The following is a 72,089-nucleotide window of genomic DNA, read 5'->3' as shown; positions in this document are numbered from 1 at the left end:
CCCCACTATCCTACCCCTTATTATCTTGTGCATGGAGGTGCGTTTCTGTGTGGTCAGATGGATTTCCTGCAGTGATGCGATAGTAATCCCTCTCCTCCGTAGATATTGGTATACCCAATGGTGCTTAGAACACCATTCCAGTCCACGTACATTCCATGTCAATAGTAGCACAGGGCATGCAGTGCATCCATTTACGTAGGGTCGGTGTGGAGTAAGGGTTTGTGTCCATCTGCATCGACATTTTGCCCACCGTCCATCCGTGAGTGTATGTACCCTATCTAATATAGGGAAGGTAGTGTCCGTACGTAGTAATAGGAGTTGTATCTTGGGTACAGATAAAGCTTTGCAACTGATACTATTCCCAAACTCCCACTCCCAGGAGTTAGAGCTAATGAGCAGCCAGCCATCTGCACTTAGCTACTACACGGTTAAACTTCAGCTTATGTGACTTTAGGAAATACAGGGTTAAATACAGTGAAAAACATAAAATATCAGTTTTATAACAGTCACACAGTGTGAGTGGGGAGGCAAGACCTGCTAGATAGTCTTGGTGTGCCCTCCTGAATAAATTATTGTTTGTGTCCCTAGTGTGATATATATGATAGCGTCCAGGCAGGAGAGCTGTGTCTGCCCTGGGTGGCGCTCTCATGGTTGTATGCATCATGTAGCAAACCTGTATGAAGCTTATCACAGCAGGTCATCAGACATCTGAGGGGTGACATGTGGGTTTCCATCCCCCACCGCTGCCTGTTGGGAGTACGGCAGAGAAGGGGTATCTTCTGTTGGGTTTTCAACTTCAGACCAGGATGATGTGAGAGAGTGAGGTGTTGCGTGTCTTCAAGCATTCTTCACCGTCTGAGCTCTTTCCTTCACCGGTTGGGCCTTGGTAGGACCTTGCAGTTGCCATTTCATCCAATGTACTCGTCGTCTCTGCATTTGCCACACTTGTTACGGTGCAGGTACAGAATCCCTGCTAGCAGCCAGGGTGTTTTGCTCTATCCAGTCCCATGTGCCCTGGTGGTGCAGAAGTTGGTTGTTGTAAATATGTTCTTCTCTCAACATGGTTATCCATCACTAGCTTGTGTTCTTTCCTTTCTGTCCTACCAGAATACTTGTAATGTTCTAAATGATTCTCTCTGAGCCAAGCTGCATTCCAGACTTGTCAGTTGGTGTCTGGTCAGCTGGGGAGGTGTACGCTTTGTCTGTGCTTTGGTATTAAAACTCCTACTTACTGTGAAGAGGCTCCAGCATTGTTCCTTCAACCGCTTACCTCAATTTGGCTACGATTTCCTGTGCTGACCGGACAAGAATTAGAGCCTTCAGCAGAGCAGACTTTCCTCTCCTCACGTATTAGACAAGCGACACCTCCTCATCAAGAATCCACGGCGTAGTACACGACCACTGATCCATTGAGGCTGCCATTCTGATCGACTCATCTTGCAGAAATTTTGGAAGAAATTGCGTGAGTCACAGTGCGCTTCTCACCCCGCATGCGCCACTCCATGACGTGTTAAACGTTGCTATGCAGTAGCGTCTACACTATGCGGTAAACATTGCTAAGCAGCAGTGTCTCCACCCTCAGCGCATCAAGCTCCAACACGCCAAACGTTGCTAGGCAGCAACGTTTCCTGGTCTTAGCGCGTTCAAGTCACATCACACCTCTGCAGCACATCACGCAGTTGCTCAACGTGTTGACTTCACCCCACAACATCTAGCGGCCATTTTGGATCACGGAAAAGTTATCTTTGCGAACGACTAGTGCACCAGTGTTGTACCCAGTTGCGTAGCCATGGTTACTGCAATCGACAAGTGTAATCAGAAACTGTGATACGCTCAACAAGTTATTGCTGCAAGTTTGATCGTGACTGTTACACTGTGATACGCTTACCATTTCTTTCCTCCTAATCAGAAACAGTGATACGCTCACCAGTTTATTGCTGCAAGTTCGAGCGTGACTGTTACACGATAACACGCTCACCATTTATTGCCTGCATGTTTACTGGGTAGCAGTGTTGTCCTGGTAGCTACATTTCATGTGCGTAATATTAGAGGACGCGCACACCATGCTGTAAACATTTCTCCACAGCATTTTGAATGTTCTTCTTTACTTAAACAGATACTGAAAACATATAATAAATTGTTTTTCACAGAAAGTGAATTGCAAAATCTGAAAAGTTATGGCTCAACAAGTCCCAGTAGCTCTACCTCCACAAATTCTCAGTGAACCAGGTACACCTTCAATTTCGTGGTAAGATTGGATAGTCATGTTTGACAATTATCTGGATGCCCTTGAGGGGCAAGGCTTTTTTACCAAGTGTAAAAAAAGCACCATTGTTGAGTGTTCTGGGCAAGGAAGGTCAACATGTATTCAAGTATCTTCCCCAAGCATTGCAATGCAGTGGGCAGTAAATGCCTGATGAGTACAAAGAAGGTGTTTCTAGATTTCATTACAAGACCGGAGGCTGACATTATGCATACATCTTTAATGCAGATCCCAGCAGCCGCATCATAATATAACAGTTCCAAAACAGAACAAAGGCAACAGCTAAGAGCCATGAGCCAACAACACACAGCCTCTTTTAAATGCGGCTCCCAAGCAGATAAGTCCTACTTTAGCTTGTCTCTGTCTTAGACTTTAAACTTGTAATTTTCATTATATTGCTGTTAATATTATCGCTATGCTGTTGTATTTAACTGTGCTAGCTAACTACTGTTATTAGCTGCTCCTTTTGGTATGGTGTGCTCTGATAGCGTGGTACTTTCCTTTCCCCGCAATACCTCACACCCTTTCCCACCAATTTCCAATCTATGGAAATTCCCCTCCTTGCGACCCCCCCCCCCTCCTCCGAGTGTGTGTGGCGCTTGTCGCGATGCGTGAGACCTTTGTACAGAGCCTTTATTAGACTCTCCATATCTTTGACTCACCCCTAATGTGCCTCGCACGTCTCCTCTGGCGATGACCATCGTTTTCTTTAGATGTTCTTAAGTGTTTACTCCGGTAATTGATTATCCCCGTAGTTGTTTACTCTCGCATTTCAGAGCCTCTCGCGTTCTTAACGAGACTCGGAGCCTTAGAGGAATGACCCTTGGCAACCGCGACGCCACGTAGTCGCGTTGCCAAGGGCATTTTCTTGGAAATGCTCCGCTCCGTAACATTGGGGTTTCCTTGGCAACCCCTCGTCTCCGCATTTCGCTCGTTAGCGCGAGTGACAGTTTGTCTGTCGGCGAACCTCCCCTTCTCCTCAAATACTTAGCCAAACATTATACTTGGATTTCTGTACCCGAGTCCCTTTTCCCTGCGAATCTCACTTATTGTGCCTCAGTCAAGCACACTACTTGTGGGTTATTTGCCAACAGATATTTGGCTCGTTGCTGAACCATATTATTCCTGTTTAGACCATATTATCATTTAGCCTCATGTCTAGCTCAGGCTCAGAAGAGGCTTCCGCCCCCCCCCCCCCAAGACCTGACCAACATCAAATTTAACAAAATGCTCCAGAGGGAGATGAAAACCTGTCTGAGGGAGGGGCTCTCTCAGATCATTAGTTCCAAGCGCCCCCCTCAAGAAGACAGCTCAGCCCGGGGCAAGAGACAGAAGAAAAATAATTATAATGAATTGAGCTTGGAGGGTCTTTGCACCTCATTGGATAATGGAGGTCCTAGCACCTCAAGGAATGAAGGAGGTCCTTGCACCTCAAAGACTTTGGGTGTCCCTGGCGGCACAAAGAAACAAGGTGTCCGAAGCGACACACGCTTAACAGATGCTCACGATAGCTATGATGATATCGGTTCGGATGACTCCGAATTTCTTGACGAGTATGTCCTCGACCTTAATGATGAGGATCATGACTTCGGAGACCCTGTTGAAGAGGGAACTACCTCCTCGAAAGATGTGATCTGTAACCCCTTGTGCGAGGAGATGCTCTCTCCTCAAAACTTAAAACACCCCCGAAGCTCTGAATGGTTCCCTCAGGAACACGTTGCGAAGTTTGTTAAAAAATGGATCAGATTCCCCTTGGAGAATGAGACTCGCAACATTCTACGAGCAGAATGCGCTAGACCTTCTGTGGGTGATAAGTCCTGCTACACCCCTAATCTTGACCCTGATCTAATTAAATTTCTTTTTAAACTGGGGCGTGACCCCAGGAAAGGTATGGAGAAATCCCTGAAAGTTTGCCAGGATCGTCTGCTCGACGTCCTTGGCCCCCTTACGAGGATTCTCGACTCTGCAGAACAGAGCCACATTGAAGGCACTCGCCTCGATGCCGAATTGATCAGGGGCTGGAGCCAAAGGGCCATTATCCTCCTGGGAAATGCGAACGCAGGCATCAACGCCGAAAGGCGTAGAGTGGTTCTCACTCGGATTAACCCTAAGCTCAGTGATCTTGCCGATAAAGAACCTACTAGAAACCAGAAAGGACTCCTCTTTGGAGAAGATTTAATTAAATCTCTTGGGAAATATGTCTCGACCTTTACGGCCCTCGACAGGGCACAACAAAACATGCGTAAAGTTTTTAACTCAGGCAATAACCTTTTCGGAAGGGCCGGAAGACGAGGCCAACCTTCCGGCCGCTACTTCCAGAGGCCCAACTTCAGAACACGTGGAACTGGCAGAGGATACCAGCAATTTCAGCAGTACCAACAATACTCAAGCCCGCAATTCTACCCCCAGAGAGGTAGGGCACAGCGTGGCAGAGGCTTCAGATCTCGTGGATCGAGCGTCCAGAATAATCCCTCAGGTGAGTGCTCCCCCCCTTCCTTCCCTTTCTTTCCCCTTAAAGGTAGGGGGCAGACTGAAATATTTCTTAAAAAATTGGGAATGCATCACTCAAGATGCGTGGGTTCTGAGCACCGTGAGAGGTTTTACAATAGATTTCGAGTCCGAACCCGTCCAGACTTCACTCCCGATGAGTATTCCCATGTGCCCGGCTCAGCAAGGCATCATCGAAGAGGAAATCTCTTCAATGATTCAGAAAGGTGCAATACTGGAGGTTCCCATGGATCTCATGGGTTTCGTAAGCAACCTTTTCTTAGTCGAAAAGAAAGACAAGGGTTGGAGGCCGGTTATAAATCTCCGCCAAGTGAACAGATTCATCTCTTACAGACATTTCAAGATGGAAGGTATTCACCTCCTGAGGGACCTTCTTCTGGAAGGGGACTGGTTAGTCAAGCTAGACCTCAAAGACGCCTATTTTACCATTCCCATGGCCAAGATTCATCAGCGTTTCCTCCAGTTTCTCTGGAAAGATCGCTTATACCAGTTTCAAGCTCTGCCCTTTGGTCTTTCTTCCGCACCATGGTGCTTCACCAAGGTTATGAGGGCCGTTGTGTCTCACCTAAGATCAAGAGGCGTTCGTCTCATTATCTACCTGGACGATATTCTCATTATGGCGCAGGAAAAAGTGCATTTAATTCAGGACCTGGATTTTTCTATGAAACTCATAGAAAGCCTAGGCTTCATCATAAACAAGGAGAAATCTTCTCTGACTCCCTCAAAATCAATAGAGTTTCTGGGCTTCACAGTCGACACCTCTCGTTGCCTCCTCCTTCTTCCCTCCAAGAAAATCTCAAAAATAAAGAAGCAAATAAAGCATGCTTTAAGCCGTCAGAATCTCTCCCTCAGGGACCTGGCCAGACTCCTGGGTCTTCTTTCATCTTCAATTCAAGCAATATTTCCTGGCCCACTCAACTATCGGGCTCTTCAGAGGGTCAAGGCAAGAGCCCTGAGATCAGGTCTCTGGTATGGGGACCTTGTCACCCTGGATTCGGATTCTCGCTCAGAATTGCTTTGGTGGCTGAACAACCTGGAGGCATGGAACGGGAAAGCCATTTTCGGCTCCTCCCCGGATTTCGTCCTGGAATCGGATGCCAGCCTGCATGGCTGGGGTGCTTGCCTCTTGAATCAAAACACAGGAGGTCTTTGGTCTCAGGAGGAATCTCTCCACCACATAAATTTCCTGGAATTGACCGCCGGTCTTTATGCTCTGATGAGCTTCAGGAATTCCCTGCAGGGCAGGTCTGTCCTTTTGAAGATGGACAACATGTCAGCGGTGGCCTATATCAATCGCCTTGGAGGCACGAAGTCTGCAGACCTCTCGGACTTAGCCAAGAAGCTTTGGATGTTTTGCCTAGAGCACAAGATTGCTCTGAGAGCAGAATACCTTCCAGGTGCTGCCAACTCCTCCGCGGACTGGAATTCACGTTTCCTTGTGGATTTCAGCGACTGGAAGCTGAATCCTTGTGTCTTCAGGACCCTGAATCAGATCTGGGGCCCCCTAGAGGTGGATCTTTTTGCAAGCAGACTCACCTCCCAGCTTCCGGATTATTTCAGCTGGATGCCCGACCCGGGTGCTCGGGCATTCAACTCCTTCCTCCAACATTGGGGCAATCTCCGGGGTTATGCCTTCCCTCCTTTTTCAATGATTCAGCGAGTACTTCAGAAGGTGAGACACGACAAGTGTCTCCTCCTTCTAATAACTCCTTTCTGGCCCTCCCAGGCCTGGTTCCCCACTGCTCTGGAATTGACTTGCAGCGTTCCCTTCCTGATCCCTTCACTGGAGGATCTCCTCGTAGACTCGGACGGTCGCATTCACCCTCTTATCCTCAATCGGAGTTTATCCCTTCTTGCCTGGAAGGTGTCAGGAGATCTAACGAAATCTCAGGCCTTTCGGACTCAGCTTCAATCCTCCTCAGGGAGTCTTGGGCCCCAGGCACCCATTATAGATACAATAGAATCTGGAAACTCTGGGTTTGTTGGTGCCTGGAAAGGAACCTGGATCCCTTGGAGGCCCCTATTGTTGATGTGACCAACTTCCTGGTTGAGCAATTCGAGAGAGGTCTTAGTTACAGGTCTATTAACTGTTTTAGATCTGCAATTTCTGCAGGCCACTCCCTTGTTAATGGTAGGTCCATTGGTAAAAATGTCATTATTTGTAGGGTCATGAAGGCTATTCGTATCAAAAGGCCTCCTAGACCCAAATATGACGTCCTTTGGGACGTTGATTTGATTCTTCGTCTCTTTTCGGACTGGCCCTCTAACTCTCTCCTTAACAGGAGGAATCTTTCTTTTAAACTTGCTACCCTTCTATGCCTTGTTTCTTGCAGAAGGTCTTCAGACATTCGTTCCCTGGATATTACTTATCGCTCTTATAACCCATTTGGCGTTAAGTTTGACGTCCACAGGAGGACAAAAACTATGTCTGACTCCATTTTTTATCCTCGTTTTGACCTTCATCCTAAACTCTGCGTCGTCGACTGCATGAAAGAGTATGACCTTAGAATGTCTGGACTTCGTCCAGTCGGCGTTAATCAATTACTTATTTCCTTTGTTAGACCTCATAGAGCTATTAGCTCCCCCACTATTGCTAGATGGATTAAATCCATTATGAGCTTAGCTGGAGTGGATTTGACCAAATTTCAAGCTCACTCCCTTAGAGGTGCTATGGCTAGCAAATCACTCTGGTCTGGAGGTAGGTTGGATGACATCTTGAAAGCTGCTGACTGGTCCAATGCCGGTACCTTTGCACGTCATTATTGTAAACCTATCCAACACATGTCTGATGCTGTTTTAGGAAGCTTCCAACATGCATAATGTAGCCCCCGGTCTTGTAATGAAATTGCGATTCTCATATTTACATGTCTAGAGAATCTGGATTTCATTAAAGACTCGGAGGCTGACATTATCCCCCCCTCCCTCCACCGGAGGCATTTCAATTTTGCATTTTATCATGTACAATTTATTGTAATGTATTGCAATGCTTACTGCCTTTGTTTTTCCTCTTATGACATGTTTGGATTGGTTTCCTTTGGACTTCGTGGGCTAATTCCTTTGTCCTTTCAGATGTTGCCTGATCCTGAATTCGTCTCTCAAGAGAGCTTCCTGGAACATCCTTCCTGGATTTCTTCCTTCTTCCTTCTACAGTCAAGTTTCGTGATGTCCTGCCTTCCATAGTTGTGGAGTTTCTACTCAAGCCTTTGAACTCTTCTTGAACTTTTCTACTTTTTTTCCTCATTTAAAAGAGGCTGTGTGTTGTTGGCTCATGGCTCTTAGCTGTTGCCTTTGTTCTGTTTTGGAACTGTTATATTATGATGCGGCTGCTGGGATCTGCATTAAAGATGTATGCATAATGTCAGCCTCCGAGTCTTTAATGAAATCCAGATTCTCTAGACATGTAAATATGAGAATCGCAATTCAAAGTGAGGTTTGCCAATGAAGAGAATTTGGTTATGAACAGATATAACTTTTACACTCACAAGCAACGTAACGAGGAATCCATCGATGATTTTGTGGCACAGCTACGTGAACTGTCAGTAAAATGTAATTTTGGTTCAGTGACAGATGAGTTGATCCGCGATCAGCTTATCGTTCAATGTAATAATAAGAAGATACAGGAGAGGTTGTGGGCGGCTAAGAATCCTTCTTTAAAATTAGCAATAGACTTAGCTAGGGTAGTCAAAGAATCAGAAAGATGTATGAAGGAGTTGCAAAAGTGTAGTTCACAGGAACAAATTTCTGATGTGTCCGAGAAGGTCATGAATGAGTGCGAACCTGGGGATGATGAAGCCATTGCCCTTGTAAAGACTAAAGGAAAAAAAATTCAAAAAGGAAAATAATTTTGTCAAATCTCCCATTAGATTTTGTCCGAGATGTGGCAATAATGCACATACCTCTGATGCAAAATTTTGTTTTGCAAATAACAAAAAGTGTCTCAAATGTGGGAAGTTGGGTCATTTTTTGAGAATGTGTAGGAACTAAGGTCGGTCCAAGGTGGCTGTTATTGAAGATTATGCCATTGAAATTAAAAGGGAGAGGGACAAAATCTTGGTGGTTGATGATCCCGACATCATTACCTGTAATGAAAGGAGAGAAAGAAGTCTGAAAGCTGAGTTTATTATTGATGGTCATGTAGTAACTCTTATGGTGGATACTGGCTCAAGATACACCATAATCGCTGAGTCCATGTTCAAGAAGGAGTGGGGTGATATATTACTTAAAGCTAGTGATATTTCTCCTACGAGATACCAGGGTGAAAATATAGAGTTATTGGGATACTTTGATTCAGACATCTCTGTTACGGATAGGTCAACCAAAGGTAGAGTATATGTCTCTGTTGATGGGCCACCAATCCTTGGGTGGATTCACCAATACGACTTGCATATCATAGTCAACCCTAGGGCACCTAACCAAGTCATGGTTGTAGATGATCATAAACTCAACAACATTTTACATGATGCAAGCAGAGTTTTTAGGGATGAGTTGGGAGAGTTAAAGGTTTATGTACATAAGATCCAGTTAAATAATGGTGTCATCCCTGTTCAACACAAAGTGAGAAGAGTTCCCCTTGTAGTCCGAGAGGAGAGAGGAAGTTAAAACTGTTCTCAATGAAATGTTACAAGGAGGCGTTATTGAGCCTGTGGAGGCCCCCACATGGATTTCTCCGGTTGTCATCACGCAAAAGGGGGACGGCAAGATAAGATTTTGTGTGGATGTCTAATCACTTAATAAAAATGTTGTGTCAGACACCTTTCCTCTCCCCAACATTGGGGAGTTGGTATCCACCTTGCAAGGTGCGAAGTTAAAATTAGATTTGAAGAGCGCATATCATCAGAACCGCCTTCATGATGATTCCAAACATTTGACCACATTCATAACCACGGAGGGTACATTTCAGTTTGCAAGACTTCCTTTTGGCCTGACCTCTGCTGCCAGCGTTTTTCAGCGTATGGTGACAGAGATTTTCAAGGGAATTAAAAAGGCTGTGTTTTTCCAAGATGATAATCTTGTCTTTTGTGACACCATCTCTGATCACAACCAAGTGCTCAAATCTGTGTTGCATAGAATTGATGAAGCGGATTTTACATTACTTAAAGAAAAATGTTATTTCATTGTGCAACACGTAGAGTATTTGGGTTACGAGATTTCAGCCCAAGTAGTTAAACCAAAACAAAATCTTTTGGAGGCTATACATTCAGCCCTGTCTCCGTCTGACAAGGACCAGCTCCGTTCATTCATAGGCCTTATAGAGTTTTACTCTAAATTTGTGAAGAACTTCTCGGACAAAACATTAACTTTGACATTCTTTCTTAAAAAACGAGCAACATTTTCTTGGAATGATAGTCATACTGATTGTTTCACTGCTATTAAGAAAGAATTTTGTGAAGCTAAAGTCTTGGCCATCTTTGACCTCAGGCCTACATCTCTATTAATGGTTGATGCGAGTGCCACTGGATTGGGTGCGGTACTCTTACAGAACCATTCTGAAGGGGAGAAAATTATCGGCTTTGCCTATCGTACTCTTTCTCTTTCTGAACAAAACTATTCGGTAATCGAAAAGGAGGCTCTTGCTGCTCCTTGGGGAGCACAATATTTTAGGACAGACTTGTGGGGTACCAAGTTTCAACTTAGGACAGATCACAAACCTTGGGTTAGGGTTTTATCTCCAGGCGGTGCTGGCAAAGGTTCCCCTAGATTAGCGAAAACTTGCTTCCAGGCTTCAGGAATATCAGTATGACATTTCTTATATACAAGGTTGGCACAATGTACAGGCCAACTGTCTCTCTAGACTTTCAGTCAAGGATAAAGATGCAAAGAGTGATTTTTCGGATGTTCAAGATGTAGGGACTGTGGCCTTTATCCAAGATGTCTTGGCTCTAATTGATGGTACATTTACCAAGGATGAATGGTGTGTTGCCATGGTAACAGACATTGTCCTCATTAAGCTTATATAACTTATCAAATTAGGTGCCAGGCGAGAGAGCTGTGTTCAACCCCCTGTCCACCCTTTTCTTAAAGTTATAGATGAGCTTTTGTTGTATGGTGACAGTATTCTATTGAGAGGTGACAGATACATCCCACCATTCAGTTTGAGGCCAAAATTGTTAAAGCTTGCCCATGAAGGACACTTAGGGCAAACACTTACTCAGCGCAAGCTTAAGGCAGATGTTTGGTGGCCAGTCATGGACACACAAGTAGTGTTCTGGGTGGAAAATTGCTCTGTTTGTAGAGATGGTGAAAAAAGACTTAAGATCGCTTCAGGTTCAGCGGTGGGTCACATTGTCACTCCAAATCAACTGTGGCATAGTGTGTGCCTTGATTTCATCGGACTTATGGATGAATTACCTGTGACTCACCATTTTGCCATTGTTGTGGTTGATATGTTTTCAAAATGGCTTACAGTCAATTTTGTTAAAGAGATCACCACTGATTGTACCATAATATTCCTCAAATACCTATTTCATGATGAAGGGTATCCCTCTGTACCAATTACAAATAATGGCACTCACGTCCAATAAAATGCGTATGTTTTTGTCTGGTTGTGGTGTGACCCACCATAGCACTTCCCTTTATAATCCTCAGGGTAATGGTGTGTGTGAGAGAGCAAACAAAGGTATTAACGGGATAATACAAATGACTTGTGCTTCTGGTGGCTTTGCCAATGAGGTGGGTCAAGAGATGGTGTGGGCATATAGGATCACTGCTCACAAACAAGATGGTAAATCTCCGTTCGAGCTCATGCGGGGCAGACGTCCTGGTACTAAGCTTGCACCCTCTTGGATCAAAAGCTGTGATGTCAAGGGTGTTCATCCAGAGCCTCATGCCTGTACCTCTTACTCAATTTCCTCGGGGAATCTTGTTAAAATTATACCGGGGAGAGTGACTAAGGGACTTTCCAAATTCAGAGGTCCATATTTAGTTAAACAAGTATTTCCTCATTCTGTGGTCTTGGATAATGAACAGTGGAACCTTCGTAGAGTGGCATTGTACTGTAAATCTGCATTCCCAAGTGATACCACTCAGATGATTCACCGTAATTCTACATCTTCCAGTGATATCACTCAGATGGTTCAGGAATCTCTGTCCAACAGTGGATATATGTTATCTACTCCGGAAGATGTTACTCCATGTCCAGTGTAAGGTGTCGCAGGGAGGAAGGTGGTGGTCGTGCCTTTGTTCTTACTGGTGTTCAGGATCAGTTGGCTCACAGTAATGTTCCTTCTGATCAATGTGATGTTTCTCATAACGTCTCAGTATCCAGTGAAGCCAGAGGCTCGAGATCTCGCAGACCTCCAGTCTATTTGAATGATTATTTATGTTAATGTGTCACATTAACATTCTCCATTTTTTGTGTTTTGTTTTTATTCCGAAGGGAGAAGATGTGTTGTAAATATGTTCTTCTCTCAATATGGTTATCAATCTCTAGCCCTTCCTTTGTGTCCTTTGATTTCTATCCTTCCGGAATACTTGTAATGTTCTAAGTGATTCTCTCTGAGTCAAGATGCATTCTAGACTTGTCAGTTGGTGTCTGGTCAGCTGGTGAGGTGTGCGCTTTGTCTGTACTCTGTTATTAAATCTCCTACTTACCGTGAAGAGGCTCCAGCGTTGTTCCTTCAACAGCTTACATCATTGGTTTTACCAACGTGTTAAATCCTTAGGTTGGCTGGAAATTGAAGAGCATATTTCATATTATTTTCTCTCGGGATCTTCCTCACTGCGAGGAAGGAGGACCTGCATTGTTGTACCGCAAGGGCATAGTCCAGATATATGTGGATCGTGGCTTTTTCAATTGTCCATGGGCCACGTGCTCTCATGACCTGCAGTATGAGGCCCCTGTCACAGTAGTTGAAGAGTTCCACCACCACCAGCCTTGGCAGAGCTCCCAGGTGGGTGGATCCCCGGTACTCTATGGGCCCTTTTCACTGAGAAGAACTTGGATTGCTTGCCTTGCAGGAACTTGTCGGCAAACAATGTATCCAGGTATAGCTCCATTTTATTTATTTCGTGTTTTCTATAGCGCGAACATGACCCTGTGAGGGGTATCAGAGTGCTTTACAGAGGTGTTTCGACATTAGAACCATTAAGAACCATAAGTTGCAGAATACAAACTCTTTACAACAGTACATTTCAGGGAAGCGTATAACAAATATATCGGAAGCGCATTAAATCACACCACCATGTGTTATAGATATACCCTCTCATGTGTGAGAAGTGAGATGCTGGCGTATGACTGGAAGCAAACATGGAGAGATTATATCCATAGGTACTGCTGCCAGGACTTCTTGTAGAAATGTTTCCATATAGAACAATATCGCTTCTTTTTTTAATGCTGCGATGGATGGAATTCTTCTAATGCTAGTGGGGAGAGCGTTCCAAATTCGAGGTGCTGCCCCAGAGAACGCTCGGTCATAAGTTTTTTTCTTACAAAAACGAGCAGGTTTCAGAAGAAGATTGTCTTTGCTCCTGGTGCCTCGGTTTCCTCCTGACAGCGTGATCTTCTGTGCAAGGTAAACTGGAGTTTTATGGTGCAATGCATTGTGGGTGATGCATGCTAACTTTAAGTGAATTCTTGCCTCGAAGGGTAGCCAGTTGAGAACTTTCAGATGGGGGGAGATGTGGTCGTATTTTTTTGATCCTGATATCAGTCTTGCGGCTGCATTAAGACATGCTTTCAAAGGGGCTGTTGTGACCTTAGGAAGCCCTGCCAGAGTAGTGCACCCATATTCTATCCTTGAAATGACCAGTGACTGGACTGCGGTTTTCAGATCAGTTTTATTTAGGAATGGTTTTAGTTTCCGCAGGTAGCTTAGGTGGAAACGGGCGTTCTTTGCCATTGTGTTAATGTGTGCAGTCATGTTCAGATTTTTGTCAAGCGTAATTCCCAAGGATTTGGTAAAGTCGACAATCTTCGGGGTGCCTTTTAAAGCTGTGATAAAGTTTGACCAATCTGCTAACTTGAGTTTACTTTTCTGAGGTGTAATCAGTAAGAATTCAGTTTTTTGGCGGGTTTAGCTTCAGATGATTCAGGATTAGCCATTGGAGGGTACTCGTAAGGGCTTGGTTCATAGATTGTATATCTTCTGTCGATGTCACCTTGATATAAAGCTGCGTGTCATCCGCATACATATGGAATGCAATGTTCGCATTTTGTAGTATAGGTAAAGTATATTGGCTCTACATAAAGATTGAAAATCGCCGGGGATGACGTAGAACCTTGTGGAACTCCAATTGTATTTCTGGTAGACCCTGACAGGGTTTGGTTGACAATGAATTTTTGAGATCTATTCTCTAGGAAGGAGCCGAACCACTTAAGAACTAAACCATCTAGCCCCATTCTGTTTTTCAACCTATCCAGGATTCTGGCATGGTTTACCGTATCGAACGCAGACGACAAGTCCAACAATATTAGGAGACATGTGTCGTTGTGGTCGAGAGCCCTTAACGCGTCATCTACTCTTTGCAGGATTGTAGTTTCTGTACTATGGTTCAGTCTGAACCCTGATTGGTAATCATTTAGTAGATTGAAATCCGAGATGTGAAGACTCAGTTGTTGTTGGACACATTTTTCCAGAACTTTAGCAAGCATGGGGATGTTAGTAACAGGTCTGTAGTTGTTTGGATCAGAAGGGTTTTCAGTTGGGTTTTTTAGAAGAGGAATGACTTGCCCTGTTTTTAGGCAGTCTGGGATTTGTCCTTGTGATAACGAGGCATTTATGATCTTAGTCCACGATGGGATTAACAGGTGGTTAAGTGAAGACCAGCACTTTGCTGGAAGGGAGTCGTTATAATGGTTGTTAGGTTTAGTAGATGACATGATCTTTGATATGTCTAATTCGCTGATAGGCTTAAATCCTGACCATCGTGCGTTGTTTTTTGGTTTGTCACCTTCTTGTTGGAATTGTGGTTCATCTGAGGAACCCTTCTCCTTTTCCAAGTCTTCAGCTGATTTTTTAAATTCCCTTTCTAGTGCGTTAGCTTTGTCGGAAAAGAAGACTGAGAAATCCTTGCTATTTAAGCTTGTTTTGGCGATGATCGGTGCTGATTAGGCAGATTTATTCGACTGTTCTTTGAGTATATTGAATAGTTTCATTGGCCTATTTGTTGCATTGTCCAGTTCTTTCCTAAAAAAGTCTTTTTTTGATTTAAGGACGCTTTTGTTATAGGCTTTCCTGGATTGTCTCAGTTGGCCTAAGTGTGATGCGGTAGGGTATTGACGCCATTTACGCTCAGAGAGTCTGAGTGAACGTCTTTCCTCGTTTAGGGAACTATTGAACCATCTATTTTTGTCTTTGTCAGAGATCCTTTTAAGTTTTAGAGGGGCGACCTCCTCGATGATGCTTGATATTGATTTATTATAGTGCAAAGTGAGGTCATTGACGTCAACCATGTTCTTGGGTGGCTGCAACTCATTTTTACAGCGAGCTGCTATGTTTTCCATATTGATTCCTCTAGTGTCCCTGGTCCATTTTTTTGGCTTAACAGCTTGTGAGGTCGGTTTAGTTTTTTTCAGAGGAATTTCTAATGTAATTATGTGGTGATCGGACCAATCGCATGGTGTGATTATAATGTTCTCGATTGCTTTTTCTTTGGCTATGACCCAGTCTAAGGTTGAACCTTTGGAGTGGGTGGGGAGATGACATCCCTGGACTAAAGATTGTTCTTCCAGGAAGGTTTTAAAAAGTTTGATTTGATTGTCAGCCTGATCCTCCCAGTGAATATTGAAGTCACCTAGGAAGATATCATTAGACTGGGGACTAGAGTTGATGGTAATGATTTCCATCAGTTGGTCTAGGAACTTGGTCTTTGTGCCAGGCGGGTGGTAGAATGCATGGAGTTTACAGTTTTGGTTGTCTGCTGATCTTAAGGACATGCCTAGATATTCGCAAGACTCTAAGGGGTCCGAATGAGTTTTGGAAATGGTAATGTCTGACCTATGAATGCACGCGACGCCTCCCCCCAATCTGACTTGTCTGTCCAGTCTCATGATCTGGTAGTTTGGAGGAACTAACATGTCTAAACATGGGGAAGACGTGTCGGAAAGCCAGGTTTCGGTTAAAATGGTAACGTCAATTTCAAGATTTAGTATAAGGTCGGCTATGTCCGCCGCGTGTTTGTTTGCAGATCGACAGTTGAGTACTATGCAATGAAAAGGTTTCTGGGAGTTGGTCATTGGTGGAGCTGACATTTCAGGCATTAGAGTCACTATCTTTAGATTGCTTGTATTGGCCGTTCTATTGTTAACCTGGGATGTTCTATCCTTATTAGATACTATAGTTTGGATAGTGTTTACGCCTATCTTAGTTTGCGAAGTGTGAGTAGGGTCATATGTGGATAGAATGGATGCCAACTCATTGTCTGTCAGGTAGTTTAGTTGTGTGCGTGGGCGGCATATTCTGTTTGACGTCGCTAAAGGAGTAGAACGGCGATTACCATTTGTTGCAAAAGAGGAGGACTGAAGGGCCTCCATTTTTGCCAACCAATTTTCTGATAAGCAAAGCAAGTTCTTCATATCTCTGATGGCGGCAAGCATGGCTTTGTAGGTCTTACTAGATTGTGAGTGGAGATGATTGAGATCAGGATCCTCTTTTGTATGAGTGGATCTAGTCTTTTCCGAGTCTAGTCTAATTTGTGTGGTGGTTAGGGTTTTCTTCTCTGTTGAGGGGTTGGCTTTGCCCATCTCTGCAGGAACTGTGCCTGTTATAATGAGATTAGAGCTAGAATTCACTTGCAGGGGCTCATCCTTAGTGGAAATGTTTTTTAATGCTCCAAGACCCATCCTATGGGATTCGGTCATCCTGCCAGTTTCTATTTCACCATCGTTCAGGGCAATGAGTTCCAGAAGTAGCGATTGGGGTTCAATATTGGGCTTTATGTCACGCCCTGACCCTTACATTACTATTATTATCCTGCCATATCTTGTCTACCTGATTCAATGGCTGGGGCTCTTCGTTGGTGTTAATGTCATCCAGTGATATTATTTGGTTTGACTGTTGGGGATCTTTCGCAATGCTTTCTTCGGACTCAGCCATTTGGTTCCCCCCTTTCAAGTAGACCCACTACGCAAACATTATTCCCCTGGGATCTACCTTCCTGGTCTTCAACTTGGTATCATAGGTATTCAACTTCATTCTGTAGGAGTTGTTCGTCCATCTCCTTCACCGTGGGCCTCAGGGCTGATGATCTGTCTGCCAGGTCAGACATATCACGTTTGCGTCTGTGGTCTCTCAAATTTATTTCTGCCTAACCTGGTGAAGGGGAGGGGGCGGCTGTTGTGTGTCTATGGAGGCCAGTGGTCACAATGGTGCATACCTGGGTTAAGATACCAGGTAACTTGTCATGGTCACACTTTTTTTTCTCTTTTCTCTTATTAAAGTAAATACTCTTCTGCGGTGTTTGGTCGGTTAGGAGGGTGATTCTACCTCTTCAAGAGTGTGGAGAGGGCACATCCTACACTCTGACCTGTCTCTGCAGTGTTGGGGACCATTGGCCACCCGGTTCAGGCCTCCTCTCAGTATTCTACGGTGGTGACCCCTTGTGTGCCCTGCGGCATTGTGTATACGGTGTCCCTGTGTGCGTAGGAGGGGTGCTGGTATATGGGTTTCTTTTAGGCACCTTTATCAATTAGTAAATCAGGGTGAGGGTATTTATAGTTTAGTGTGTAGTGGCTCCAGTCTGTATATGCCCATGCAGATGCAGTTCATGCATTATTTTCGGGTAGGTGCCTCCAGTACTGGTGTCCCTGTGTCGATAAGCGTGGTTTGAGTTCCTGTTATCCGGTGTTGACTATGCCGAACTGGTGGTGTGTCTCTTTCTGTAGGCTTCTAGCTTGTTCCATGTCTGCTGTGCCTGCATATAGTGTGTAGGGGATAAGAGGAGAATCTGTTGGTTTCACTTCCGATTGCGCCTTTGTTTCTCGTATCGGTTGTCAGCCGAGTGTTCCCCTTCTCGTTGAAAACTGCTGTCTCCCAGCATGGAAGGAGTGGGCGGATTAGGCAGTGTCGACAGCCCAGGGTCCAGGCTTATTCCGGTATTCTGGTGAGCCTCGCCTGAGGCCATCTCTGATGGGCCCTTGATTTTGGCGGCCCACCCCCGCATAGTTGCTACCCTGCTTACCTGGGGGTCTGTGGTATCTCTGCCACAGGAGGAGCTTTGTTGTGGAGCCTCCGTTGCTGAGATACAGCTCTCTGTCCGTCCAGTGTAGGTAGCCACACATGTCCATGTCCCAGGTCTCAGCGCGAGGCACCTCACAGCCAGGCCACGCTGCATGGTTCGGATGCAGCAGCACAGGACCACTCGACAGTCTGTGGTATCAGAACATTTTGAGCAGGGCCTCTGGGTCCCCAACAATGATTGTCGGGTCGTCACTAGAGCAAGTCGCTACTGTGCAGGCTCAAATTTTCAGGCTTTTGTGGTGGGCTATGACGGATCAGTTTAATGCACGTCTGCTCCGGTCGCCATCTTGGCCACACCCCTAGATCTTTACCTATAAAGTGTGCTTCCTGGGATTTGGTGTCAATCTGTTCAGTTGTTTTGAGAAATTAAGATTACAAAAAAAGACATATCTGGATGGATGGTTTGTCTCCAGGACTCCTGTGGGCCCACAAATTAAAAAAATAAAGCAACCTTATTGGACATGGGATATTTTTTCAGACAATCTTCTCTGTGTAACTCGGGTCCCAGTGGTCATAGGAATATGATATGCTGGCTGCAATATGAAGAAAAATGTTGTATCCGCCATTACAGGACCTGGGGACTCTGCCCCCCATTGTTCTAAAAAATTTAACTATAAACAATATAAGGAGCAAGGGAGGGGGACCCTGGCCTCTTTTTGAGCGGGTCCCAGAAGGACACCCACTGGGTGCAAAATAAAAATAAAACAATGTGGTACACCACCGGTCCCAAGCAACTTTTGTAGGAGTTGGACAGCTTCTGCTGGAGACCCATGGGACTCAGTAGGCCCCTATTTCATGCAGGACACCAATGGCAGAAAGGGCAGAACCATGTGCTCCCACAGAAGTCCTGCAAACAAAAAACATATAAAACAAGCTTTGGCAAAGCCAATCGGTCTGGCTATTTTGACAGTCAGTGTTTCTCCTTTGATTCGTGAGTTTGTGTTTTGATTATGTGGCTGTGTGATTGTGTCAATGTGAAAATAGGATGGGTGAATGCATGGATGTATAGATGAATGAGAGAATGACATTGCTAGGTGACTGCATGCATGCATGTTTGAGACTGTGTGCACGGATGGATGAAAGAGCGAGTGAGTGCATGGATGGACGCAGCAAATATAAAGCAATCTTATAGGTGTAACTTTCAGAGACCATTAGTGAACTGAGAGGCAACACCTGGGCTTCACCGTGTCTTACCATGTGGTACATCTGTAATCCAGTTACTCTACACAGTAACCATTGATTTCAATCAACTGTGAATAAAATTGGTCTAACACAATGTCCATCTCTGAACAGTGAGCAAGTGTGTGCTAACCCAATGAAGAAGATTTACAAAAAGATATTGCAATGCAGAACTACTTTTACAACATATGGCCTGCTTCTGCTCTCGTAACCTACAATGGTGCACATATTGTTGCCTAGCACACAACTTTGCACCATGGTGTAGAGGTGAATGTGTGGTCTAGCATAAGTTTTGTACTGGAAGAGTACCCGTCCAGTGCTAACGTCTATGCCTATATAGATGCTTCTTTTGGAATGCCTAAAAACCACCCATATAATGCCTTGTTGAGGTAAATGTATGCAAAGCAGTGCAATGCGCTAAATAAGCCAGTTATCCAGCTCAAAATTGTTCTGTATAAGAAAGTAAATAACAACACAAGGCGATGATGGATGGAGCGCGGAAACTTTTCCGACACTCACCCCCCAGTCACAGATCAGGGTTGAATCCATCATTGTTCTTTAGCTGACTTCGCCACCCCAGTTCAGACACAGCTATATGCAAATTAGGCTTGACCTTGTGCCTCATGGGAACAGTCCAGCCGAACTGCCAAGCCATGTCTTCCCCGGACCGGAAACAAGCATCCTGGAACCAGTTTTAGGGTAACACCCCTCATCAGCCAGGCTAGCTTGAATCCCGTGGCAAAGTGAGCAAGGGACCCATGTCTGGGCATACCCTGCCAACTTAGGGTGAACAAAGCAAACACAAGGAGATGATGGACGGAGCACTGAAACTTTTCAGATACTCACCCCCAGTCCCAGATCTGGGTTGAATCCATCATTGTTCTTTAGCTCACTTCATCACCCCAGTTCAGACACAGCTATATGTAAATCGTCTTAACCCTGTGCCTCATGGGAATAGTCCAGTCCAAAGTGCCAAGCCATGTCTTCCCTGGACTGGAAACAAGCATTCTGGGACCGGCTTTTAGGCTAACAGCCCTCATCAGCCAGGCCAAAGAGGACCTGGCCTGGAAGTTTGGGCTGGACTGTTCCCATTGGGCACAGGGTCAAGACTGATTTGCATATGGCTGAATTCAAACTGGAATGGCATGGTGAGCAAAAAAAACATGGATTTAGGCCCATATCTCTGTACTGGGGTGAATGTATGACAATGATCTGCATTCTGTCCATCAATTATTTTTGCATTTGTCACCCCGAGTGGGAGGGGTATGCCCTAACGTGGGTCCCGTGCTCTCCATGCCACTGGAGTCAAGCTATCCTCGCTGAAGCGGGGTGAAACCACAAAACCGGTCTTAGGATGCTTGTTTCCAGTCCAGGAAGGACCTGACCTGGCAGTTCGGGTTGAACTGTCCCCATTGGGCACAGGGTCAAGACTGATTTGCATATGGCTGGGTTCAAACTGGAATGGCATGGTGAGCAAAAAACATGGATTTAGGCCCAGGTCTCTGTGATGGGGTGAATGTATGACATTGTTCTGCATTCTTTCCATCAACTGTTACTTTTGCATTTTTCACCCCGAGTTGGATGGTTATGCCCACACGTGGGTCCCGTGCTCTCCATGCCACTGGAGTCAAGCTATCCTGGCTGAAGATGGGTGAAACCCTGAAACCGGTCCGGGGATGTTTGTTTCCAGTCCATGGAGGGCCAAGCCTGGCAGTTCAGGCTGGACTGTTCCCATTGGGCACAGGGTCAAAACTAATTTACATATGGCTGGGTTCAAACTGGTATGGCATGGTGAGCAAAAAAAGCGATGGATGTAGGCCCAGATCCCTGTACTGGGGTGAATGTATGACATTGTTCTGCATTCTGTCCATCAATTGTTGTTTTTGCATTTTCAATACCTTTGGGCTGTTTTGCTTGATTTTGTTGTGGTTTAAAGTCCTGACAAATCTGCCTCAAAGTATCTAAATAACGCTGAGTAGATGTGTATTATCACACTTCCTAGTAGCACCTATACAAACCTATTAATGTATGAGTCTCTGAGCAAATGACTCTCCGTCCCATGTCAAAAGATATGGGTCGACAAATGTCAATAATAAACTGCGTAAAGCACGGGTCTCCAAACGTTTCTGTAGTAAGAGCTACTTCTGATCATTGAAAATTATTGGGAGCTACTAAAAGCCAAGCAACTTGTTTAAAATTCTCAGAGAAGAGTTTTTCTTATGTTTTTCCAATTTAAAAGCATTCACACACAGCATCTTGCCTTCAGGATCCCATAATTTTATTAAGAGCAAGTTTTATGTCAGTACCTTAATAAAGTGTGAAGGTGAAGAATGGACTCAGCCATTGCTACCTGCAACCAATGGCAGCACTCTGGCAGGGTTGTGTGCCGGGCACTGCCAACAACCACAGCCCCAGCCCCGCAGCCATAGCCCACTGCCATAGCCCCAATTATCTCACAAAACTCTGCAGCTTGACTGCTGCTGGTGTCACTCAGGGCTTGGCCAAGGGACAAGTCTGACCCCAGAGCATTCAGTTCCTGTTGCACAGACATGCAGTATCTGCCTGAGCACAGCCACTGTGCAACAAATGATAGGTGGTTCGACACCCCATCATAACAGGATTTAGAGTCATGAGCCAATGTGGGCAAGCACTGCTGGGCTAAAATAAATAACAAAGAGGCCTGCTAGCAAAATCAAAATTGCAACCGTTTACATCTAATAAACTTTTAATGACTTTAGCAAACACAAGGCCGTAAATTACTCTAAGGTTGTTTGCGAACTACGGTTAGCTCGGGATCAGCTGGTTGGAGTCACCTGGCATAAAAGATGAAATTCAAAATCAGTATTATCATAATAGGTGTCCTAAGCTTTTATAGTGCAGCTGTATGGTGACATGTTGTATTCTCAAATGATGAAGTCCTCAAATATATTAGCTGTATGTTTATGATGGCAAGTATACCAGAATTTCTTTGCACTCTTGGTAAGTAGGAGAAGTAAGGTTTGCCCATAAGAGTTGGCCAATAAGAGTAGGCAGCCTTGCAGTTCCAATTCTCTATAAATATTGCATTGCTGCCCAATTGTTACATATAATATATAGCAGAGGATTGGAGATCATATGGATTGAATGACTACATTGGTATTCATTGTGCAAACACAACAATACAATTGTGCAACCGTATTGACAAAAAATATTTGAGAAAACCTTCAAATAGTTACGGGCTAGCCATCTCCTCAAATTATTAAGTGAAATGTTAGCTTAATTATACACATGGAATTTTAGATGATGGCAAAGCTATTCCTCCACTCTTGCAATAAAACAGGATGGATCATTCAGTCTTCCAAGGATCCGCTCTGGTACATGTTTCTGTAATTGGGAATACTAAGGAAGTTTTTGAAGAACCTGATGATAGAATTCAATCTGTGTGATGTGTGGCGGAAAAAGGCTGGGCCACAGAGATTGTATACATTTAATAGTAGTAAGTGCCAGAGTTCTTGTAGGATTGACTACTGTCTATCCCACTAGCAAGTCAGTGTCACTGTCAGTGAAACTGCTCTCCCACCCTCGCAGCTCCACCACTAAGTGAGGCCTCTCCGAGCCTGCACTTCGTAGTGTTGATGTTCGAGGCCCTCCTCCACCCACAGGTTATACCTGCGCATCATCCCTGCTGGTCAAGTTCCCCTCTGACTCCTTTCTCTCTCTCCGCTTCTGCAACCCCTTCTGCTCCATTTTCACCTTTCAGCTTTTTCACCCTTTCACCCTTTTTAGCACTTTTTTCCTGCTTTCTGCCCCGTTTCACCCTTTATTCTTCTCATCCTTGTACTTCTCAAACCATTTTCCTTTTCTTTTTCACCCTTTTACGCTTTTCCTCTTTTGCCTGTTTTTCCCTGATTTTTCCCGCAGCGCAACCAGCCCGAGCCAGTTTCCCTCCCCGCTGCCGCCTCCCAGCTGTCCAGCCCTCCCCGGCCCCTACTTAGTGGCGCTAAAGGCAAGCCCATCTACGCCTGTCCGCAATCTGACCGTGACCAGCGCCAGGAACCCTGGACCTCCGCACCGCCAACACTACAACTCAGCGGAACTCTACGCCCTCAAACCAGGCTGCAACAACAACTGCATGCTAGCATCACTAGCTACCACCCACGGACCCTTCAGCTGTCACCGCAAACTGCAGACCTGCAGAACCGCCAGGAACACGGACCCAGCACAACCCGCCTGCAAGAACCCAACTGAACTGAAGACCCTGCAATTCATCCTCCTCAACATCCGATCACTACACAAACACGCCACCGAAATCTGGGACCTCCTCGACAGCACCACCCCGGACCTAGCATTTTTGACTGAAATCTGGACCAACACCACCTCTGGACCGGACATCGCCATTCTCCAAGGATACAAAATCTCCCGGAAGGACCACCCCACCCGCCCAGGAGGAGGAATCAACATCGTCCACAAATCCACCCTCCCCCTGTGCACACTCCCCGACGAACACACAGACCTGATGGAACACCTACACTTCAAGCTACAGGCCTGCGCTACCGACCCTCTGACCCCGCGAACCTTTCACCAACTCCATCACAGACATCATATCCCCGCAAGCCATCGCATCCACCAACTACACCCTGCTGGGAGACCTCAGCTTGCACCTAGACAACCAACTAGACCCCAACACCACATTCCTCCTGGACAACCTCCACAACATTGGACTCTGCCAGATCTGACCGAACCAACGCACTCAGCAGGACACACCCTCGACCCTCTCTTCACATCAGAAAACGCATTCACTTTCAGCCACACCACCCAACTCCCATGGGCAGACCATCGATGCATCCACTTCACCGTCAGAACACTCACCATCCACAGACCCCAGCACCTGCTCCCATGAAGACACTGGACCAAAATCACCAATGACCAGCTAACCTCCTCACTCGACAACTCGACCCCAACCACAGTGGACTATGATGACCCCAACACCGCAACCCGAACTCTGCACAGATGGATCTCCGAAAGCGCCAACACCATAGCCCCCCTCAAGAAGAACAACACACACACCAAGAAAGCCAAATGGTTTACCACCAAACTTCGAGAGTCCAGACGCACATGACGCCCCGCGAAAAGGCCTGGAGGAACTCCAAATCCACAGAAGCCCTCAACAACTTCAGATCCGCCACCAACACTCATCACCAACTCATGAGAGAGATGAGAAAAACAGTGATCGAAGACAGAATCTCCACACACGCACACAACCGCAAAGAACTGTTCAGCATCATCAAGGAGTTTGCCCAGCCCCCCAGCGAGTCTACTTACATTCCTCCCTCACATGACCTATGCAACAAACTTAGCGGCAACCACCCCCGACACCCTGAAACCAACGATTTGCAGATGGATAGCCCTCACCACTGAAGAAACACTGAAGGCGAGGAAGTCAGTCCACTCTGGGAACCCCACAGACCCCTGCCCCCAACACATCTTCAACACAGCTGCCAACACCATCACACCCATGCTTTGCCACACCATCAACCATTCCCTGGCGACTGTGTCCTTTCCTGACGACTGGTAACAGCCAAGGTCAACCGCCTCCTGAAGAAGCCCTCGGCAGACCCCACCAACCTCAAAAACTACAGACCCATCTCCCTGCTCCCATTCCCAGCGAAAGTCATTGAGAAAGCCATCAAGAGCCAACTCGCCACCTTCATCGAAGAGCACAACATCCTCGACTCTTCCCAATCCAGCTTAAAAAAAAACAACAGCACAGAAACCTCCCTCCTCACTGCAACAGACGACATCTGCTCACTACTTGAGAAAGGAGAAACAGTAGCCCTCATCCTACTTGACCTCTCACCGGCCCTCAACACTGTCTCCCACCGCACTCAAACATTCAGGCTCCACGACGCAGGAATCCAGGAAAAGGCCACTGTCTGGATCCACTCTTTCCTCTCTGGCAGAACGCAACGGGTCAGACTCCTTCCTTTCCTCTCCGACCCTACACCAACCACCTGCCGAGTCCCCCAGGGGTCCTCCCTCAGACCCACACTCTTTAGCATCCACATGGCTCCGCTCACCCCATCGTCAGAACCCACGGACTCTTTTTTTTTAACATTTTTTTTATTGATTTTCAAACCCATTTTATGCAAGGAAGACATAGTATACATTACACATTATACAAACATTGCACCAGGAACAAAAAGTCAGTTCATACTGAAAAAAAAATACAAGAAAACATATTTAGTATTGTAGCATTTCCTAAATCCAATCCGTATAGGTGCCCATATCTTAACCCCCAAAGCCCTCTTCCTGCTTCCTTTGGTTTTGTAGATAGCAAGTTCAAAATTATACATTATTAAAAGTCTTTCACGCCAAGTAAAAAAAGAGGGCGGATCGGGATGAATCCAATCTTTTGTAATACATGCTCGTACTACAGCCATACAAATAAAGATAAAGTAAATCGTAGCCTTAGATCTTATTTGCCCAGCAATTGCCGAACTTAAACCCGTCAGGACTAGTTCACCAGTTATAATAATCGATCGTCCCAAAATTAAGTGGAAAAACTGTTCAAGTGAAAGAAAAAATTCAGAAAGTTTGGGGCAAGAAAAAAACATGTGCACAGCATCAGCAGCAAATTGTCCACAGCGATTACATGTGGTCCCTGTAGTTGTACTCCATTTAGAGATCTTCCCAGGAGTATAGTATAAATCATGGATAGTCATAAAATGCTGTGAGCGCATCATTCCAGTAATCAAAACACGGTTAGCCAACATAAAAGATTTAGTAATGTTAATTTCAGCTATCCCAAACTTAGTTACCCATTTCGCTTGACAGCTTTCCAAATCGTCTGGAAGTTCATTAACAAGATAAGAATAAAATTGCCCTATTGATGTTTTTTTCCCCATGCTCTCAATAAGAGGAAATTTCAACAATTGATGCTGTATCTCTGGGCCTAAGTACTGCAAGAAGCTGTGAATTTGGAGATGTTTTAAAAATTCGTTTTTGGGTTGCCCAAAGTTATTTTGCAGCTCTTTAAAAGAAACTAAGTGTCCCTCTTGGATCAGGTACCCTAAACAATAAATTCCTCTAATACCCCACCTAATGGCAATTTGATCACGAAAAATAAAAGGTAATAAATCAGATGCTGTAAATGGTGTATACACATTTATTTTTGATATTTCCATCTGACGCCTAACTAATTTCCACACCATATATGCGGCTTTTAAAATTTAAAATTTTGTTTTTTTGTAATAGCTAGGTTCAACAACTCTGACCAAACAAACCTTTATCTCTTCACCCATTCCAAGCTCATAAATAGAGGGGGCGTTATGTGGCAACATCCGTGCTCTATCCCCAACTACCAGTGGACTAATATATTGTAAAGTTGCGGCAACATAATAAAAAAAGAAATGGGGAACTCCCCAGCCTCCCCACTCTTTAGGCAACACCATCTTTTTATGAGCTCTTCGTTGTTGCTTGTAGCCCCATAAAAACCTTGAGGTGATCCTCTCTAATCTTTTAAAGCAATCAGCCGGGTATTCGATCGGGATAGTGCGGAACATATATAAAAATGTAGGTAAGATCAACATTTTAAAGACGTTGGATCTACAATACAAAGACAGATGAAGGTGATCTAGCCTCTCTAATATCACATTTACTTTAGTCAAATCAGGATTGATGTTTAGTTCTGGAATGTTAGAAACTGGTAATGAGATCTTAATTCCTAAATAAGTGACTTCTGGGACCGTGGCTATATTCAGAGGGGGGTCTCCTCCCACATAAAGAACGTGAGTTTTGGAAGTATTCAACTTATACCCAGAAAATGGTCAAACTGGGCAGCTAAATCATTAATAACAGGTATTGTAGTACCAATATCGGTTGTGACCACCACTACATCATCCGCATAGGCAAGGGCATGATAATCTATACAACCGAAACGGATAGGTTTGATATTTTCAGCAGAATTTAACTTATTTAGAAAAGGGTCAATATAACAAGCAAACAAAAGTGGTGAGCACGGGCACCCTTGCTGTGTTCCACGAGAAATTGAAAACAAAGAAGAAGTTTGGCCAACCAAACGTATACAAGCAGTGGGGGAATGATAGAGAGCCTTTAAAGCGATTACAATACCTGGGCCAAAACCTTTTCTAGCTAAAGTCTCCCACATATAGGGCCAAGAAACCGTGTTGAATGCTTTTTTAGCATCCAACAGGGTTACTCCCCCTGTGGAGCTAGTAGCTTGTGCCCAATCCAGTAATGCAATTACCCGCCGGACATGGTCAGCCGTGTCACGGCCAGGAATAAAACCATGCTGAAATTTTGACACAAGAGGTGCAATTATACGCAAGAGGCGTGACCCTAAGATCTTACAGTATAGCTTACTATTGGGGTTAATAAGCGATATAGGTCTGTATGAAGAAGGCATTGACGGAGGCTTGTCCTTTTTAAGAAAAATAGTCATTATTGAATTCCTCCAAGAAAAAGGTGTATTTCCCTTTTGAGCTTCTACAAAAACTGCTGTTAGTTCTTTTTTTAAAACTGATCGGAAGGTCCTAAAAAATTCCAGAGGAATAGCATCCGGGCCAACTGCTTTGCATAATGCTAATGATGTCAAAGATAGCTCAATCTCTTCCCATGTGATTGGTGCATCTAATTCCTCGATCTGGTCTGGCTTTAGGATAGAGTTTTCAATATTAGTACTAAAAGCAGCTACTTTTTCCGCCCACGGACTCAACATTGTTTCATGTGCAGATGACACCCAATTCATTCTCTCCCTAACCAACGAACCCAACACAGCCAAACACAACTTTAAAGGAGGCATGGTAGCTGTCACCAAATGGATGAAAAGCAGCTGCCTACAACTCAACACCGACAAAACAGAAGTACTCATCATGGATCCACTCCCTGACGCCTCGAACAACACTTGGTGGCCCCCGCACTTGAATGTCTACCCACCCCCATGGACCACACACACAACCTTGGAACATCCTGGCCTCCGAGCTCAAAATGGACCACCAGATAAACTTCCACACCCTCCGCCTCCTACGCAATACCTTCAAATGGCACCCTTTAGCACAGAAAGACCGTCACTCACGCCCTCGTCACCAGCAGACTCGACTATGGCAACGCACTCTACTCCGGAAAAAACAAAAATCTCACCCACAAGCTACAAAATATCAAGAACACCGCCGCAAGACTGGTCCTCAACCTGCCAAGACACTGCCATATCTCCCAGCACCATGTTACACAGAACAGTGGTCCCTATTTACGGACAGAATAATATGCAAGAACAATAATCACACACTTAATAAGTGATATGTCTTTTGTCCAGCCGGACAAGAAATACATTTTTTGGTTCAAAAGAGTATTAAGAGATGTGAGAACCAATAGATGCCAAGCGGGCACAGCCGTGACCCTTAACATTCAAGACAAAACAACGAAACAGGTGGCCAAAAGGGCAAAGCAAAGATATGTCTGTATACTTGTAGTCAGTGTTACAGACTTAAAATATTTAGAATACACCATTGCATTTTTTCAATATTGCATTCATATATTGCATATGGGGTTTTATGGTCGACGACGTTTCGATGACGTTTTACATATAGGGCATCATCATCAGGACAAGGAATAACATCATTGTTGTCTTATGCATGAATTAATTACTAATTCGTACAATATTTCTTGGCTTCATAAGCGTTCATATATGAATACGTCCGATTGAGAAATAATCCTCTCGGTCCACTTAAGTATGAGCGCGATAGCTCAATCCGTCAGGGTATAAGCACAATGGCTGGATTTGCAAGACTCGGGCGGATAGGTGTGATCACACCTATCCGCCGCAATTGCCGCAGTGTTCCCGAGTCTTGCAAATCCAGCCATTGTGCATATACCCTCAGGACAGTGCTGACAAGGAGGGTGAAGCCTTTGCAAATAATACAAATTCCTTTAACTCTCAGTGCCTGCAACTTCAGGGTGACTGACATTGGAGGCTCACCCACCTTACCTGACCCTCAGGTGGCCCCACTAGAGTAGATGAACACATGTGCTTGAGCAAAATGGTGCCACTTACAATGAAGAGAGCAAATGACTGAAGTGGGCAGGCCCACTGACCTATACTGTATACTGTGGTGGGGGAAGCTAAATGTGAATGGATGAAGAGGGTTCACAGAAATCCCCTTTAAGTAAATATGTATATATGTATTTTTATTGGTTTTTTTGGGGGGGACATAAGTTCTTGACTTACGTCAGACCTAAAAAGTAAAACGTGGGGTGGGGATCCTTTGTCTGATGATCTCTAGTGGGAGACTGGGCATGGGCCTGGCTGGTGCAGACCCTGGCTCCCATAGGAGCACGACCTGTGAAAAAAGTACAAAAGGCAATTTAGATGGCAAAGACCCTACTATTCATAACATTTGTCTTTCAGAGAAAACTTCAATGAAAGTCCACTCCCTCCAGACACCAAAGCCCTGTGAGGTGGCAATGCTCCTACTACCCACACCCTTCACCTTTTACAGAAGTCTTCACAGACAGTCCACACCCTCCAAACACCCAAGCCCCATTAGGTGGCTAATCATCTACTGCACACACCCTTCACCTTGTGTAGAAGTCTTCATGGAGAGTCCACTCCCTCTGCACACGAAAGCCCTGGTAGGTGGCAATGTTCCTACTACATACACCCTTAGTCTTGTACAGAACTCTTCATGGAGAGTCCACTCCCTTCAAAGATTCAAGCCCCATTATTTTCCTGAGCTCCTACTACAGTTACGCTTTGCCTAGAACAATTCGTAATCAATACTTTCATTTGATTTATAATAAAATCATAAAAGGGTGGATCTTACCACCATTTAGTCGATATTTACATTTTTTAAAACAACACAAAAACAGCTTCAAGTCAAAATAAAACGAAGAAGAATAAGGAAAGAGAAAGAATATAAAATTACACGGGCTTTTCGGGTAAGTGGTCTTAGGGGGATTATAAATTTTGGAGGGGTGTTATGAATTGGATCAGAGTACGCTTTTATGCCTTACATTTTCGTGGGCTTTTCAAGAGGTGGTGTAAGAGGGAAAGTAAGATGTAAGATTGTATCAGGGTGCACGTTTGTGACATGAATTGAAGTGCTAGGGAGCGGGAACAAAAGAGTCCGTTAGGAAAATAAAGGTGGGTCCATGGGCGACTGTGTCCAGACCTATTTTTCTGAGTCCTCCTTGGTTGCAGCCTTATTTCCCAGCTCCTGAGTTGCATGCTCCAAAAATGTTATGGTATTGCAAGACAGTTTTATCCAGGACCCGCTGAGGCATATGATGACTGCCGCCCTGCAGGTTCTCACCTGAGCAACTCTCAAGAGTGGTAACAAAAGCACTTTCCTTGGTTTCTGAAGTGCAGGACATATACAAATTAAGTGCAGTAATGATTCTGCGCCGTTGTTACAAAGGCGGCAGTCGGAGGTTGGCCACGACTGTTGCCATTTGGGGTTGAGATCTTTGCTCACAAAGCAGCCCAACCTTAGCAGGCTTAATTTCCTTTTGTAATGGTCCCTGAAGCAGTCTTGCAAGTATGGATGAGGCTTCAAATTGATGTATGATGGCAGTACAAACCAGGCGTGGTTTTTACCAGCCACGGCAGCTTTGTCCATTAATAGGGACGCTTGTTTGGTTGCATTGTTGGTTCGCAGTTTGAAAGCAGTGTAAGTCATGGGTGCATGCCAAGATTCTTCCAGTGCTAATGAGTGCAGCGCTTGCCTGAGGGACTTATATATTGAATTGGGAAGTCCAGCCTCTTTTTCCACTTCCAGCCAGCACAGATGTGCCAGGGAGTGATCTTCTGCGTCCCTCATTCGCCAATAATGTTTGACTAGCGCTCCTTGTCTTGCCGGGAGCTGATTTGTGAGACCGTATTCCAAGCGTATTTGGGCTTGCGAAATATAGCGCGGGATTGAGAAAAGGTTTTTAAAGAGGCTTGATTGGGCGAGGTTTAGCGCTGTAAAGTCCCGGGTTGCCATCATCTCAGAACCATATGTGAGTGATGGCAAGAATTTGGCAGCTACGATCTTTAAGATGTGGGCAGCAGAGTTTCCACGTAGATGTTTTTGGACTGTTTTGAAAGCAAATTGGAGCTGTTTAGCTTTTGATTTCCCCTGTTCCAAGTGCTGTTTATATTTTAGTTGATAGTCCAGTAAGATGCCCAGGTATTTATATTGGTCTACCTCGGTTAATGTAATGGAGTTTATCTTCCAGATACATTTTTGTCTTTTCTTGAGAGACCCGGAGAAATTCAGTTGCGCATTCGAGAGGTACGACGCTAGCTTAAAGATCAGCTCTATAATTGCTCCCATTAGCTTTGGCGGCGCACCCCAGGCGCACCCCAGGCTTTCATTTTGGCCCAGAGTTTGGATCTTGGCACTTTATCAAAGGCCGCTTTTAAGTCCAAAAAACAAGTATACAGCGCAATTGCCCTTTTTGCTAGTAGGGTTATTGCAGATAAGTTGGGAAGAGTTCCCATTCCTGGGTGAAAACCTGTTTGAGTCGGGGGGATTAACCCTATGCTGCTTACCCAAGCCTCCAGTTCTACCAGTATATTTGACGCATAGATCTTTGCCTCCACATCTATTAAGGCGATTAGCCTGTAGTTATTGGGGTCAGAGCGAGACCCAGCTTTATGTATTGGGTGTAAAATGCTGCCCCTCCACGATTCGGGAATATTCCCGGTCTTTACACTATGACAAAATAGAGGGAGTAATTGGCTGGCCCAAAACGTGGGGTCTTTCTTGAATAGGGTGTTGGGGAGACCATTTGGTCCGGGGGCTCCATCTGCTCTCAATGATTTTATGGTATTCAAGACCTGCGTTAACGTCATCAGGTCGTTGTCACCTATATGCTTTGTTATTGGCTGTTCGCAGGTAGCTTTGGGGTGAGCGGGCTTTGAGTCTGTCGTTGTTCTCAGGCTTGACGGGGCGCACTCCGGAAGAGGCGCAACTTTATTTTCTAATGGTGTATCAAAGGTAAAATTGTATAATAGGTCGATGTGGCTACACCAAAGCTGGTCAGTCATGTCTGAGTTGAACTACCGATGTTTGCCATTGAGCATGAAGTTCATTTTTGCCCAAAAGTCTTTTGAGTTCTGCAGCTTACTAGCATGGAGTATAGTGCACGCTAGTTTTTCCCTATGCATTCTCTTGGCCAGATTAGTCTCTCTTTTTAGCTCTTTTTTTAAGGCTGCAATTATTTTCAGAGTATGTTGTGAGCAGTGAGGATCCTTTTTTCGATCGGCCCTGAGAAATACATTTATTTGCCTTTTTAGTTGTCGCAGCTTAGGGGTGTACCATTTCCCTCCTCTGTTTCTTATAAGTTTTTGTCCACTGTGGTTGGATTGAAATTTCTTGTTTAGGTCCACTACAAAGGACTCCCAGATCTTTATTATATCCATTGATGTATCAGATTGTGAGAACAGTGCATGGCATGACGCCATTAGCTTGGAGAGGTTTTCTTCATTCCAATTTAGCCGTTGTAAATTGAAGATCTGGGTGTTCATAGATAGGGGCAGCGCTTGCTCAGACTTTTTTACTTCGGTTGTCAAGGTGAAGGTCTGTGGGAGATGATCACTTTCCCCACGTTCCTGAATATGGAAGTTTTGGATGTAAAGGAATAGGTCGGGGTCGGCCAGAGTATAGTCTATAGTTGATCCTGAATTTTTAGAAACCCTCGTTAGGGCAGCCGGTGTATCCAAATGACCCCTTCCATTTAAGGTGTACAATTGGAGGATTTCCAACTCCATGGCGCATTTCCTTCCTATTGCACTTTGTCTGCAAAGGTTGCCCTGCCTAGGGGGTATATGGGTGGGGAGGCTTCCCTCCTGACGTTGGATTAGATTCATATTAAAATCTCCTGTTATAAGCATGTATTCGCTTGGATAGGTGGACTTTAGCGCCTTGATTGCAGTAACTAGTTGTTTTATCCTCTTCCCCTTATGTTTTCCGCTGGGGTGCATATAGAGGTTCACGATCAGGAGGCCCATTTTTGGGGAAATTTCAGTTTTAACGCATTGCATCCATGTAGAATCTAGGTCAATATGACTGAGTTGCCATAGAAGGTCCGTCGATATAAAAGTGGATAAGCCTCCTTTTGCCCTGCAGGAGTGGGCCTCCTTTTGGGCTGGTGTGAAGAATTCTTTGTATCCCACAAGAGGCGTGTTTTCAGTCTGCCATGTTTCCTGGAACCTTAGTATTTTGAATTGAGTAATAAACTCTATAAAGTCTTCTTCCTCCAGCTTCGCTTTTAGACCATTGACGTTCCATGAGCAGAACGTGCAGCCTTGCTCTTTCCCAACCATTGGTCTGCTGTTGGGTCAGTCTGTGTTCCTATGGATTGATGCCGGAGGGGCCTGGTGGTGCCTTTCGGGCAGGTCATTCACCTGACGGGCAACCGTGATTGTGATTTGCCTGAGTTGTTGGCCTTCTTCTTCTATGCTGCCTCTTAACTCTGGTCCTTTAGCATTTTTTAGGAGGCCTCGTTTTGGATTTTCTTTCCGCAGAGGACTGGGATATCGAGCTGGCTCCACTTCCTTTAGATCGATGCCCCATGAGGCAAAATCCTCCCAATGAGTCAGGATTAGTTCTGTGACGGTGTGATCAATCCAGGTTGTTATCGTGGACTCGGAGCCTGGTTGGAACGGGTTTGGTTTAAACTCTACTAATTCCAAATCACATGATTTTAAGTGGCTCAGGCCTGGTAATTCCTCTAGGAGTCTTAAGATTGCCCCTCTGTTCAAGATGTCATGGGTCCCTCTTGAGCAGTATTTTTGGAATTAGCTCAATTTGTTGCCTAAGATGTGCCGCTTTTGATTTTTTGGTTGTCTACACACTTTGATGAAAGGGGGAGACATTCCTTCCCGGTCCATCTTTAGCTCTAAGGTGTGCTGATTATCTGGCTGTGCACTGCTTGTGATTACTTGTTCATTGAGGAATAGGACTTGTGACGCTTGTGTGTCTCCCTCCTGCAGGTCTCGTGGCTTTGGTTTTTTGATTTTTGCGGGTTTGTCTATACCAACTTGTCTATTGTTTTCAGATGCGTGAATGGATAAGATGATATCCTTTGAGCTTTTTCTTCGCTTGATGTTTGGGTTAATGACTTGCTCGTCATTTGCTGACTTGCGAGTTGGCTTACCTCTGGGTGGGTTGAAGATGCTGAACGTTTTTATTGCGTTCTGTATTGAATTTGTGCAATTTATGACTCTTTTTGGAGGGGTTATAACCTTGCCAAGGGGTAAGCCTTTTAGGGTAGGCCCTTGCTCTGGAGTTGTTCTTATTTGAGGTGGAGTACCCTCTAACTGCTCTTTGTCATCACTGTTGCTGAGGTCGTTGTTGGTTTTTTTAGGGAGCTTTGATGATGCGCCTTGCCTGTGAGCTTTTGCTTTTCTAGCTTTCCTTTGGCGCTTCCTTTCTCTTTTGGTGAGCGCATGTACCTGAACGGTAAGATTGGGACTGAGTGCCGCAATTAGTGGGGACGCCTGAGTTGGATATGCTTCCTCTCCGTGGTCAGCTGGAGTATGTTCTTGTGCACTTGTTGGCGTCATAATGTCGTTAGAGGTGGAGGGATGTGGTAGGTCTTGGGTTTCCAAGTTTGCTTCACCGCTGCTAACCTCAGGCGGCCTGCCTGGACCCTCTTTAGTGTGCTGTTGGCTAGTTGCTTGTCTTCTGGTAGCGGTGGTTGCCGTAAGTAAGTTCATTGGGGATTCCGTAACAGCCCCCAATATCTGCGTCATCAGGCTTGGTACTGTGGCCAGTTTATCTATTATGTCTAAACAGTGGCATGTATAGAAGTTGGAGTCCTTGTTGAGTTGCACCCTCGTGATCATGTTGTTTAAGTCTTTTAAGTTTGATTCAATGCCCTGAACGTGAAAGGCCAAGCGGTTAAGCAGGTCGACTTGCGTGTCCAATTTGTCCGCATGGTAGGACATGGCGACGCCTATGGTTTCCATTGTCTTTAATAGTTGCGGCCAAATGGAGGCCGTTTGGGTGCTCTCTGGTGTTTCCCCCTGTGTATGGGTAAGCTTGGGTGGATTAAAAGGATGCGCAGAAAGATCTGGTTGATTGTGATGCTCGCCCATTGCGCGCTCCTTGACGATGACCTTTTGACATTGCCTTCCTCCTTGCCAGGCGTTTGGTCATATTGGGCTGCGAACTCACGCATACTCCTTTCCAATTCTACGATCTCGCTTGCGGTTACGTTTTCTTCCTGTGAATACGATGTCTCACTGTGTTTGGTAGCATCGGTATCTTCCATTACTAGTCCGACAGGTGCGAGATGATGCTCTTTAACTAGAGCTGATATGAGCTGGCAGCACGGTTTACTGGGAGGATTAACCGATGGCAGCGAGTTTTGGATGTTGTTTACTGGGTGTGTTTGTGAAGGGCAGTCCTTGGTTGTTATCGGGGTCGTTTTCTGGATGAATTTTGGGCTTTGATCTATAAAAACCGAGTCATTGCTTGCGTCCGGGGTCCAATGGACTAAGGCGCGAGCCGGTGATATATGAGCTGTTTGTTGGGGCCTAGGAATTGGGTGCCACTTGGTTTGGTCTGAGCCATTGGCTAGTTGTCGGGTGATTTGGTCATGCGACCCAGGAGGACCCGATCCCCCACTCCCAGAGGTCCTTCTTGTTTTTGTTTTCAAGGCATTGCGAGGTTCGCTATGACACCTTATGTGAAGTGATGATGATGCTGGTGATATGGCGCCTTTGTTTGTGCCCTCCTTAAGCGCCTTGCGCTGGGTACTATTACATTTTGGGCTGGCATCGTGTGGACGAGGTTCCATTCCATTCCCAGTAGAGAGTCTTTGACAGACTTTAAGAAAGTCTGTAATCAATGCCCGTTTGCTTGATTTGGGGTGTGCGGCTTGAGCTTTGTGGTTTGATAATGGCGTGGCGTCGTGATCCGATAATTCCTTATTCTTGGCTATGGGGCTACAGACTTTGCTGACCTTATGGAGCCCCTTAGTTCCAGCATCGGGGCTCTGCAATCCAGATTTGTCACGTTGGGGTATCGGGCCGGGGGGGGGGTATTTTGCGAGGACTGTTGAACTGGTGCCTTGTCCCTCCGGGACTGACTTCTCGAGGCTCTTACCCCCGCCGGCGGCCGACCCATCCTCTACCTCGTTGATGGTGCCCGGAGGGTCCCCCTTGACCTTTTTTGGCTTTGCCTGTAGTTTTTCAGCTGGATTTTCCTCACCTCGAATCTTCCCAGATCTCATGATCAAGATACTTCGAGTTTGAGCAATGTGATTGTTCCTTTCGTTGAGGAGCAGCCTGGGCTGGGGGTTCCGTCAAGTTCCGACGATGAGTCGGAACTATCCTTCTCTTATCTCTTATCTTTTGTGACGGTTGGTTGTACAAGTTGGTTTATAAGCTGGGTTGCTGGTTTGGGGTTTTGTGATTGTGGTGATTGGCGGTGAGCGGTAGTGGTGGGCGGGCGGATGGCAAAACCGATGGGTTGGTGGCGTTTGTGTTGTTTGCTTGTTTTCTTGCTAGCTGGTAGCTGAGCAGCTTTAATTGTGTTGTGAGGTGCTGGTGCGGGCCGTTTTAGCCCGTGCGGGGAGGCAACAACAAGCGGAGCACACAGGAGGACCGCAGGCTGAAAAACCCTAGTAAGACAGCCTCCCTCGATCTAACTCCCGGGCTCTTACTTAGCTACCGCCTCTAACGGCGGCCGCGCTTGTGTCCCCCCCTCCTCCTCTTACCTCAACCCCGAGCCGCCAAACGCCGCGGGGATGAAGCTCCTTTACGCCTGTGCTCAACCCTTCAGCCGGAAATTCAGAAACACGGAGACCATAGAGTGAGGGAGCTTCATGCTTCGCGGCCCCCCCGGCTCTCCGGCTCCGGCTCTAGGTCCGGTGCTGCTGCGGAAGAAAGGACGGGAACGACAAAGCGGCGAAATGCAGCAGGAGGAACCCGAGAACGCCGACTTCGGCCCCCGCTTCTCTTGTGGCTTCTCTGCAACCTACTGCCGTGCTCCTCTGACCACTGGCCGCCGCGCTCACCGTAGCTCTCTGCTGTGCTCTGCTGGATGCTGGACGCAATTGCCTTTGCAAGCCGCCAAGGGGTGCCGTTCGCTCCTGGAATAGCGCTTTGCCGTGAAAGTTTCAGTCATTTGCTTTGCCTAGAACAAATGTTTTCCCTGATAGCCAACTCCCTCCTAACACTCAATCCCCAATAGGTGATGAGACAGCTTCTACAAACTCCCTCTGCCTTGTACCGAACTCCTTATAGAGACCACTCCCTCCAGACACCGAAGCTACATTAGGAAGCCATGATTCTACTACACACATCCTTCTCCATATATAAAAGCCATTAGAGAGTTCACACCTTCCAGACACCCAAGCCCAATTAGGTCGCAAATACCATACTATGCGCATACTTCATCTTGTACAGAAGTCTTCATGGAGAGTCAACTCCTTCCAGACTCATAAGTCCTGTTAGTGGCTCTGTTCCTATTTTGCACACACTTTGCCATGTGAGCAGCCTTCATGAAGGACCCACTCCCTCCAGGCACCGAAGTCCCATTTGTTACACCAGTTAGTCTTAGGGTGGTCTTTCCCCAATTTGTTTGCCTGTTTTGCTTCACTTTTTGCTTATCTGTTCAGTCGGCTATAGAACTCTGTACACTTTACTACTGCTAAACAGTGGTGAAGTGCATGTCCTCACTCCCATAAAATATGGTACAATTGGAATATCCACAATTGACATATTTAATTTACTTATAAGTCCCTAGTAAAATGCACCATATGTGCTAAGGGCCTGTAAATTAAATGCTATGAGTGGGCCTGCAGCACTGATTGTGCCACCCACTTAGGCAGCCCTTCAAATATGTCAGAGGCCTCCCACTGCAGGGCCTGTATGTGCAAATTCACTGCTATGTCGACTTGGCATATGAAACTCCGTGCCAAGCCTTCAACTCACCTTTTATTACATATACGTCACCCCTAGGGTAGGCCATTGGTAGCCCATAGGGCAGGGTACTGTGTAAGTTAAAGGCAGGGCATGTACATGTCCTGGTAGTAAGAAATACCCAAATCTGTTTTTCTCTACTGTGAAGTTTACCCCTCTCATAGGTTAACATTGGTGATTACTTAATACATCTATTAAGTATAATTCCAGATTGAGAGGGAACAGAATTGTTGTGTTTAGTACCTATGGAATTCTAATAATAAATCCTCTTTATTGGCAAAGTTGGTTTTATGATTACAACTCTACAAGTGACATTTTTAGGAAGTTGACATTTTTCTACTCGTAAACTCTGTATGCCTCTCCCTCCCTCCAATACATGTCTGAGTTGGGTGACAGCTGCACTTGTTACATTCCCTCTATGCAGTCACACACAAAGGGAGCTGAGGTGTGTCATTCACAACCTGATGGCCCAACACCAGGCTGTAGGGCCTTCCTGAGCTAGATGGGTAGGAGGAGATGACACTTGCACTTAAATAGTTATTTTCCTGTCCCCACACAAAGAGCTGCATAGCCCCCTGTAGTATGTCTTTAGCTTGGGCAGGAAAGGGAAGACTTGTGTGCATTTCTCAGCCCCTCTTTGAAGTCTACCCCCGCTTCAAAGGCACCACTTAGTATACGAACTCGGTCTCTGACCCCTCCAAATCAGTATAATTCAACACCGACTGCATGCCCTTTTCACACTAACTTGCCGTGAGAGGGTGCCTTATATACAAGGCAGCATTAAGCCACGTTACATGGCTTAACTCTGCCTTCTACATAAGGCACAGCCCCTATCGCCATGAGAACATCACAAAAAGTGACGTTCCCATGGCGATAGGGGCTAGTATATATGCCCCTTAGAATTTAGGAAAGGTGAAAGCTTTGCCCAATCAGAGTGTTCAAGAGAGTGCGCCCCTTAAAACACCCTTGCTAGAACAGATCAGTGCTGATAGGCTGACAATGTAGACTTCCGTTCAATTAAAAAGAGACAAGCATTCTGGAACTGCTTTTAATTGAGATTTATTTTTAATACAGCCAAAGAAAAATAATCTACACAAACCCTTATCTTATCTTGTTTTGCAAGTTAGAGGAAAGCATACAGAAATAATTAATCATGACTCACTACATTACTTGTTTATCATAATGACAAGGTTAATTAGACATCTGTGATTTCTAATAAAGACAGGTTAATTAGACATCAATGATTTCAAATAATGACAGGTTAATTAGACATCAATGATTTCTATTAATGACAGGTTAATTAGACATCTGTGATTTCTATTAATGACAGGTTAATTAGACATCTGTAATTTTTAATAATGACAGGTTAATTAGACATCTGTGATTTCTATTAATGACAGGTTAATTAGAGATCAGTGATGTCTCTTAATGACAGGTTAATTGGACATCAGTGATTTCTATAATGACAGGTTAATTAGACATCAATGATTTCAATTAATGACAGGTTAATTAGATATCAATGATTTCTAGTAATGACAGGTTAATTAGACATCTGTGATATCTATTAATGACAGATTAATTTGACATCTGTGATTTCTATTAATGACTGGTTAATTAGACATCTGTGATTTCTATTAATGACAGGTTAATTAGACATCTGTGAGGTATATTAATGACAGGTTAATGAGAGATCTGTGATGTCTATTAATGACAGGTTAATTAGACATCAGTGATTTCTATAATGACAGGTTAATTAGACATCTGTGATTTCTAGAACAGCTATTGGAGTTGCATACAAGATTTATCCGAATTGATGGATGCTGGATCACATTAATGATGTAAAGGATGCTTGCACCTCAGTGAAACTGTGGCATAAATGAATATTGCAAAAGTATCCAACTTCCTTCATTCAGTTCACGTATTTACTCTTCGAAACCAAAACATTTGAGGGAAGTGGATCTGTGTATTTGTAAATGTTCATCTCTGGACCACTGTCTCCCAGCAGAAAGTATTGACAGCCCGGGTGCGTTACTCAGGCCTTTCAAACTGTAAGTGATAATCAGTCTCATGACATATGAACAGGTCTCTCAGTTATCAGGTACTGGCACAATGCAGTGGGTCAAACCTTGCTATAAAAGTGGGTGGCGCCCCACAGATGTCCCAGTGGCATTAATGAATCACTCTTTTTTGGCTTCAGTCGGTCTGTATTCTGTTGGCCTCAGTTTTCCCAATGAAACTCGTAAAGAGGGTTAAACTCATAAGGCACACTTGATTTGCCCGGTGGGGAGACGTTTGTCACAGTTGTTAGGTCTGTGCATGGTTTTTATTCTAGAAGCATATCTTGTGTTATTGAGCTACCTATATCATGATTCATTTTCTTTTCCATTCTCTTACTGCCACGGAATAACTTTCTCTCAGGTGAGGAGAGCAATTATTGTGTTCCACCTATGGCCCTCTCCAGGTATCATAATTTGATTCAGATAGAGATGTTTGATGCAAAGATATTTATTGAATATTCATAATGTGCTGTTATTCAGTATTTTGTAGGAAATACAGTTCATGCTGCAGTGACACTGGTGACCAATAGAGTCTGACACAGGCAGAGATTCTGCAAGAAGCAGAGAGACACTGATGCAGGAGTAAAGATCAAAGGAAGGTGAGTTCAGCTAACGTTGAAGCATTGCCACTGACTAACCTGTCTCAGTATGCCATTGCTTAAGAACCTTCAGCAATCAGCAGGTATACAAAGAGACAGTCACATAAGGGAGCTGACTGAGATTAGGAAGGGCAAAGTCATACATTGGTAGCTGATTGACATCCCATTGTCAGAGTATGCCATTGGCTCTTTCCTTCTGGGTACAGTATATCCACTATGCAGCAGCGACAGCATATTGCCGAATCCAACATTGGGACTGGTTAAGATTATGGTAGCCGTTTGGAGGTTATCACTACACTACAGGTGGGACCTCTTTTATGGCTTGGATTAGCAGTGTTGACTTTACACAAAGAGGGGGATAGAGAGGTGAAATGCTAGTCTATCCTCCCGGACTGAATACTAAGGGCCACATGTACGACCGCCAGATTTTGTGAGTTCCTAATTGTGCCTGTTTGCAACCCACAATTAGGAAGTCTCAAAATGCGATGCACCAATGTGTCTCTGACACATTTAGAAATTCTTAATGGAGTCGCAATTGACCTACCTCATCAATATAATGCTTGGAATAAGCCTGCAAAACTAACTTCTATTACTAATGGACTGACCACTAACTTTGCGTTCTTGGATAGCGTGCTACTCGCTGTAAAGCACTCTGATGCCCCTGTCAGGGTTACTAAGCACTATATAAAAGCAATTTAAACAATAAATAAACAATATTCACGAGGTAGGTCGCAATTTATAACCCATTGGGAATAACTAGAATGTCAGGGATGGTGACCTGCTGGGGACAGCGGACCACCATGTCCGTGTTTGCTTTTAAATAAAGCAACTCTTTTGTTTGTTTCTATAATGCAGACATTTTCCTTAAAGGAAAATAGGATAAGTTTCAAAAAGAAAAATTGAACTTTTCAGTTTAATTTCTTAAGAGAAGTAGAACCACTGCCTGCTCTTAAAAAACATTCTTGCTACCATTCACAAAAGGGAAGGGTCCCCTGGGGACCCATTCATGTTTGAGACTGGCTTGCTATCTACTTAAAGTGGGCAGTAAACAGTGAATGTTTTGTGACCGCATTCGGTTGCAAAGCATTCATAAGTCCCCCTGCTACTCGTAATAGGAAGGGATGCCTTTGACATGCCCTATCCTAAAAGCAAACCGCAAACTCTATTTTGTGAGATGGTAATAGGTTACTGACTCATAAATGGAGTTAGTACATACTAAAAGGCTCTTTAGCAGTTGCAAATGGCCCAATTCTCCATTTGTGACTGCTAAAACATACCGTTCATGTGGCCCAAAATTATAAACAAAAGGGGACAGTGGTAAACTGAGAGAAGAGTTCCAAGTTTAGTACTTGGTCCTTGCAAGAAAATTGCTTCTTTTCAGGAAAAAAATCCTCACTTCCTTTTCATTTCATGCTTCATCATAAGAATTGTATCACACCACAGACCATGTGTTTCTGAGGTGGGCTCAACTAAAGATGTGGTAGCTCTAGATTTCCTGTATGGGGATTTATTCCATATTCATAAATGTAAGGCTTAATATTGTCTTTATTCTAATTCTTATAGGCCTTTTTTGGGGGGGTAACTAAGACAAGATTAAACAATTTTAAAAATCGATGCTTCTCACCCATTAGTTTTCCTTAATTCCAGATAAATCAGTGTCTATATGTTTCAGCCATTTATAGCCACTCTGGGTCTATGGTTCTCCTCATGACAGAAGGATAAGACTCTAGATCCCTCAATTTAGAAATCAAGTGGTATTATGAAGCTTGCTACAAAATATTGATGAGGACTTTTGTATCTGAAAAGAAGGGACTTTATTTCAAGTAAGGTGGGGGAAATTGGCAGCTACAAAATGATCCTTGAGAGACTTTGCAGTTTTAAGGAAATGACAATCACCTAAAGAACATTGAATCCATAGTGTGGTGTGGCCACCCTGAAGAAGACAGTGTAGGCCCTTTTTAAGATTAATTGGGGACTTGGGACTGCACACTGATGAAGGTCCTTGTGCCATTCTCGCATCGATATGTTCCTCTTTCAGTCACAGTCTTAAGGCCCTGGACAATTTTCAGCTCTACTGGTACTGTGGCCGTGACCTCCTGGCGCATGAAATTGACAACAATTTTTTTGTGGGGAGGGACCTTTACCGGTATGCTAAAAACTACTGATTCCTTCTCAGTGACTGACTCTGATTCACCTTTTTTCACTGTAAGTTTGTTGGACACCTCTCTCTTAATCGTGGCCACTTCCATCAAGGTAAAGGAGTCACCGAGCTTGAGTGATGTTTCGTTACTAAATTCGAATTTATGGGAAACATATTTCTCGCACTCTCTAGTAGAAGTGGCGGTGAACTGCTGCTCCAAATCTGTGTCATTGTTGTGTTCCCACTTATCTAACTGGGTATTCTTTTCACTCTCTACCTTCTTGTCCCACAGAATCGTGGCTGTCACTGAGGACTTTCCAGGGCGCAGAGGACGCACGTGGGAGACTTGGTCATTCAAACCAACATCATAGTAACTGGCCAGAGCTTCACCAGCCCTAGCTACAATCGACCATCCAGATCTGTTTGGATGTGCATACAGAAGCCACGCTCCTCTCTGGACTCTGTGGGAAGAAATCTTATCATTCATGCTTCCATTACATAGATTGGCCTCTTCATTCAGAACCATTGATGAACCCAAGAAATTGGGATGCTCATAGACTGTGATCTGGGGATCATTCAGATCATCAGTGATCAGCCTCAGAGAAGATGCCCTGTCATTCATTTCAGCCCAAGAATATTCTCCCTCCTCTAGAGCAATGCACCATCCTTGATAGTTTGGATGGTCGTACATTATCCAGGGCTGCCCCACCACTTTCACAGATGTGATGCAGTCTTCAAAGCTGTGCTCTGCCAGACGTGGAACATCAGTAGTAAAGGTCTTATGGAGTCCCTTGAAGTCGGGGTGTTCGTAGACAGTGATTGTGTTCATGGTCTTCGGCTATAGGGTATCCAATGAGTTTCCTTTGTTTGAACCTGTAAGACAAAACAAAAGCCACTCAGTGAGGAACATCATGAAGAGTTCTGCGCAAACTGGTTCTTCCATTCTCCAAGGAAAGGTTTCATCATCATGACAAATACATTCAATTGTCAGTTTTTGGAAAATGCCTTCCAGATACGGACTTTGTTTTTCACTATTTTAACCCCTTTCATGCGTCGGACGGCCGGTGGCCGTCCGACGTCACGGTGGGCGTGTGCGGAGGACGGCCGGGGGCCGTCCGAACCACGCCCACGCCGTAAATCACCCGCACCGCGACGGAATTTTCGCCGCGGTCAAGGGGTTAAAGCCCTCATCAGCAAATACATTGGTTCCTGCATGTTTTCAGGGTTTACTAAGAGTATATACCCCCAGGTGTTCATAAGCTGCAGGATAAGGAAGTCATTGACTGGGTCAGAATCATTTTGAGGCATCACTCTGACAACAAGGAACTTGCCACTTACTGGTCACAGAGCTTCTGTATAAGTTCTCTGGCACTTAAGCACAGAATTCCAAAGATTTGGTGGCTGGGTTGTATCATTTTTTTGGCACAGCCTTGATACAAAATATAATATGAGATTCACAGCGTTTGATATGCATGGGTTTGTTAAGAATATGAAAACATGAATGCAAAGCAGTGCGTAGAGCTGGCTTGCATTACCTTACATCAGGTAGGAGTTACATGGGTGTTGCATGGGGTTTCCAGTGCACCCACCTATGTATTTTGAAGCAAATCTATATTCACAAAGATTTGTAAACATGGGTTTGCACCAAAATGGTGTAACTCCCTCAGGGGTGTTTAATAGTAGAGCTATGTTTATTTCTCCTTGTTTTTTCACGTTAATGTATGCTGTATTTTGCAGCACATATAGAAAGAGGAAAAGGACTCAAAGGGTAGTTTTAGTGAGGGTGGTATCCCTTCCTGCATGAAAACTGACTGGACCTCAACCAGACACCCTTGCGACATAACAAGAGAATACTTGCTTTGGTTCTAGGCAGCCACAAGTGAGCTAGTGCCCTATCTCAGAAAATATGGTGCAGTTCTGCTCTGCCATTTCACACAATACACTGCAGTAACTTCACATCCTGCGATGCGTTGTGTGAAATGTCAGTAAACATAACCCTAAATGTATTCCGCATAGCACACAATTCACCTATTTCAATAAAAATAAAATGTATATATTTTTTTCCTTTCTCTCTTGTGCTCTCCTGTGCATTGACCTGACTTTGGAGCACCATCATTGTGAACTGCATCCTACTCCAAAAAAATACCTGAAATTAAAAGCAGATTCATATGACATTTTGGTGGCACAGCAAATCAGGGTCATGATGTCAAAGAAGTCTATTGGGGAAGAAATGCAAGGAAGTCAGTTAAAAGACCAATGAGATATAGAGAGATGAATATAGTCAACGCAGAGATCGGGCATATAACCTCATTAGAGTATGTTAACAAAATATTCAAACCATAATTTTGTTTTCTCAACTGGGGAGAACTCATTGACTCACTTATTTCTCTTAAGATATGTAAGGTTGGATGCCACTGGCACACTACCATTTAGTTTCATTGCTCTTGGTTTCATCAGGTCTAAAAAAATGAATATTTTTTGTATTCACAAAATCCTTTGTTCATGTCTGCTTTCTTGTCTTTGAATTCTGAAAGTGCAACGGGAGGTCTGCTGACTGAAGAACTCTTGGACACTTGGAAGGCAGCCAAGGTAAGCGAGGGGTTACAACATATGTACATATGTATCTATAATTTCTATATATATATGTAGTGCGTTTTTAAGTAGGGGATTAAGTCCCCTTGAATCCTGAGTGTCCCTCAGGGCCAACTAGCTCACCAGCTACCTCCAGTAAACACCACAGAGCGGTGTTGCATAGTGGTGTAAAAAGGGTGCATGGCCTTGGACCACCACTCTGCAATTCAGCTCCCTGGCGCTTAGTGAAGGTACCTGGTGGGCTAGTTTGCCCCCAGGGACCCTTAGGATTGAATGGGACTTAGTCCCTCAAATTAAAACGCGCCACAGGGCACATTTGCACACTTGTCAAATCAGGCTACGCCCCTCCCTGCACCACTGTGCAAATGCACCCCCTGGTGTGTTCTAAATAGGGGGATTAAATCACCTTGAGTCCTGTGGGTCCCTGGGGTCCAACTAGCCTACCAGCTACCTCCACTAAGTGCCACAGAGCTACGTTGCAGAGAGGTGTAAAAAGGGGCGAGGCCTCAGTGCACCTCTCTGCAACGCAGCCCTGTGGCGCTTACTGGATCTTTCTGGTGGGCTAGTTAGCCCCCAGGGACCCTCAGGATTGAAGAGAAAATTAATTCCCCAACTTAAAATGCGCCACAGGGAGCATTTGCATAGTGTTGCTGGGAGGGGGCGGGGACTCCGGCATGCTGCCGGTCTTTCTTTTTTTTTTTTTTAGGGGGGCTGTGTTGCCCCCTTCTTTTTACATTTTTGGGGCCCTGGGGGTTTTGTGACCCTCCTTCCTTTTACATTTTTTGGGGCCTTGGGACCCCATCCCCCACGGCCTGACCCCTGTTTTTGAAAAATAAATGATCTAAACAGGAAGGGGTCCGCGTGGGCCCCCATCACATGGCCAACCTCAGCCCCGGGGACCCCATCCCTCGGGGCATGGCCACAGATATATATTTTATTTTTTAAGGAGGGCGGCTGCCTGGCCCCCCCTCCTGAGGTCTCTATTGGCCCCGGGGACCCCATCCCCCGGGGCCAGCCTGCTGTGTTTTTTTTTTATCATATTCACGGGGAGGGGGCTGCATGGCCCCCCTCCCGGGCCACTTCTGGCCCCGGGGACCTCATCCCCTGGGGCCTGGCCACTCCGTCCGGGACCGTGGCGGGAGCCCCAATGCCCCCATGGTCCCTGTTGGCTCCCCGCCTACTGCAGGAGCCAGCATTGCTTTTCCACACGCGGAGCTGCTGACTATAACTCGCACACCCACACTACTGATGATGTGACATATTACATCATTCATGACATGTTCAGTGACATCACTGATGACATCATCCAGTAACTGTGTTTTTCTTTAACATTTAAATATGTCTTATATATATGCCAAGGTGTATTGAAGAATGAGTGGGTGTATAAGTGTCTGAATGGAGGATTTAGTAGGTGTGTAACTGATTGTTTAAGTGAGTGCTTACATGTGTCTTACTGAATGCATGGGTTAGTAACTAAATTGTGTGTATGTCTGTATTAGTCTGTCTGTTGTTGTATAAATGCTGCAGGGGTTGGTCAGTAGCTACATGAGGGTCTATATGTGTTATCAATTGGTTGCCTGTATATTTGTTTGGGTGCCTGACTGTGTGTGTGGGTGGGTGGGAAGTGTGGGTTTCTGCCTCATAGATGTTTGAGTGATTGATTCACTGTGTGTATGGCTTCAAGAGTGTATGTGGAAACAGCTGTATGGGTGGGTGAGTATTTGTATGGGTGTGTTGGTGAGCGAATGGATGTCTCGATGGTACATATTCAAGTAACTACATATGTAAAAGACAGTGTATGTGAAAGTTGAAGTATATAAATGACTATACATGAGAGTCAGGGATTGTGAGAGTGGCTGTATGGATGAGTATGTACTTGTATCAGTGATTGTATAAGAGAGTAAATATGCATTTGTTTCTGTTTGAATAAGTGATGTGGTATGTGTATAACTGTACATGCTAGTAAATGGAAGTGTGATTGATTCTTTGCATGACTGACGGTGTGTGAGTAGCTCTGGATGAGTGGTGGTGTGTGAGTGTCTGTCTAGGTGTATGAGTGCTTATGATAGAGTTGTATTGATGAGTGACTGCATGTATTAGTGATTGTATGGGTGAATGAGTAGATGTGCGTGTAGACTTAGGAATCAGTAAGTGTGTATGTAGTAACTGGTATTGGTGTGTCAATGGTTTCGAAAATGATAGTGTGTATTTTATAGCGGTTGTATCAATGGTTATGTTAGAGTGTGAGGAGGTGCATCAGATTTTCATGTGGATGATGTCATCAGTGATGTCATTTGAGATGTCATCAGTGATGTCACTGACCATGTCATGAATGTCTCGTCATCAGCAGTGCATTGCGGGTGCACAAGTTATAATTAGCTCAACTAACTATAGCAGGGGAATTTCAATGGTTTTGTACGAGAGAAATGTCAAACTAACTATAACGTCCCTGAAAACTATGTTTTTTTCTGTGAAATCCAAGGTTTTTTAAATGCTAATTTCTAACTATAATGTGCCTGAAACCTATGGTTTTTTCTGTGAATTTCAAATGTTTTTTAAATGCTAATTTCGAATTATATTGTTCATTAAACCTATGTTTTTTTCCAGTACTTTTGAATTTCTTTTTACTGCTATTCTGTAACTTTAATATCCCAAAAATACTTTGTAATTTTTTTCATATTAAAATAATATAATGTCTTCTGTTTTCTTAAATATTAATATACATATATATATATTTTTTTTAGAAAAAAGTGAAGTTGCACACCCATTGTGTATCTATCTTGGTGGGTGTGCGGATTCAAACCGCCATATTGGTAAAGTTGTGAAGGATGCGCGTTTCAGCCAGCCCACTCCGCTTACACTGACAGGGAGAGAACTACAATGGTACATGTCCCAGGTCTTCCCTGTAGTGCTCTCCTGATCACAGGTCTAGTGGAGAAGTGTGGCTCAATGGTTAGAGCAGGCAGACCTTGATGCAGAGCTCTGGCCAGGGACCAGGGTTCGTTTCCCGCCTTGGTGGGTCTCCGGCTCATTAATTCCCCTGACTGGATATTCTCGCCTCAGTACCTGTTCTGATCATGGGTCCCACGCTGCAACTCTGGGCAATAGCTTGCTTAGTCTCCACAACGGCCCCAAAAGCGCTGGGATGCCTGGCTGCACCTGGGGGTGCCCAGGAGTGGACATTTCCCAGGAAAGCCAGGAAGGGTTCCTAAGCGGTATACGGACAGCGCCGGGACACCTCCGGTGGAGGTAGCTGTGCGCTTTACAAATTCCGACATTTACATTTACATTTTAGTTGTCAGCATGCCACAGCCACTCCCTCACGGCTGCTTTAGACCTTCACCACACCCATGCAGCACAGGCATCACACGACATGTGACCCTGCCAATAAAAAGGGCCGGGCGCACGTGCTCAACGCCATTTCCACTCTCTATCTGTGTGTATCCGTATGCTTATAATGTAGGTGGCAGCCGAGGCACTTTTCCCGACACAGGCCTCCTGCAACACCGCGATGAAATGAGATGCACAGAGTTGGTGGAAGATGAAGCACTTTGCCGGACACTGGCCTCCTGCCATGTGATGATGACTTGAGGTGCACAGAGTTGGTAGCAGCCAAGGCATTTTGGCCAACAAAGGCCTCCCACCACGTGGCGATGACTTGAGCTGCACTGAGTAGCAGTACAGTCACTAGTATAAGAAACGAGGGGTACACAGGGCCCATATGTTATCGTCCTGTAGCACTTATTGTGCCACCCCGAGAGTGGCAAAGTAAACCATGACTCCCAGCCTGCCGCTGCACAATGGAAGAGCAGTTTTAAACTGATAATATAGTTTTAAACTTCAAAATATATGCCACTCCTTATTAAGTAGAACATGTATTCCTATGTGTCCTAACATTAAAAAAGAAAATATATATAATTTTTAGTGTGGAAAGGCTAGTAGCCCCAATGGCAAGTACAGGGTTACACCGACAACACAGCTGTGTTAAATTCTTAATGAAACTACTAAAGTTGGTACTTCAAGGTATCAAATTAATCATCAGATTAACCTCGACAGAATACAAAAGCCACATTAAATGTAACTTTTGAGTATATGAAACTTTTAATAAGGTGCCACTCTGGTGCCCAAGTTTTCAAGTGGCCATTCACAGATGCTGGCCTCAAGACATTCTTCTGCCCTCTTGGGGAGTAGTCTGGATGACTCCCAGAGAAGGACACAATATAGGTCTGCTGTTGGAAGAGGGGTTATCTCTCCCTGGAAAGAAGCCACCTTGGATGTGTCCAAAAGGAGAGCTCAATATGGAAACCGCCTTTGAAGGGCAAATGGTGACACACATGAAAGGGGCTACTCTTTTGTTTTGTTAGACAGGTTTGTATCAGGGGGTTGCCAGACCATTCTTTCCTGAGGCCTTTAGCCTTCAGGTAGGCACACATATAGGGTGGACTGCCAATCTCCACACACCAAGAAGGGTCTAGCCATATTGGGAGTGGGCAGAAGAATTAAATCTGGGATATCTGATTGTCACACATTGCAGGAAGTCATCATCAGGCTGGAAAGGGTCTAGTAGACCACTGGGTAGTAACCGCATCATCCCTGCAGGCATTATGTGGGCATAAATATGCCACCCAGACCTCAGATCACATGTGGGCTGGAGAGAGTACTGATGCGCAAAAGTTGCATCAAGTCTGTTGGATCTGGGAGAGTCATCGAAGAGCAGTGCAAATGAAGTGCCAGATGGACAATAGCCTTCACCATGGAGAACTGCTGGTATTGCTGTGACTGGAAACCAGTGCACCAGTGGCAACTGGAATTTTGCTGTACCCAAGAGGACCTCAAGGGTCAATGACCCCTGGGGCTAAAGTTGCCCAACAGGATCGGGGATGGAGGATTTAGCCTCAGGGCAACCTCTGTCGGCCAGATCAATTCCCACAGCATGCTTTATCCCTTGCATCAGGACCCCCCCGTTGAAGTCTATGGGAGTTTTTCATAGAGCCTATTTGATCTGCTGTACTTTGGTATTCTGGAATGTGGGGATGGTTGCTAGGTGGGAGCGTGGATTGGACATTGGCAATAATACTGACGTATGTGTCATTCCTTGCAACATGATGCGTCACACAGTAAATATAACGCATCATGTCGCAAGTAGGGTGCTGTGAAAACTGTTGCATGGCTGTTTTCATATATGAGGCCCTGAGTTTCTGCCCCTCAACATAGCTTGGGGAGTTGGTGGTGCCTAGAATCTCATCCCGGTGCACAGAATTTCTTGTTGCCATTGCTGTAGAAACCCTTAGAATTTGACAGAATAATCTTGACACACCAGTTGGAAGCTGCAGCTGGAAGTTTCAGCTCTGTCAGTATTTGTGTGTTTCCACAATCAGTACTAAGACCGGTTCCAGGTAGTTCTGCCCTTCTGCTTATAGAAATGACAATGTATCTGGGCGCAAGTCAATGGCACATAATCTCTGCTATGTGCTCAGCAGACCAGTAAACTGGTACATGATGTCTGCTCGTTAACCAGTGGAGTGCTAAAACATCCAGATCTTGACGCTTTTTTTGCAGCAGAATAGATATAATATAGACTGGAAAATGAAGTGTGAAGGGGTCTTTATTTAACTGGAAATGAAGAAAAACTCCAGACAATGCCAAGATTGTGGTCATCTTATAATGGGGGTGGAAGAACGACTGAAAAATTAAAAAGTAAGCGAATATACAAATGTACAGAAGTACAGGTAGATTAATTAAATTAAATTGCTTACTCATTAAGGGCCAGGTGAATCATACATGTTGCTCCTTGCAAACTGTCTGAATCACAGAATCGGCCCATTTGCGATTGCAAAAATGCATTTCCATTGCAGCAAACCCAATTTTGCGATTTGGTAACCTGTCACCGAATCGCAAAATGGGTTTGCGATTCTCTATTTGGAAGGGGCGTGTTTAGGGCGTCCCAAATAGCAAATCCTAACGTCATGCATGAATGTTTTGTGACCGTGAATGTGGTCAGTCGCATTTTACCACCTACTTTAAGTAGGTGGTAACCCATTTGCAAATGGGAAGGGGTTCCCTTTGTGATTGTTAATGAAATAATTATTTAAGAGCAGGCATCGGTCCCACGGACCGCTGCCTGCTCTTAAAAAATGAAAATAATTTTTTCATATTTCTTTTAAATGCATCTCGTTTTCCTTTAAGGAAAATGGGCTACATTAAAAAAAAAATTAATTTATTTAAAAGCAATCACAGACATTGTGGTCTGCTGAGCCCAGTAGGCCACCATCACTTTGATTTTTGCGATTCCTAGGGGCCACAAATTGTGACCTACCTCATTAATATTCATGAGGTAGGTCATTTGCGATCCCCTAGGAATCGCTAAAAGTGTTAAACACACTTTCATGCATTCCATTTTGTGATTTCCTAATAGTGAATTGCAAAGATTCGCAATTAGAAAATCGCAAAACAGAGCCTTCATACATCTGGGCCTAAAAGAACAGTCATATTCATTTTGTAAAGTACATTTATGATAATATGATAATGAAATATGTAACAAAGAATCAAACCTGTTTTGGAAGCTTCAGGATATGGCACACAGATATTTGGGGCTGCACTCTGGGAATGTTTGTTGATCTGAAAGAATAAGGAATATAGTTGAACACGTTTTCTTTAGCCATGAAAATACATTGTTTTTTTCTTAATGTTCATGATTTTCTTCTTGATAACTTTGGAGGGCTGGGTCATTTTGGGCTTCTTCTTTGGAAGATGTTGTTTCAGTGTTGGGTTTCCTATTAAGGGGGATTGCGATAGCATGGTATTTTTGAATAGGCAACATAGCAGCAACCGACATGCAATTGCAGAAAGCAAGTGCAGGGACACAGGCGGTATCTGGACAAACAGAGGGATGGGATCTTACATAAGGCAATTGCTGCTTAAGGACACAGGGCCTCATTTATGAGGCCTTGCGTGAGTTTTGCGCTGCTGATGCGTCACTTTTTGTGACGCATCGTCGGCGTAAAACTTGCCTCCTGATGCGCACTATTTACAAAGTGACGCATCTAAGCAGATGCGTCACTTTGTAAACCCCAGCGCTACATTATACCTGCGTCAGGTATAATGTATGCAAAGGGGGCGTTCACGCGCAAAAAGCCTCGTAATAGTGACGCAGTGAAATCTATGAGATTTCACTGCGTCACTTTTAGGACGCTGTTGCGTCAAAATCTTGCGCCTGCCTCACAGCAGGCGTAAGACTGACGCAAGACCTTTCACATGGGGCTTTCCCCATGTGAAAGGACGCATTGCTGGAGTTGCGTCACTTTTGTGACACACCCCAGCAATGCGTGACTTTTGCGCTTACAGATACGTCAGAAATACTGACGTATCTGTAACTCCTTGCGACATGATGCGTCATATTATAAATATGACGCATCAATCATGTCGCAGGGAGAGCGCAGTGAAAAGTGACACATCTCTGTTTTCACGCAGCGATGCGTCACTTTTCATAAGTAAGGCCCACAGTGTTTTGGGGCATTTGCAGGAGGAAAAGTGGGTGAAACACAGTAATTGACTTCTGTGGAACAGAGGATATGAAAGTAGGAGACAGGTAAGCAAAACATTTGGGCATTCCCTGAGAGAAGTGTTTAGAGTCACTCAGCAACCAGCTGAATAAACACAGTTTCCAAACTATTCACCTAAAAGAGCAGGGTTCAGGCATAGTCACATATTGGTTTCATGCCACGCATGACCCCTTCAATAATACTGACATTTTAGTCACTTCCCTAATGCATTTTGGGAATGGAAGTTTGTTGTTAACATACTGAGCAGTGTTGTAGGTGAGCCGGGTCCTAAATGATGCTCATTTCTTGGCAGTGTTGACTCAGCAAAATATATCTGGAAGTAAAAAAAAAATCTGAGTGACAGGTTTGGAGTTCATTGTGTAGGGAGCCTGGGGAAGGAAGGGAGAGGATGCTGACCAGTTGGAGGATAAGGACACCCTAGCCATGAGGATCAGCATTAGGAGAACCAGAACCAGGGTGATGAAGCATGGAGGGGAACAGGAACAAGGAGAAGCAAGATCAGGAGAAGCAATCAGGAGAAACAGCACACGAAGGGCCTGGAACATGGTGAGGAAACCAGACAAGGGTGAGAAGGATGACAAGTGCCAAGATAATGTGGTGAAGGGAAATTAGGACCCACTGGAGCATGGCCCAAAGGAATAGAAAGACAAGATGTATGAGAAACAAGATCCTGAACCAGCAAGACAAAGTAGACTATGTGGGTCTGGGAGCATCACCCTGGATCAGAGGGATGAGGAGGACCAAGTCAGAGGTAGCAGACTAAGGTGAAGAGATCCAGAAGGACCAGTACCAAGAGAACAATGGAAATGAGCACTAGAGGCAGGAGAACCAGCACCACAGAGATCAATGAGAACCAAAGAACTAGAGGCCGAAGGACCCAGGCCAGGAAGATTGGGACCAGGAAGGACCAGGGTTACCCGGACAATGAGGCCAAAGATTAGCAAGTTGAGGTGGAATCGAAAGGACCTGGACATTTAGGGCTAGTAAGACTAAGATCTGAACTTCCATGAGGCTGCAAGGCAGTATGATCCTAACCCAGAATGGAAAGAACGACAAGGAACAAGGTGACCTGCAACATGGGAACCAGAAGGCTCAGGGAGTCAAGGATAAGAAAGACCCAAACCAGGAGAAACATTATTAAGAGGACCTTGACAGAGGAGACCACAGTCCGATGGACAATAATAAAGTGAACAGGCAAACCAGGAGACTGGAGGATTAGTCGGACTTGGGTGCGTCAGTAAAACCAGTGGACTAGGGTGGCTAGAGAATCCAAGCCAGTGGGACCAGCACCAGAGGACCAGACAAAAGGGTACCAGAACTACATGAAGAGGGGGACCAAGACAGAAGAATTAGGAACACACAAAATCTTTGGACTGAATAAATAAGTGATGAAGGTCCAAGTGGACAGAGGCACTAAAATCAGGATGAGGAGAATGAAAATGAACAGGACAGGGAACCTGTGAAATTGGAGAATTAGAATCCAGAAGACTAGAGAAGGAGTACACGCACATGACAACCAGAGAGACCAGGACTGGGAAGGGAAGTCACAGAATGTCGTGAACCCCTAGAACTAGCATTTAACCCACTTTTCTTAGAACAAAATGCAAGGTTACGCTCCTCGCATAGTTGGGTACACTCCACCAGCTTCCATCTATAGCTATAGCACCACTAAAAGGCGAATGACAACTAAAAGTGGTGATGAACAGAGGAAGGCTTCCTTCCTTCTTCCCTATTTACCTGTGCCACAATTAGCTGTTTGTATCCATGCCTTCTCATCCCACATTTTGGTGACGAGTAAGAGCTGTTTCCTAAGTGATGGGGGTTCTGGATAGTCGCTCTGGGGAATGTTGAGGTTCCTGAAGGCAGATATACATTTTTTAGATGTGTGTACTAGGGTATGATTTGTAATTTGCTACTTGTGTGACAGCACTGCATTGTTTAAGGTTTAGACATGCAGGTTAGGGGAAACTAGGAGTGCACAGAAAGAGGATTAATTTCACCAGTTTGGAAAGGAGCCATCTTGGAGGAGCAGGCATCTAATAACAGTGGCGTAGCTGGGGTGGGGGGTAGGAGTGGTAGCTATAGCTGGAGGTTGAAAGGTGGGTTGGTTTTACATACTTGCAGTGTATTAGTGAGGTGGTTTAATTTCAATGTAATGCATTACCAGAAATTGTTATCCCAGTCATGTCTCATTAAACAGCCCTACACCATCTGTGCTCTACCTTGCCTGAATCCTTGCTCGCTTTAGTGAGAACCCTGCTGTGGTCAGGGCAGGGGTATTTCTAAATGCACTATGTGATGATTATAGAACGACAGTGGCTGCTTGCTCCTGTGTTGTCTTTGAGAGATCACAATGGCCTAGTGCCAAAGTCCAGCTGGCTGCACTCACCTGCAGTGATCTTTGTGTTGTCATCCGCCAGCTTGTGTTCTCTCTGCAGTAATCACCACTTCAGGAGGCTGGTCTTATAAGGCTCTCACTGATGATGTCAGCAGGCTCCACTCTAGGCACGGGGCATGAGAAAAGCTAACAGGATGCACAGAAATCACCCACAGAAGCACATGATGTTTAAATGACTGCATGTGTATGAACTTCTCTTGGTTTCTCCCCCCTTGTGATGTGCACAGGCTGCTTAGTTAAATAGACACAAATCTAAATAGTCATGACTCCCACAGAATGTCATTACCTTTGCATCCACAAAAACAGCATCAAAACTCTACTGTCTATAGCTAATTCTAAACCTTACTTTTCACCCTAAACCTAACCTAAAGCACTTCACCTACACCTAACCCTAATCATATTCTGATGCTTTAGATTTTCTGTGCTTTTTGGTGTAAGAGGTTTGATGAAAATCACTGTCTATGTTTTAAATGAGGTATTTTGAAATATACCTTATGTTGAACATTTGGAAATATATTTAATGTATGGCTTGCAGGGCCTTCAGTGTGACAGCAGTGGGACTCAATAGACCTGAATGCTTCAGTCTGATCCTGGATGGTGTTCAATATTCCAGTTTTACTAGTACTGCTGTATTGCAAACTGCCAGGCACTCAATAGCTCATACACTTTCCTGATCCCACACTCTCTCCCTAACTCGTTCACTTACTATGTTTCTAACTTGCTAATCCACCAACTCACTTCCAACTCACTCACTTGCCCTGACAACCTTTTATTCTGGTGTTCACTTGATATGATCACAAATTTATTTTTAACGTTTTTGCTTTAGGTGAGTGGACCTATTTCTTTTTCACATCGGCTTTTCTGCCACAATGCCAAACACCTGTGTTCCCATTCGTTTTGCTGTTTTTAACCAACCTGTGTTATTATCAACATTGTACTGGTTTATAATTCACCCCACGATATAGATTATTAGCACTCCACTGTGAGTCCTACGCTCAGTGACACACTCTCACTCACTATTGCTGACCTTATCTTCAGTTTACCCTCTCCATTGCGGCCAATTGGTAAATTATGTATGCAGCACTCAAACAGTAATAAAGAGAAACCACAACATAAGAAAAATCCAAAATTAGATTAGAAAAATAGAGTAAAAATGTAAATGAATAAAATTACACCAAAACAGCAAAAATCCAATGAGTAGGGCTGGAGTTATGATTTTTTGGAGTTTTAAAGAGAAAATAGTACCTAAAAGGACCAATTATCACTCACCACTGGGGTCAAGTTACAAGTTGAAACTGACATGATGGGGTGCGGGCATTTACAGGGACCAGGTTTATCCTTCTGAAGACTTACCGTATCAAGCCTTGCGACGAGCTGCAATTCACATTGGCAGGGGCCGCTAGGAGTTTGTTAGTCAGCATGAGGAGCAGGTTGGCATCATGGACGATCGCTGTTTTGGCCGAAGACACGGTCGTTGCTGGAGCTTCACATTGGTAGTCCTTGCAAGCTGTCTCTGTCGGCTCGAAGTGCAGGCTTCACTGGAGCTTTGCATTGGCAGTCATCACAGATGGGTGTTGTTCATTGCGAACAGTCCACATTGCAGTCACGAGGAGCCTGAACGTCAGTATTTTTAACCAGAGTTCAAAAGGAGTATCCTCTGATGTCAGCCAAGGGTCAAGCTCTCTCCAGTAGAGCCCAGCAGCAGGGTTCAGACAGGCCCAGGATACTTCAGTTGGTGTTGGTAACCATTAAAGTGCATTGTAAATTACAATTCATTTATTATTTATTTTATTTGAGGGATTTCTAAAGCGCACTATCACCTGACAGGCATCTTGGCGCTAGTAACACAACGACCATAACGACAGGGAGGAGGCACAGAAAGAAAAAACAGATCTAAGTCTTAGGAAATAACCACGTTTTTAAACTCTTTCTGAAAGCAAGAAGATCATCATGTTGTCTGAGTGCAATAGGTAGAGTATTCCACAAGCTGGCCCCAGCGACCCCAAATGATCTACCCCCTGCTCTAGCTTTTTTGAAACGGGGTACTTTTATAAGCTTGCCCCCAGCGGAGCGAAGCATTCTGTTGGGAACGTACCATTCGAATTTTTTCTGGAAAGAGACAGGTCCTTTCCCATGTAGAGCCTTTAACACTAGGCATAGGGATTTAAATGTAATTCTTTGTCTCACGGGGAGCCAGTGCAGCTCCGCCAGTGCTCCAGAGGCAGACGACCTCCTCGGCCAACCTAGTACCAGTTTGGCCGCTCCAGATTGCATTCGCTGTAACCTGTCTAAAAGGAATGAGGGGGATTCAAGGAGCAAAGCATTACAATAGTCCACCCGACTAAGGATCGTACTGCGTGCTATCAAGACGCGGGCTTGATGGGGTAAAAGAGGGAAAATCTTACTCAGCGAATGAACAATAGCTGGGCAGCAGCTCACCACCTTCGCCACATGTGCCTCCAAGGAGAGGTTGCAATCAAATGTTACCCCCAGGTTGCGTACTGTCTTGACCGGCTGGCCAGGATTGGGGAACTCTGGGGGCCAAAGGTTCCTGGACGGCCCTGCTGTGTGCCTGCGCACCTCAACATGCATCATCTCTGTTTTGGCTATATTAAACTGTAATGAATTCTCCCTCAGCCACTGTGACATGTCTTCTAAACATTCTTGAAACCCTTCTACTGAGATGGACTGGTCTCCCTCCAGGGAGAGAATAAGTTGCGTATCATCAGCGTCATTGATGACCTTGATGGCTAATCGCTTGATGATCACCAGCAGGGTCTCAAGTAGACATTAAAGAGAATAGGGCTGATGGCCGAGCCCTGAGGTACCCCATGTAGGACCTGAGTGGAGGCAGATTGGTAAGGGGGAAGAGAGACTGCCTGCTGTCTCCCTGAGAGAAAAGAGTGAAACCACCTAAGGGCCACTCCAGTCACTCCCACCTCTCTCAGCCGGCTCGGAAGGATGTTATGGTTGACCGTATCGAAGGCGGCAGACAGGTCCAGCAGAATCAACACTGCTGCCTGACCCCTGTCTGCCCGCCCCCAAAGCTCATCCATTACGGTCACCAATGCCGTCTCAGCACCATGAGCCGGTCGGAACCCAAACTGCTCCTCCTCCAGATGTTTACCCAGCTCTAAATGTGCAGACAGTGTGCCACTTACTACCCGCTCAACTATTTTGGCCAGGAAAGGGAGAAGAGATATCGGTCTAAAGTTTTTTAGGCATTCTGAATCAAGGGAGGGTTTTTTTAGCAATGGGGTTACCAACGCCTGCTTCCAATGGCGTGGCACCACCCCATCTGCAGGAGACTGATTACAGATCTTACACAGTGGTGGAAAAAGTTCTGCCCCAAACTCCTTTCAGATTTTACAAGGCAGTGGGTCCAGGGGAGAGCCAGACACAATACTGTCTGCTATTTTATAAAAATCCTCAATCTGTAAAAGGGGAAATTCCGAGAGTGCCCCCAGGGCAACCTCTACCGTACTGTCATTCTCTGCCATCTCACCCAAGTCTTTAGTGAGGGATAGCTGCTCGTTCACTACTTTCGACAGAGAGGATATCTTCTCCAACTCCTCAATGATATTAGCGACTTTACCGCGGAAAAAGTCGGCGAGACTATCACAAAGCCTCTGGGATGGCAGGAATTCATTTTTACGGCATTCTGGTTTAGTCAAGCTGTTAAGGATTTTAAAGATACAACGAGAGCTGTTCGAGGCCCTAAAAATCTTAGAAGCGAAGAAATCAGCCTTCGCTTTCTTGATGACCTTTCTATAATACACAATCTTTGCTCTCCAGGCCAGTTTATCCTCCACTAGATATTTCCGCCTCCAAGTTCTCTCGGCCCGGTTGCACTCAAGCTTTAGTTTTTTCAACTCCTCCCCAAACCAGGGGGCAGATGGCCTCCCCCTGCTCTGAAAGGCTTTGAGGGGCACAAGGGCGTCCAGGGTCGAAGTAATCTCTTTACAGAGAGCGTTGTAGTTCTCTTCCACCTGGGCCTCCGACAGGAGGCAGTCTTCCACGGAGAACACTTCCCCCAGACCTTTCCTCTGTGTCAAGGGCCTCCAATCCCTGCCCACAAGGTTCGTCCTCTGCTTGCCTTCCCTTATGTCCCAGCTGGCCATATTCAAAAAGAATTTGACCAAGAAGTGGTCAGTCCAGTCCATCGGGAGAACATCCCCCATATAGCTGCTCATCTACTGCAAAGATGAGATCTAGCATATGTCCCCCCGAGTGGGCGGCTACAGAGACCTGTTGACGCAGTCCCAGCCCCTCACATGAATGGATAATATTGGCCAGACCTTTGTCAAGGGAGCCATTTGGCCAGAGGTTAAAATCACCCAGGATTAATACTCTCCGGTGAGTAGCCGCCATATTAGTAAACGTTTCCAGCAAGAGTTGCTACTGCAGCAGACTAAAGAAGCCCGGTGGGCGATAGCAAATGATCCCTGTCAGAGACTGACCAAGCTCATTCCTAAAGGTAAATCCAAGGAGTTCAACCCCGGCGACAAGGTCAATGTCAAGGATCTTTAGGTTCAGGGTGTCTCTATAAATTAACCCCACCCCTCCCCCTTTCCCCTCCAGCCTTGGCTTATGCAATATTTTGAAGCCCGGTGGGCAGACTAGTCCAAAATCAACCTCGCAGTCTAGCCGCGTCCAAGTCTCGGTCATACATAACACCTCCAGTTCGTGAGCTTCTATTAATAGCTGAATTTCAGTCCAATGTTTAGGTAGGGACTGAACATTCAGCAGCCCACAAGGGATGATGTCCTTGGTCAAAAAATCGTACAAAGGAGCTGCAGTTCCTACCAGACCCAGATCACCTCTGCTACTAGCCCCTCTATTAAGGTTATGCAACACGGCAGACGAGTACCTTATGCTGTTTCCCTGGCCTTGGGTCCCAGACGGCAGGGGAGGGGCAGCCTGTCCGGCGCCGAGCGCGTCCTTAGCACGGACGGGCGCAGACGGGCTTGCCTTTGGCGAGCCTTCAGCGCGCCATCGGCGCGCTCGCTGCGCTGCGCGCTCGCAATTCCATGCAGCTATATCCTGTGCCATCTCCAACTGGGACGCTAGCTACCGGAAGGGCGGGACCAATCGCACGGACAGTCCCAGCCAATCGGAGCAGCGTTAGGAATCAGACCGGGAAGAGGCAAAGACTCCACCGACCTCTCCCGAGTTAATGCTCCACCCCTCTGTATGCCGACTGAAATGAGAGCAGTCAGGAAGTGAGGAAAAAGATGCCGTCGGAAATAAACAGTTGAAGAGTTTCACAGAAAGCTCAAAATAAAAACACCATAAAAGCACAACTCAATCAGCAATTATAAAAGTGTCCTCTCACGACACAGCACCGCATTACACAAACAGCAGAGAGAAGGTCAAATCTTGCTTTAATCAGCGCACAAAGCTCCCTGCAGCGGAATACCCTCGGTTACTTAAAAAGTAACAGCATTTTCCTCTCTGTTCCCAAATGCATGTTATAATTTATTATGTGTAATAAAGTATCTCAGTGTTTGTCTATGGGATGTAGCCTTACAACAAGGAAAAATTACTTTATGAGTTTTTTCCTGTCTGGTTATGTAAAACCTATTTACCAATGTCCTTCTATTTAAATCCTATGTATCCTGCCATATGTGACCCTTTAGGGCCTTCTTTAGGGGTCACTTAAAAGTATTAAAGATAAAGGTTTAGGCCTGACCAACGGTTTATCTTGCCAAGTCGAAATGTCAAATTTAAAACTGCACCACAGGCTGCAGCGGCAGGCCTGAGACATGTTTTAAAGTGCTATTTTCGTGAGTGGTACAATGAGAGCTGCTGCCTTCTAGTAGTACCTAATTTACAGGCCCTGGGTACATGACATACCATATACTAGGGACTTATAAGTAAATTAAATGTAACACGTAAACAGGTTTTTCACTACCAGGACATGTACAACTTAATAGGACATGTTTACCTTTTTAGATAAACTGCACCCTTGCCTTGGAGCTGTCCAGGGCCTACCTTAGATGTGAGCTATATGTTAGAAAAAGGAAGGTCTGGGCCTGGCAAGAGGGTTAACTTGCCAGGACGATATGGCAGTTTAAAAGTGGATGCATGGGCTTTGCAATGGCAGACATGAGACATGGTTAAAGGGTTACCCTACGTGGGGACACAAGAAGTGCTGCAGGCCCACTAGTAGCATTTAATTTACAGGCCCTGGGCACATGTGTGCACTTTGCTAGGGTCTTATAAGTAAATTAAATATGCCAATGGTTGATAAGCCAGTGTTACCATTTGTTAAGCAGAGAGCACATGCACTTTAGCACTGGTTAGAAGTGGGAAAGTGCCCGGGGTCCTAATGCCATCAAAAATGAATTCCGCAAAAAAGGAGAGGAGGAAGGCAACATGTTTGGGGTGACCCTGCAGAAAGAGCCAAGTCCAACATTGACAAAAAAGGCAAAGGAATTTGTCTGGGTTTCTCTTTGCCACAAAAAGGAAAAACGAAGGACTTAGCATGTAAAAAAATCAAGGGAGACTGCAGGAAACAAGATAGTTAAAGCCAGGCTAATAAGCATTGCAACCTGACATTTGTTCGCCCATTAACTTCCCTTCTCTGTCTCATTTTCTATTCTTCAGGATGACATATATTCATATCTCATTTTAGCTGTAGGAATTGAAGTTCAGCCCATGCCTCACACCATGGATTGCTTGCCTGTTAAGGCCAAATTCCTCTTTATATAAAATGAAATGCTATGCGCTTGACACAAGTCGGCTGTTCACCATCAGAGGCTAGCCCAGTTTGTGTATGAGACCATAAATAGACACAGGGTGACATTGAAGGAGCATGGGTGCCCTAAGATCTGACGTGAGTTGGAAAAATACCCCTCAGAGACCTGATAGTTAGTAAAAGACATCCAAAGTTATGGTGTAGTGGATGGCTTATACATTTGGACCTTTCAAAAGTATGGTACAGTAGGTTGCTTATACCCTTGGGCCATGATGCCACTGCATTTGCTGAACTCAGGACAGATACACCCTAGTGCGGTAAAGATTACTATTCCAAGCGGTGTTGGCTTTCAAGATTTGAGGACCTTGTCTATAGGTTCCCGTAACTTAAACATCTCCAATAACCACCACCAGCATAAACATCTTAACAGTGAGTAGATAAACTGAGTTGTAACTATACACCTGCCCTAGAATTGCATCATGAAAACTACAATGGGACCCGGACATTTTTTACTAGCAATGAAGTATTTTGCAGAGGCATTTAGACAGATGGCCAATCTAAGGGCCTGATTTTGAGTTTGGCGGATGTATATTTACTCCATCAGGGCTCCTCATGCCGTTGACGATGTATGAATGCAGCAGACATGCATTAGTCTCTGCATCTACATACTGAAGGTAAGCCTGAATTTAAATGAACCAGGATGAACTTAACTCTGGCGGAGAGGATACTTTGTTGGACAAAGTCTCAACCTGGCCATAAATATCCCCTAAGTGTGCACTGACTCATCACCATTTTGCAACAATCTAATCAAATTCTCTGGCCATAAACTCTTGTGGATGCACAACTACTCCTCTTAAACTCATCTTTGATTAGCAGGTCCCTTAACGCTCTCTGTGCCTATCAACCCCATTGAAGATTGCTGTGATACTCTTGGCTTATTCTCCCTGAAGCCCCAGTTACCCAGATGATAAGTAGCTCTTTCGGATGTAACACCTTTGGCCAGTGTTGGCTTTTAAGTGAACAGCTCTTTGTTTTCTGGGATTTCTGAAAGATTTCTGAAAGATGTATCTACATAATGTGGTATTTGAGCTATACACATCAAGGGCATGTGGGTTTCTGGATCCATTGCAATTGCATGGAATTGAAGATTTGGTTTTGTCTATGCTACAGGATATTCAAGGATGCCTCTTGTTGAATCAATGTTACAACATGTCAATTATTTAGTTAGTAAAGTTTTTATGAGAAGTAGAAGCAAACACTTTCCTCATTCTGTAGTCTTGTGTTCAATGCTTAATTTGAGTCTGTGATTTCCGGTGCTCGGCACCAGCACTTAACTGTCAACACCAGGACTTGTGACAGCAGCTGATGAGTTAGCTCCCGCCTCACTCAAACATGTGGCACGACATAAGCCGACAGCCCCCTGGTTCACGGAAGAACTTAGACTCCTCAGACAAAAATGCAGAAGGAAGGAACGATGTTGGCGCAAATCTTGGGATCCCAAAGATCGAGAAGTCTATAAGGGCCTGTTACGAGATTATAAAAACAGAGTCATTAAGGAGAAACAGGACTATTTTACCAACTTAACCTGTTCTCTCACGTCATCTAAAGAGCTTTTTAAGATCGTTGACTCCTTATGCTCACTCCAGTTACCCGACCCTGTGGTTGTCTCACAGGAGCTATGTAATAACATCTCAGATTTCTTCTATAAAAAAATAGATGACATCTATTTGGCTCTTCAATCACAGCTCTCTTAGTGAGGAGGACTTCTCCCGAGTTAAACATCTGGAATCCTGGGATGCGGCTGCTCCCCAAGTCCTGAATCAATTTCCTATGCTCTCCTTGGAGGGTCTCAATCTCCTACTAGATAAAACAAAATCTGCTTCTCCTTTGGACCCGGTTCCTCTGAGAATACTAAAGAACTGTAGGGATATTATTCTTCCTCCAATGTTGAAAATAATGAATGGAGCTTTGGAGCAAGGTATTTTCCCAATGGCATGGAAGAGGGCCATCGTAAAACCCCTCCTTAAAAAGCCCACCCTTGATCCTGGTCTACTGAAGAACTTTAGGCCTATTTCTCTTTTGCCGGCCCCTGCTAAGATGTTGGAGGCCCATCTGAATTGACATCTTTCCAACCTCATGGACGCCTCAGGGTTCTTGGATGGGTCCCAACATGGCTTTAGAAAGCTGCACAGCACGGAGTCTGCTTTGACTAAGGTTGCAGATAACATCCGTCGGAAAGTCGATCTGGGGCAGACTACCGTGCTAGTCCTGCTGGATCTTACAGCAGCTTTTGATACCCTGTCTCCCTGTACTTTAACATCTAGGTTAAGGGAGGCAGGGGTAGCAGGACCGGCCTTGAGTCTCCTGAACTCCTTCTTACATCAGCGAGAGCAGCGAGTGATGCTTGGGGACCACCTCTCCCCTGTCAAGTCGTTGCAATGTGGGGTGCCACAGGGGTCGGCATTGAGTCCGACCCTGTTTAATATCTACGTGGCCCCCCTTGCAAGACTAGTAAGATCTCAGGGGATGGAGGTAGTGTCGTATGCCGACGACACGCAGATTATGGTGTCCCTGACCCACTCTGTGAATGCCACCGCGTCCAACTTTAAGTCCTGTATGCAACTTGTTGCAGACTGGATGATTTTCAACTCATTAAAGTTGAACGGTGACAAAACGGAGGTCCTGGTCTTTGGCAAAGACCAGGGAATGTGGTCAGGTGAGTGGTGGCCCTCATCTTTAGGCATCTGCCCCACACCCACACAATCTGCTAGGAACCTAGGCGTCATTTTTGACACCCGGCTCTCCATGGAACTTCAGGTCAATAGGACAGTGGCCACCTGTTGGGGGGTCATTAGGATTCTGAAAAGAATTGCTCACTATCTCTCCCCACAGGCACGTAAACAGGTTGTGATCGCCCTTGTTGGCTCAAGGCTTGATTATTGTAATTCACTCTATGCCGGGGCCAACAAGGGCCTCCTACAACGCCTACAGGTTGTACAAAACGCCGCGGCGCGTTTTGTTCTGGCCCTCCCGTGGCGGTCTTCTGCGACCTTGGCAAGGAAGAATCTCCATTGGTTGCCTATCCCTTCCAGAGTCTCGTTTAAACTTCTCTGCCTTACTTACAGCGCCTTGAGGGCAGGCCCGAATGATGCCTTGGGATCCTTGCTACTCAGGTATGTCCCAAACAGATGTCTCCGCTCTCTAGAGCTTAATCAACTGGTAGTCCCACGCGCTAGGATGGCGAGATGGGGGAGCAAGGCCTTCTCCATTCTTGCACCACAACTATGGAACACTCTTCCCCTGGAGATCAAATTACAGCCCTCACTTGATCTCTTCAGGAAAGCTTTGAAAACTTGGTGCTTCATTAAAGCCTATCAGTGAGCTCTTGTTTCTGGTTGCCGTCAGCTAGTTTTGAGTTAGGCGCCTTGACGCCCACTGGGCATAGCTGCGCGTAGATAAATCACATTTCATTCATTCATTCACAAGATGGTGCTGTATATCTAATTTAGAGATGAGTCTAACAATATTTTTTTATTCGGTCAATATACGGAAAAAAATATTAATACCTCCCACCCAAGCCATTCTTATAGCATTGGGGGTCCGGAATAGTCTGAATTGTCACACTTGTCGGAGTGTGATGGTTAGTAGTTGTGTTGGTACTGTAATTGGAGTTCAACCATTGTATTTCCATTACTAAAAAAAGCAGGCACGGAAGTCCACAACCCCGTCAACCACCGGCCAATCTCCCAGATCCCATACCTGTCTAAAGTACTGGAAAGATTGGTCAACAAACAATTGACCGACTTCTTAGAAACCAATGAGCTCCTGGACCCATCTCAGACTCGCTTTAGAGCCAAACACAGCACAGAAGTCTCTTTATTGCCAGTCTTACATAACATCAGGTCCCTAGTAGACCAGGGTAAAGCTGCCACTCTGATCCTTCTGGACTTGGCGGCAGCTTTCGATACTGTTTCGCATGGCCTCTTGCTGAGTACCTTACACGAAAAGGGTCTACATACCAAAGCTCTTCAATGGTTTAGTTCCTTCTTACGCAACAGAACACAAAGAGTAGAAATGTGCCCCTTTGCTTTCAACTCGAAAACAATTAACTATGGTGTTCCAAAGGTAGCTTCCTTGATCCCCACCCTTTTTAATTTCTATGTATCCTTTCTGGCCAAATAAGTAAGAAATGGGCTTTAATATCTGCTACTATGCGGACGATCCACAGTTGCTGATATCCTTCGAAGGAAGGCATGCGGACACTAGGAACAATCTGCCTTTCAGAAATGGCGACCACTGCTAGATCACTGCTTGAAACGGAACGCTGGCAAGTCAGAGGTTTCACTCTTCGGAGGAGCTCACCTAATCTGGGATGCAACCTGGTGGCCCCAAGCACTAGGATCTGCAAAAAAACTGGCTATATTAATTGACAATGCATTAACCTCATCGCTGTTTGAGAGTTTCCCCTGCTGTGCTGGACAACAATGAAACCGGGTGTGGTCTGAGCTCGTCATGAGCATGGAAGGGGATAACCATGCAGGACCAAGTCCGAGTTCTATGTGGAAACAGGTTTGCCATATTGAAACTATTAAGGAGAGTCTTCTTATGGATCCCTCTGAACTGCAGGATAACAATCACCCAGGCTTTACTTTCAAGCAAATTATTGGATTATGGAAATGCGCTCTATGTGGGCATGGCAGACTACCTATTCTCGGGTTTACAGGTAGTCCAGAATGCAGCTGCTAAGCTTGTATGTAACAAAACAAATACAGCTCAGCATCAGAATGTTTGAGGAAGCTCTACTGGCTTTCCGTGTGCCAAACAGCCAATTTTAAGCTCTTGGGCTGTGCACACAAAGCACTACACAAACGCGACCCCAGAATCCTGCTAGACAAAGATGAATTTTATGCCCCCACACATAAACTGAGGTCCTGCCACCACTCACTGGCTAAAACAAGATGCATTAAGAAAGCTAAAGCGGGGGGGCTGTTCTTTCTCACATCTGGCTGCAGCTCACTGGAATGACCTTCCTTTAGAACTTTGTCTTACTGATGGCTACATGTCTTTCAGAAGGAAATTAAAAACGCATCTGTTCCCTAAACTGTAATTGTTGACATTTCTCGGACTATCGCTTAGACTCCCTTTGCATACAGATGTCCCTTTGCATAGATGTCCTAGTACCACAACACCTTCATTTCAGGCTACAGCTTTCCTAGAGCTATGATATCCTCTCTGATGAATACTGCATTTAACAAATACAAATACAAATTGTCAGTGCTGGCAATGGCAATAGGTGTCACAAGCTGCAGTTGCCACCTGACGTGGGCCTTGGCACTTATTCAGTTTTTTAAATGAAGCAATGCTCGTGGTATTTAGTTTGTGGTGTGCTAAAGTACATATTTGCATCAGACTTTCTGGGAACATTTGCAGAAGTCCCAGGGCAGACAGGGATTACTGAGCCATGTTTGCAAACAACAAAACCTTTTACACTTGGTGTATTGGGGTATTTAGCTTACTATTGTGCCCAAAATGGGGCACCTAGTACACCCCTTTAGAACTTTACCCTCCGGGAAATGGAAGTCAAGTAGTCCAAAGTTATTCAAGAAGGTGGTGTAAGGTTATAGGCTTAGAACTCAACAATGCAATTGAGAAAGTTTAAAATTCTGAACCAAAAAGATCTAAATAACACTGCTAAATTGTGCCTTGACATTAGTAAAATATGCCTCAACATTAGTTAGATGTGTTTATATGTACCACAAAAAGGTTGCATGCTGAAATAAAACATAGGAAATTGTGCTGTCTTAAATGTGCAGAGTAAAATGTGCAGCTTTAACGTGGGAAACTGTGCTTTCATAAAAGTGCAGAGCGTGCAGCTTTAAAAATGTGTGCCAAGCTTTCATTTCTAATGTGCTTTCATGACAAGGCCTCAGATTTCTTTGGTCTCTCATTTTCCTTTTCATAGAATGCCTTTTTAGAAAATTCTGACCAAATGCTAGCATCTGACTAAAGAAATTGTATGTCACTTTAAAATGTGCTGCTCTAAGAAAATGTTTTTCTTTACTTCCTCACACCATATGATTTCTTTGTATTAAGACACGCCGAAGACACGCCGAAGACACGCCAAAGACTAGCCCGTCTGTGCCCGTCCGGGCCCAGACGGGCTTAGGGCATACCACTCTGCTTAACTCTTCTAGCCCTCGGACCCCCTTCCACAGGTATTCGCGGGACACACTGCTTGCTCTACGCACGGCCAGACATCCCAGCTGCTGCTATTATTGGATTGAGGGTTCCGCATTTAAACATTGTCTTGCCTGTCGCCCGCATAACACTTGCAAGGACCTTGACTCACTGACTATGGCTCTGCTTAATTGCAGATCACTGCCTTGTCATGCCACGGAGGTTCACTCCCTCCTTTTGGACCATAGTCTGGATGTCCTATTCCTGACGGAAACGTGGCTGACTATAGGTTCCGACCCCGACATTGTCAACGCTCTCCCCCCGGGATACCTCATGTTCCATCTTGATAGGCCGGATGGGAGAGGGGGTGGAGTGGCCATTGTCTACAGAGACATATTCGTATGCAAAGCAGCAGACTGCGGCATCAACAACGCTGAAAGTTGTCAGTTTACCCTTCGCGTTTCCTTTACTGTCTCAATATCTGGCCTCCTGGTGTATCGGCCTCCCGCTACGCTAGGGAACTTCGTGGATTCTTTCATGGAGGCTGTTATCCCACAGGCTGCTGCCTCTTCCAATTTTGTCATTCTTGGGGATTTTAACTTTCATTTTGACGACCCCAATGACGTAGTAGCAAGGGATTTTTTAAGTTTGCTCGGGGCACTGGACTTACATCTCGTTAATATGGGAACTACTCATATTAGAGGTCATCAGCTTGACGCGGTTTTTGCTAACTCTGCGAACCTACAGGCTCTCCAGATGTTGGCTCTCCCCTGGACCGATCACCATCTTATTCCGTTTAGCTGGTTGCTGGGGAACCGTAGAGACCCCGCACCAAGACAACATACTGTGGAACGACTCTGGTCGAAGCTCCCGGTGGACAGTTGGGCGGAAGAACTAGCTAGAACCTGCCCTCACCCCGTAGATGACCCTAACATCGCTGATCAGCTCCTGGGCGAATGGCTGACTAACTCTTTGGACTTATTGATCCCGAATAAAAGGAGGCTTGTCAGGGAGAGAAGAATTGGCTCTGCCCCCTGGTATACCCCCGAACTTAGGTGCATCAGAACCTCTCGTAAAAGGCTTGAGCGTGCTTGGAGGAGAGAGCAGATGGAAGAAAGCCGGGCCAATTACAAAAGGGAGTTGAGGAAATACAAAAGCGCACTGAAGGACGCTAAAAAGATTTTCTTTAGCGACAGGATTGAGAGAGCAAGCAATTCTTCTGGAGAATCGTTTAAAATCTTCAAGGAACTTTTGAAAGCCCCAGTCCCTCCAGTGCTGCATGATAATCCCAAAGAAAAATGTGAGGAACTGGCCAGCTTCTTCCATTCAAAAATAGAGAAAATCTTATCCTCCCTACCCACTATTCCTCAAAGCCATGAACCGGTTACTAGCCTCACAGGTCGCCCGATTGAGCTAGCATCTTTGGGCCCCTTCTCGGAAGAGGAGGTGATAAAAGTCCTGTTGGAGATGAAGAGCGGCTCCCCGAGTGACCCAGTTCCCATAAAACATCTTAAGCTCGTGGCTAACACCTTGTCAACTCCTCTGACGGATCTCTTGAACCTTTCACTCGCCCAGGGCATAGTGCCCCAGAGATGGAAAAAGGCTGTGGTGAAAGCCCTATTGAAAAAACCAGGACTAGATTCATCCAACTTGACCAACTTCAGGCCAATTTCACTTCTGCCTGGATTTTCTAAAATTGCAGAGAAGTTGGTCAACCGTCAGCTCTCTCACCATCTTGAGTCTAACCACCTGCTAGGAGATTCCCAGACTGGTTTCCGCCCCGGCCATGGAACAGACACTGCCTTGTTGGCAGTAGTGGAGGAGGCAAGGAGCACTCTAGATTCAGGAGGGTCAGTGGCAGTGATCCTCCTGGACTTGAGTGCTGCCTTTGACACCGTGAGTCATCAGGTGCTCCTCCAACGTCTGTCAGCGGTAGGTGTCTCAGGGACGGCCCTGAAATGGTTGGGATCTTTTCTCTCTGACCGTTTCTACCAAGTCTGGGAAGGGTCAGAGCAATCGGCCCTAATCCCTCTTCAATGTGGAGTCCCGCAGGGCTCATCGCTGAGCCCTACCCTATTTAGTATATATATGACTCCACTTGAAAGAGTGGTCGCCCCTTCGGGGGTGAAGATCATCAGTTATGCTGATGATACTCAGCTGGTGGTGGGCCTCACTCAGCTGGCGGAACAACCTGAGGTGTTACACGACTGCCTTGCCAATGTTTATCGTTGGATGTCTATCTCCGCCCTAAAGCTTAATGGAGGTAAAACCGAGCTGATGCTCCTGGGTAATTCCAGCCCCTCCACTATTGCGAGCTGCTGGCCCAGGTCTCTTGGTGACCCACCATCCCCCAAGAAGGAGATCAAGTCCTTGGGAGTATGGTTGGAAGAAGATCTGTCCTTCAGGACTCATGCCAGGAAGACCGCAGGGGTTTGCTTTGGTTTACTGAGATCAGCCCGAAAGGTGCTACCTCTGCTCCCTGATCCAGCAAGGAAGCTGTTGATACGTGGCCTGATTCTATCGAGGCTCGATTATGGGAATGCGTTGTTTCTCGGTGCCCCCGAAGCGACCTTCAAAACCCTCCAACAGGTGCAAAACGCAGCTGCAAGAGTCCTTATGGATGTTCCCAGAAGGCAATCTGCTGCTCCGGCCCTTAAAGCGCTTCACTGGCTCCCCGTGAAGGAGCGGGTGAAATTTAAAGCGCTATGTACAGCCCACAAAATTTTACATGGCAAAGGCCCCCCCATCCTTGCTAACATGGCCCGTCCTTACAAACCCCCTCGTCTGCTGCGCTCGGACCAAAAACACCTTTTGCAGTTAGCGAGAGTAAGAAGAGCTCGTTCTGGGGGCAGGCGCTTCTCTGTGCAAGTGGCCTCTCTTTGGAACTCTCTGCCCCTCAAGATTCGCTCAGAGCCCCAGATCCTACCATTCAGGAAACTTCTTAAGACCCACTTGTTTCCATAGTAGTGATTAGCTGAGTCTCTCCTTCTGGTCTGTTGCGCCGGGATGCCCCCGGGTAAGCTGAGCGCATTATAAATTTCATATTATTATTATTATTATTATTATTATTAAGACAATGTTGTTTGCTGTGCATTTTCAATAAATACAATATTAGTAATATTAAGGTTACTGAAGATATTGGGCCTGATTCACAAAAGTAATCTGAGACAAAATCCTAACTTTACGACTTTTGGTATTCACAAAAGGCATTTAGGAATAGTAAAGTTAGGATTCCTAACTTAACTACTCCTAAATGCCCTTTGTGAATACTGAAAGTCGTAAAGTTAGGATTTTGTCTTAGATCACTTGTGTGAATCAGGCCCCATGTTTTGCATGATCTATCCAAGGCATTGCAGATATAAATGTTTCATTGCATTACACTGGCCCTTTTTGCACACAATGTTTTAGCAGCTACCAGAGTAGGATTGCGAGGGTTCTCACAGAACCTTTCCTCATGTATCTAATCTGCAACGTTTAGACACTTTTAGATAGCTATTCAGTGGAATGAGTGTTTACCATGGTAATCGGGAGGAGAGATGACAGATCAGCAGAAGATCCTTTTTCATTGAACCAAGAAGACTTCAACTGCTGGATCTGCAACATGATTTAAGCAATATATATATATATATATATATATATATATATATATATATATATATATATATATATATATATTCACTGAAAAAACCATAGGTTATAGACCATATATAGTTAGGAATTAGCATTTACAAAACCTTATTTTACTCACACAAAACCATTGAAATTCCATATATAGTTAGTTGCACTAACTATATATCGCGCATCCGCAATCCACTGCTGATGATGT

The 72,089-nt window shown here is 45.1% G+C and overlaps 1 pseudogene across 1 annotated transcript; it reads right to left on the bottom strand.

Moving 5' to 3' along the window:
- Window positions 1-39,081: 39,081 nt before the first annotated feature.
- Window positions 39,082-55,425, bottom strand: LOC144768038 (epidermal differentiation-specific protein pseudogene; annotated as a pseudogene). Its single transcript, XR_013598428.1, has 3 exons — window positions 55,378-55,425; window positions 51,978-52,044; window positions 39,082-43,707 (listed from the first exon to the last, which is right to left on the bottom strand). The product of XR_013598428.1 is annotated as an epidermal differentiation-specific protein pseudogene (transcript).
- Between the last annotated feature and the right edge of the window lie 16,664 nt (window positions 55,426-72,089).

The sequence above is a fragment of the Lissotriton helveticus genome, chromosome 7 (genome assembly GCF_964261635.1).
Source record: "Lissotriton helveticus chromosome 7, aLisHel1.1, whole genome shotgun sequence".
NCBI lineage: Eukaryota > Metazoa > Chordata > Amphibia > Caudata > Salamandridae > Lissotriton > Lissotriton helveticus.
This window is presented reverse-complemented; position numbering and strand designations above follow the sequence as displayed.